This window comes from Argopecten irradians, chromosome 2, assembly GCF_041381155.1.
Source record: "Argopecten irradians isolate NY chromosome 2, Ai_NY, whole genome shotgun sequence".
Classification (NCBI taxonomy): Eukaryota; Metazoa; Mollusca; class Bivalvia; order Pectinida; family Pectinidae; genus Argopecten; species Argopecten irradians.
In genome coordinates this window covers 52,123,322-52,195,410 of record NC_091135.1, presented here as the reverse complement: position 1 = coordinate 52,195,410, position 72,089 = coordinate 52,123,322, and the positions used below count along the sequence as shown (strand labels likewise).

The following is a 72,089-nucleotide window of genomic DNA, read 5'->3' as shown; positions in this document are numbered from 1 at the left end:
ACTGACTGGTTTACACTAACCCTGAACATGTTAATTGTATACTGACTGGTTTACACTAACCCTGAACATGTTAATTGTATACTGACTGGTTTACACTAACCCTGAACATGTTAATTGTATACTGACTGGTTTACATGTGTACTGACTGGTTTACACTAACCCTGAACATGTTAATTGTGTACTGACTGGTTTACACTAACCCTGAACATGTTAATTGTGTACTGACTGGTTTACATTAACCCTGAACATGTTAATTGTATACTGACTGGTTTACACTAACCCTGAACATGTTAATTGTGTACTGACTGGTTTACATGTGTACTGACTGGTTTACACTAACTCTGAACATGTTAATTGTATACTGACTGGTTTACACTAACCCTGAACAAGTTAATTGTATACTGACTGGTTTACATTAACCCTGAACATGTTAATTGTATACTGAGTGGTTTACATGAACTCTGAACATGTTAATTGTGTACTGACTGGTTTACATGAACTCTGAACATGTTAATTGTGTACTGACTGGTTTACACTAACCCTGAACATGTTAACTGTATACTGACTGGTTTACATTAACCCTGAACATATTAATTGTGTACTGACTTGTTTACATTAACTCTGAACATGTTAATTGTGTACTGACTGGTTTACATGAACTCTGAACATGTTAATTATGTACTGACTGGTTTACATGAACTCTGAACATGTTAATTATGTACTGACTGGTTTACATGAACTCTGAACATGTTAATTATGTACTGACTGGTTTACACTAACCCTGAACATGTGAATTGTATACTGACTGGTTTACATTAACCCTGAACATGTTAATTGTGTACTGACTGGTTTACATGAACTCTGAACATGTTAATTGTATACTGACTGGTTTACATGAACTCTGAACATGTTAATTGTGTACTGACTGGTTTACATTAACCCTGAACATGTGAATTGTGTACTGACTAGTTACATTAATCCTGAACATGTGAATTGTGTACTGACTGGTTTACATGAACTCTGAACATGTGAATTGTGTACTGACTGGTTTACATGAACTCTGAACATGTTAATTGTGTACTGACTAGTTACATTAATCCTGAACATGTGAGTTGTATACTGACATGTATAAGTTTACTCTTGCGTTGCTTTAGTATATAGTTGGAGACACAATCTATGTACAATGCCAGCTTTTGTTGACTGTAGCATCATCCAGTGACAATCTAAATTTTAAAATATCCGTTTGCTGTGTTGTTGTGCATGACACATTGTGACGTGTAGCCATGAGGGACTTTTTACAATAAAACATTACATGATAACATCTGTTTGTTTTATTTCAGACGATTTATTTATCTAGGATAAATTTGTTTTTGTCTGTGCAAAAGGGCTTCTCAGTGCAGTGTTGAAATTACCGTTATCAATCAAAACTGGAGAGATTACAGGCTTGGCGATATCAAAAGGATACGATTGCGTCAACACGGGAGCATCTCTCCTATTATCACACATGTCGTTTTGTCTTTTTTGATTTACTCTATCGTTGACTTCACAAAGATTTCTATTAAATTTGTTTATCTCGATGTCACTACAATTCTCATCAAATAAACGAACTACATGTATGTTACGAACATGCACAAAGAACAAAACACAGTAACCCAACATAATTAACAAAGGCAAATTATAAACATATATGGTGATAGGTTGAAAAAAAAATATCTAGAATATTATTCTTGTTTTGTTTTGTCTTTTTTTTCGTTTTATTTATAATAAGGTCAAAATAAATACATTTGTATATGATCTGGAGCTTTTAACGACAGATCTTGTCCATGAAATTGTTTATCAATGTTTCTGCAGCATCGCTCTGAAGATGGAAAATTATAACAGATTTTGTGTAAGAAAGGAAATTCTGTAGATCTCAGCAGCAAATTTTAACAATCTTTTATTAAGGGATTATTCAGGATATTATTACGGAGTGTGTCAGGGTCACACAAAATCAATTTACGTAGCCATAAAATAGACGAATAAAGTATCTCGGTTCTAGGCAACAACAATGGTATTGTAATAAGGATTAGTCTTCAGACGGAGACAAAATAGTCCTGACTGAACTAGCCGCAGGTCCTCGCGGATCAATTGAAATGATCAAGAGATGACATTTACATAATCAAACGATTTACAGATTAACCTATTAGAACTATGGTACAAATCCTTGTATAATGTGTTATATAAGCAACTTAAATAACTAAAATGTATATCAAAACAGTTATTAAGATGGTATTTTGTGATATTTGAATACAGTTAGGTTTTTGTTGGTCTATCAAAATGTCAACAGCAATAAGCTGTGCAAATGAAAGACAAACAATAACGGAGAATGCGGATACAAAGTGAACTTAATAAAGTTTAAACATAGGAATGTGTCAACGAAACTAATGTTTCACATAAAGTGATGAAAGAACATATCCCAGATGAACCTTAGGTTCACCACCCATGGTTTTTACCAGTGAAATAAAACATGGGCCTTTTCTCTGTTTTATCGTCTCTGTATTACAGTAAATACAAATCAAGTGTTATCTACCACTTGTTCTCAAAACTGAATATGCGCAACGAGTGACAGAAGGAAACTTACACTAGATATTACTGATCCCATCAGATGTTTCCGAGAAAAAAAAACAAACAAAAAAACAGAAAAAGACAAATGTAAACAAAATGTTACTAGCAAAGACGGTTCCTGTGTTTTTGGTGGTGTTGAAATGGTACATGCATTATATCCGACAAAGGAGATTTCCAGAATTAAGGAAGATTTCGCTAGTTCTTTCAGAGAAACAATAACAACAAGATTTCAGATTCTTGACAAAACAAATAGGACACAAAGATCTTATGAAACAAATCAATGATCCTCGATGCGATAAGTTCGTTATATACTGTAGTCAGTTACCGGCCCCCTATAAAGGCATAGAGGGACAGTAAGATATATATATAAACCTTACTGACCCTCTATGCCTTTATAGGGGGTCAGTTACTCCCTATATAACTAATATTGTACTTCATCATTTGATTATGATGACTTTAAAATATAATGAAAATCACACCACATGCGTTCTCAGAAGAAATCTGCTTCTCCATTAATAATACTCATCCAATAAAAATCAATTAGCACTAGGATGTGCGAGTAGTATCGTAACTATCAAGAAATGGAAAACTTGTGAAAATAAATGGAATGGAAATTGAGGATATCGGAAAAATGATATTATCGAGATTATAGCGTTTTATTATTCACTGATTAAAGCAAAAATAAAGAAAGTATGTCTGCTTCTGCTCGTTGGTACTCGATATTTAATACTAAATGACGAATGAGCAAAACAGATACATAAAACATGGCTTTAAAAATCATGAACATGGAAATCAGTAACAATTTAAAATAAAGATATATGATACATATTGGTGCGTCCTCGACCAGGGGTTATTATCACTGACCTTATATCCACCACGACAGTGATAGTAACTCCTGGGGAATCAAGGATGTTCTTGATGGTGATTTGTACATAATAGTTAAGGTAAGTAGGAACTATCGTCAAATATCCATATCAATAAATCAGTCTGTACTCTTAGTGTCATTAACTACACTGATATACTTCTCGTTCGGGCGACGATGATAAATGATGCACTCTGTTTTTGTTTTCTTTCGGCATCAGGTATATCAATTTCACGCAATGTAAATGAAAGGTTGCGTTATAAAAATTCATTAAAATGTGATCAATAACGTCTTAACAACTTGTACACGATTTCACCACATCAATCACCACAATATCTCATCATTCGTGTGAAATTGAGATAATTAAAGGGAGAAAGTAGTCCAAATTGTCCTGCGAATTGATATTAAGATATCCACAGTAAATGGTCGGAAGTTATCAAAATTACACAAATGACTGTACAAAGGTACCAAATTTAACATTAACGATGTTTTCCCTGTATAGTTTCTGTTGTGACATATAATCACATTCGTTCAGTAAATATATACGAAACCAAAGATAGGTATAAATTAAGGCCATAATTGAGTAGCGAGCTTCATAACGAATCTTAATGTACACACTTTATCGAGCATAATCGTCATGCAAAATTAATGAAAAGGGTAGATGAAAGACTTTTTACACTCGTTAACCAGGACAGAAATATCTTTACTGATGTATCTTTACTGATTTAATCGGATGACACACTTAGAAAGCATTCAATTATATAAATGTATCGGGTATCGATGATTTTGGATAGTATGGTAATAAAGTATGAAATCGTTTAAATTTAGAGTTGACGTTAGTACTAAAGTGTATGTTGTGTAAGGCACCAGCTTGTTTTATAGAATTCAAAGGGATCAATAGCAGTATTGGTATTGCTTTTATCTTTATTTTTATGCTAGTTTATGTATATCTATTGTATACTTCGCACAAGTCATGATAAGAATATGACTTTATTTATAATTTTGTATTACAATGGGTGGTGTTTTTTTTTTTTTTTTTTTTTTTTTTTTTTTTTTTTTTTTTTTTTTTTCGAAAGCGGTCATGGAAGAAATAACAATGATAAAATGTCACTTGTACATTTTTATTTTAAAATATGTATTGTTTAAAGTTGTGACAACAGAAATTAGTCAAAGGGAAATATTATTCTCATAGGAAAAATACAAACAAGAATATGATTTGTATAGCATTGGTATGTCACACTTTTATACTGGAGGTTAAACCCCTTAAATGAAGGATCCAGATAATCATCATACTTAACACTTGGTTAAGTTATGTCTGTTGGTTTCGCCATAAATAAAGAATTAGGTAACCCACTGCTACCACGTCATTTTTGGCGCTTTACGTCCACTGTCAAGGGTTATTTAATTTTCGACAAACATCTTTAGGCGAAACAATGGACTATATTTGTGGTCCAAGTCAAACAAAGTGGTTTTTATTCGAAATGCATAAAATTTTACTATTGAGACTTTGGTGTGTTTTCTTTCAGTCAAACTAACTACAGAATTTCAATATTCTGGAGTATAATTCAAAACTATGCATGGTCGTTTGTGTCTTAGAAAAGAACGTTTTCAGCATTAGAAATGGAGGAGTGTAAAAATAAGCCGGATACTGTTTGAATGAATATTGGGGCAATTGATGAATGATTGAATAGATATAAACCAAGTAAAAGGATATGAAGCTCGCAGCTATACTTTCATAAAGCTTTGCAACAAAAGAAAAGCGCTGAAATAAGGCGTCTGTTGAAAAGAGAGTCAGTCTGATGGAAGAGCATTCACGAACAATCTGGGCAGCCTGTATGAAGAAGCAGGGCAGTTGGTTAAAGTAAACATTGGATGGTATTGATATGGAATGTACTGAATATAGGCCTGAAAATTATCCACTTGGCTAAGAGCAGAAGAGTGGGGTACAAAAGACGTAATAAAAGGACCCCTACTGCTAAATAATACTGGAAATTGGATTTTTCAAGCACACTTAGTATAAACATGTAGTTTCCACAAACCAAATTTCATACATGGTTACCTTGATCTTTGTGTTAAAACATGGGTGTTTTTATGTAGTTGACGGCGCCGTCGTTAGAGAGGATAGGTTAACGGGCAAAGTATAAAGATCTTGCAGCTGTCAATCGAAGGTGTCTTCCTGGCGAAGAAATGGGATGCCGCGCGATGTTCTGCAGGGCAGACGTTGCAGAGGCCCTACGAACATTGCGGATACATGTGTTGTCCAGACAGGCGCAGCACACCATATATTATTGTAAGATCTAAAGACTACGTCGAACCAAATGAGGACAATGAATCGTGACACATCAACAGTATTTAGGTAATCAAAATAATTTTGAATGCAATAGGAGACTTTGCTCCCTTATAAATCATTTAACGAGTACATTTATTTCAATACTCTTTATTTATTCGGGTATGAAGAGTTTTTGAAGTTACCAAGAAAAACTTACGAAAATATTTGAACCATACCTGAGGAGATATATGAAATATGATTTATGTTTTTATTTAGATTATCTTTTAACCACTATTATCTCTCGTAAGCTTTTCATTTCCTGTGAAGGGCATTTACCTGTGGTAGACTAAGTGGGCGTGGTAAATCGTACCTGTAAACTATTAATAAGTCTGGAATTTCTCTTACACAACGATTGACATTCTGACAAAGGTCAGCACATTCCATCCTCGATATTCCTGAGGTTACTATCGCTGCCGTTATATCCACCCCTGGAATATGTTATCGTAAAACTGGAGACAGTACAGGAAAAAACTGAGAGAGAGAGAGAGAGAGAGAGAGTGAGAGAGAGAGAGAGAGAGAGAGAGAGTGAGAGAGAGCGACGCCCAACTTCAAAGCCACAAGTCAACCACAACAGTGTACTGTTATTTGATTCTTTTGATGTACATCCAAGGTAAAAACGACTTGTCTCCTGTTTGTCTTCAATTTTGCTATGCTATAACACAGGGTTGCACATAACGTCAGTGATAGTAACTCCTAGAATATCGAGGATGGCACATGCAGCTGTGCCGCCTATCCGTCAAACAGTATGAATCTGGTATTAGTGTCAACATATTAGTTTATGGTCATTTAGTGTATATATCTTCGTGCATTTACGTTCACAATTGTTCACAGTACAAATATTTTGGTATAGAAAATGGTATGAAATTTGAGGTGCGTTATCGATATATAAACCAATCATTTTCATACTAATTGTGTTTTTTTATTCGGTATTCAGTATCACAAATGATTAAATCCCAGGCCGTGCATTTTATCGATGTCACCATGCTCCAATACTTCAGCATCACACGTCCCAAGAGAGGTCCCTAGTCACGCACGGGACTCACAGATCTTGTAATTCCCTCTATGGAATAGGTTCTCTACTGAAGTAAATTAAAGTGGAATTTCCAGTTTCAGACTTCTTCAATGCGGCTTATCCAATTACCGAATCATTTGATCTTTCTTTGTAAATCTAATTCTAGTTACCTGGACCATAACAGCTACCAAACAGGCTTCATAAACTTTCACTTTGAAAACAAACAACCTCCCTAAAGCATAACGGGGTGGCGAGGTACATATATCAAAAGTAGCTTATCTATAGAGATTCGAATGAAGTTTCAGAAGAATATTTTATTGATATATACTTTGCTTACCCTAAATATACGAGGAAGCTGCTTGATGAAGCGAAAGAAAATAATCTAAGTCCTATTTCCTAAAGTAATCTAGATTCGAGGTGATCGCCTTTACCTTAAGTGTTACCCTTGAAGTACCAGACGCTTACTCTCCTGGACACATGGGGTTATTCTTTCGCTACTTTTAAGGGAAGTCATTTATTAATCGAGAATAGAACTACGCGTTCTAGCCAAGTAAACGTCCTCTACCACAGCGACGTTACCACTCATACATATATCCAGGCCATCATACGGGGATCGGTTGGGGCAAGGAAAAAAGTTTTAGTAGCTTGATGGTCAGATTTTTTTCTGATGAGATTTTTATATTCACCTTTAAACAATGAGGCACTGTGCGTGAATCTTGTATCAGTACCAGGATAAAAATGTCAAATAAGTTAATAGGTGTGGGTAACCTTAAATTAGGTCAAAGTATCGATTGTTTGGATTAGTTCAAATATTTGGTATACTTGTCACCATTGATATACGTTGCAGGATTAGCTTTGATATGATAAGTAAATATGTCGTGGTATCACGCTGTGGGACGTTCTATATTATATGTCATTGTTTACTACGGAATTCAAAAGCACAGCGACACACTCAAAACTATTAAATAGCAAACCAGGACTCGTGTCACCTTGTCCAAGATTTTGGAAAAATAGTTGTATGATCCATCACCAATGTAATGCAAATTGATGTTTCTACAAAATCCTTCACCACAAATGTCAGCTAGTCTAACAGCAGCAGGAACAAAGGGACATTTCAGCCATGGGAACCAGTGCTTCAATGTCAGACAAACAGGAAATTGACACCATAAAGAAAAGTTCTCTGCGGGAGGAATCTTTGGCGACAAATGGCAGTGGCGATTTCTCATGCACATCGGACACTGAAATTATAGTTCCACAGCATGGTACAATATCCGTGGACATAGAAAATGACCAAATTCCTGGAGATACTGGTATTTCTTGGTGGTCACAGTCCGATTCGGATTCGGATAGTTTATTTCCAGAAGAACGCTCAAAGTCTGCATATTCAACTAAAGAAAAGAGAGTTCGCGCGTTTGAAAAAGATCCAGAACTCAGCTCAAGGCATGGAGTTGTGAGCAAAGTTGAATCGGACGCACTATTCCACGTGAGGAACAAATCGCAAAAAGAAGGCCACAATTTCAATCGAAATGTGGAAAGATGCACAAGGGCACGTTTAAGTAACACTGAAAGATCACAAAAAGATAAAGAAACTTACAACTCAGACAATAATGATACCATGTTTACGAATGGAAGTGACGATGAACTCCGTAGTATCAGAGAAAGAATCAAGGTGGAAGGCGATAATGATCATGATGTAATAGAGGACAAAGACGAGAGCGTGGATTTAGTACAGTTAGTCACAAGGCTTCTTCGGGAAAACCAGGTTCTTTCTGGTAGTTCTGAAGGTGTGGAATATTGTCGACCAAAGAGAAAATTCGCGGTAAAAGTATCAGTGAAGCCAAACACCCATGTGTGTGAAATTATCTTACCAGAGGCAATGCTATTTGTAAATTGTCAGTCAACAACTGCCCAGGACTCCAAAGGTAATAGGAAATCCCGAAAATTAAAACGTTAACTGTCCGGTATCTTCTTCACATCCGACATTTTAGTTTCCTGGTACGAGTGAAATGTTCAAGTCATTGACCTTGATTTAGATCAAGGACGTAGATGACTTAAAAATCCTTAATTTAGATACATGTAAATACTGTAGTGCAGCTAGTACGACAACGATGTTTTGTTCCGTTTCCGGTATCGCTTCGGCGACATGAAGACCACGATACTGTGCTTTATATCACTAATTTGCTGGTGTTATGGATGATACCATGATTCATGGTATGTAGAGATTGCTGAAGAGTATGATAAGTTTCAACCAAAACAAAAAAGATGTTATGTTCTGTTTTCTTATATTTAAAAAAATGCATTTGAATATCACACATGACAGAAAATACAGCAAGACATTTTTTCAGCTTCGATTTGCCGACTTATATTGAGGTATAGTTTTAGTGTGATTCAATATTTGAATTCTCTAGTCTTTCCTGTTTCCATTAGTATATAGTTTGTTTACAATGATGTTGAAAATACTTATGAAATTCAACAATTTGTGTTCGTTATCACACTAGAGTCGCAACGGTTTTGAATTTCAATAGTGTACGGTTGAGACACAAGTTGAAAACATGTTTGAGTGTACGGTTTGGATTTCTTTCTTTCAGATGATGATATGAAAATGGACCAAATTTTGTACTAATATTAGAATCAGAGTCATTAGACATGATATTTAACGTGTACGCGGTTAAGCTTCAAATGCTATCTTAACTTTATAGTAGACTAGAAATGGGTATACTTGTTTATCCCGTATTCCGCTTGATACATGTATACAGTGACTTTGTCCAGCATACATCGCTATTGTAATTATTAATAAGCATATCAAATGGCGCGCACAAGGACGTAAATTTACTTTAAAATATTATTTGGTGCGAATTAGCGCACCATGGTAGAAAATATCATGTATTTAATACATCACATGATAATTACTAGGAATGAGATTGGATAACAGCTATGGTCTATTTTGTAACAGTTCCCTGTCCTTCTTGACTACGGGAGACTATACCTGACTACACACACCAATGCATGTCAAAATATGACAAAGAATTCTTAATTACACTAGTGATACATGGGAAAATATTACAAGAGCAGAGACTATACCTGACTACACACACCAATGCATGTCAAAATATGACAAAGAATTCTTAATTACACTAGTGATACATGGGAAAATATTACAAGAGCAGAGACTATACCTGACTACACACACCAATGCATGTCAAAATATGACAAAGAATTCTTAATTACACTAGTGATACATGGGAAAATATTACAAGGCAGGGAGACTATACCTGACTACACACACCAATGCATGTCAAAATATGACAACGAATTCTTAATTACACTAGTGATACATGGGAAAATATTAAAAGAGCAGAGACTATACCTGACTACACACACCAATGCATGTCAAAATATGACAAAGAATTCTTAATTACACTAGTGATACATGGGAAAATATTACAAGAGCAGAGACTATACCTGACTACACACACCAATGCATGTCAAAATATGACAACGAATTCTTAATTACACTAGTGATACATGGGAAAATATTACAAGAGCAGAGACTATACCTGACTACACACACCAATGCATGTCAAAATATGACAAAGAATTCTTAACTACACTAGTGATACATGGGAAAATATTACAAGAGCAGAGACTATACCTGACTACACACACCAATGCATGTCAAAATATGACAACGAATTCTTAATTACACTAGTGATACATGGGAAAATATTACAAGAGCAGAGACTATACCTGACTACACACACCAATGCATGTCAAAATATGACAACGAATTCTTAATTACACTAGTGATACATGGGAAAATATTACAAGAGCAGAGACTATACCTGACTACACACGCCAATGCATGTCAAAATATGACAACGAATTCTTAATTACACTAGTGATACATGGGAAAATATTACAAGGGCGGAGACTATACCTGACTACACACACCAATGCATGTCAAAATATGACAACGAATTCTTAATTACACTAGTGATACATGGGAAAATATTAAAAGAGCAGAGACTATACCTGACTACACACACCAATGCATGTCAAAATATGACAACGAATTCTTAATTACACTAGTGATACATGGGAAAATATTACAAGAGCAGAGACTATACCTGACTACACACACCAATGCATGTCAAAATATGACAAAGAATTCTTAATTACACTAGTGATACATGGGAAAATATTACAAGAGCAGAGACTATACCTGACTACACACACCAATGCATGTCAAAATATGACAACGAATTCTTAATTACACTAGTGATACATGGGAAAATATTACAAGAGCAGAGACTATACCTGACTACACACACCAATGCATGTCAAAATGTGACAACGAATTCTTAATTACACTAGTGATACATGGGAAAATATTACAAGAGCAAAGTCAAAGCGAAAAAAAACACAATTTCAAATTGGCCACCAAATGGGCCATTTCTTAAAATCTCCGTATAAAAAAATCTACTAAAAATAGAAATGAAATTTTTTGACAAAATTTGCAACTGGCAACTTGATACATATATTGATAGATTTTATTTGAAAATCTCATAACTTCTTTGATCTATGTCGAAATGAGACTTCAACGGGACTGAAACCTCAGAAGAATACATCCTTAAGCGTAGGCGGGGTAGATTTTTCTTGATTTTTATTTTATTTTTTTTATTTTGTCTCAGGTAGCTTTTCACCTTTCTCAAACCTCCTGAACGTGTAAACATGGTCAATGGGCTCTTTGGTTGGTCCATATTGACATGAACTGAAGCTAATTCTTAGATCCTTGTGGTAACTCTTGGATGCGAGGACGGCGCGACAAGATGTTCGACTCTATTGCATATTTACTGCGAATTTTGATATTAAAATTATCCCAAAACAGTTTTTTTTGGTATGCGATAAAAAGTTTTATAAATTCAAAAGCTTTAAAAAGTAAAAACTCCTTAATCTCGCATCAAAATATTGGGTATATATGTTCGTGTGACTAGGTCTATAGGCATTTCAAGGATGGGCATAAAAACAGCATACGAATTATGTACATACCAGATGGAGGTACACACATCTCATCCGAATGGTAGAAATGTGCCTAATTAGTAATAGTATATATATATTGGTCAGTGTGACCGAGTGGGCAGCGACAAACTATTATCTTAAAGGTGAACTGGACAAATGTAATTAATGTCAAAGGGATCTGAGAAATAATTACAGTTAAATGGTTATATACATGTACATTGATTAATTATAATGTAATATCATGGACCCACCAGAGTACACATAGACCATTTTAGACGTTTTAGGGGTCTAGATAAAAAATCGGTAAACATCCTTTTCTTCATTGTACTATACGCGTATAATGTCGAATAGTATTTTTACCAATTTATACGTTACGTTTATAGTACAATGTAGAATAGAATTTTTACTGATTTTTTTTATCTAGGCCCCTTAAACCCCTGGTGGGTCCATAATTATATAAACTGTAACTAGTTTTCAAATCCCTGTGTTAATACTCAACGGTTGTATTCTCTCACATATGAAGATGCCATCATTTAAGTAATACCAAACCGTTGCCATTTCAAACACCAAACCATACACTTTTTCGCAATATCATCGACCAAAACCGTTGCGCAAAGACTGACACAACGATGTAAACAATGGCTCAAACACTCTTTATTCTTCATCAGATATTGCAAAGCGCATATCGGATTAATACATATGAACCTAAAAATTTGTTTTTCAGTCATATTTTGGGTTTATCTTGGAAAATATGCAAGATTCAGATGAAAACTTGAAGTTTTTGCTGGGAACTCGCATCAAGCTGTATGTAAGTGTCACAGTTGTGGGATGAATACGAGTACTGTGCGTGAAATCATAATCTTAATACAAGGTAGGATATTTAATTAGCACTTGAGCATAATTAGGTAAACCACCTAGCATGGCATATATCTCAGGCAAATATTGCTACAAGGTTAAGACATAATGTTGAGCAAAATTGTTTTAAGCGAAATACAGCACCACGGTCCTAGCCATCACCGGGCCCAGTCAACCCCGGTCCTGATGAGCGCCAGCTCAGCTGTTTGACATGCAACACCGCGCGCAATGCCTTGACATGCAACACCGCGCGCAATGCCTCGCGCAATGCCTTCAAGTTGGAACCTACCTGCTTGGTACTCATATATCGAAGCGATACCTGAAACGGATCAAAACATCGTTGCCGTACTAGTTGCACTACAGTGGTAAACGTAGGACCCAGTCATGTTTTACCACACAAATAACCATATACGAACAGATATGTACTAACATCCAATGCAAAGTTGGAGTAGGGGATCGTGTGACTTTAATACGGTGGCTGATTTGTGCCATATCGTCTTTTCGCCCCGGAAAAACGAGAATTAAGAAACCTTAAATTTCGTCTTTTCGCCCCGAAAAGACGAAATTTAACAAACGTTAATTTTCGTCTTTTCGTGTGGAAGTCATTTTGAAATCTGTTTATCTCAATATTGACATAATTTCGGGGCGAAAAGACGAGATTTTTGAAGGCGAAAAGACGAAAATTAAAGGCGCTAATAAGCGCGCTTCATTTTCGTCTTTTCGTGCTTGACTTTTCGTCTTTTCGCCGCGAAATGACGAAATATAAATTTGTTAATTTTCGTCTTCGAAAAGACAAAAAGACGAGAATTAAGATTTGTAATTTGTAATAGGCATAAATCAGCCACCGTACTTTAAGGAGGGTCAATTTAAAGTTTAACCTTCGAGACTGTCGACTTTCGTGGAAATTTATATAAAATGTCAATCCTAATATAAACAAACTCGAACTTCTACACAAATGATCCAACAGGGTTCTTGGTACCCACAGGTGAATGGTCTAAAGAAATAAAAATCTATGTTTTTAAAGAAGGATTTTTTTCTGTTTTTGTTTTTCTACGGTGAGTGATTTGTGCCATTTCGTCTTTTGGCCCCGAAAAGACGAAAATTAACAAACCTTAAATTTCATCTTTTCGCCCCGAAAAAGACGAGAGTTTATAAACCTTTAATAGGTTTGTTAATGTTCGTCTTTTAGGGGCAAAAACACGAAAACACGAAAATTAACGTTATTAAATTAACGTCTTTTCAGGGCGAAAACACGAAAGGACGAATTTAACACGAATTGGCACAAATCAACCACCGTAGTTTTCCCTCCCAAATTACTGAAATTAGGACGTAAACAAGAATTCTCAGTGATAATAAGATAATAAAATTCTTATATGAAGTCCACCCACAGCAGTATAGGAGGGATAATAAACACGACCTACAAAGGTGAACTGTGATTGTGATTTTAAACCTTTTGTTTGTTTGTTTGTTTGATTAATTAACGTCCTATTAACAGCTATGGTCATGTAAGGACGGCCTCCCATGTATGCGGTGTGTTGCGTGTATGTTATGCGAGGTGCGTGTTTTGGGAGACTGCAGTATATCCATGTTGTGTCTTCGTGTATAGTGGAACTGTTGCCCTTTTTAGGTCATCTGACCCGAAGGGTCAGGATGACCTATTGTCATCATGCACCGTCCGTCGTCGTGCGCCGTGCGTAAACTTTTCATTCAAACGACTTCTTCTCAATAACCAGAAGGCCCAGGGTACTCATATTTGGCCTGTAGGTTGCTGGGATGGAGGGCTACCAAGTTTGTTCAAATGAATGACCTTGACTTTCATTCAAGGTCACAGGGGTCAAAAAGGCTAAAATCTTTAAACGACTTTTTCTCAAGAACCAGAAGGCCCAGGGTACTGATATTTATGCCTAGCCTGTAGAATTCTGGGATGAAGGGCTACCAAGTTTGTTCAAATGAATGACCTTGACCTTCATTCAAGGTCACAGGGGTCAAATAGGCTAAAATCCTTTAAACAACTTCTTGTGAATAACTAAGAGGCCTAGAGACCTGATATTATGCCTCTAGCATGCTGGGATGAAGGGCTACCAAGTTTGTTCGAATGAAGGACCTTGACCTTCATATAAGGTCACAGGGGTCAAATAGGCTAAAATCCTTTAAACAACTTCTTGTGAATAACTAAGAGGCCTAGAGACCTGATATTGGGCCTTTGACATGCTTGGATGAAGGGCTATCAAATTTGTTCAAATGAATGGCCTTGATCTTCATTCAAGGTCATGGGGGTCAAAAAGGCTAAAATCTTTAAACAACTTCTTTTCAAGACCCAGAAGGCACATGGTACTGATATTGGGCCTGTAGCATGCTGGGATGAAGGGCTACCAAGTTTGTTCAAATGAATGACCTTGACCTTCATTCAAGGTCACGGGGGTCAAATAGGCTAAAATCTTTAAATGACTTCTTCTCAAGAACTAGAAAGCCAAGGGTACTGATATTGAGCATGTAGCATGCTTGGATGGAGGGCTATCAAGTTTCTTCAAATGAATGACCTTGATCTTCATTTAAGGTCATGGGCGGCAAATAGACTAAAATCTTTAAATGACTTCTTCTCAAGAACCAGAAGGTCCAGGGTACTGATATTGAACATGTAGCATGCTGGGATGAAGGGCTACCAAGTTTGTCCAAATGAATGACCTTGACCTTCATTCAAGGTCACGGGGGTCAAATAGGCTAAAATCTTTAAATGACTTCTTCTCAAGAACTAGAAAGCCAAGGGTACTGATATTGAGCATGTAGCATGCTTGGATGGAGGGCTATCAAGTTTCTTTAAATGAATGACCTTGATCTTCATTTAAGGTCATGGGCGGCAAATAGACTAAAATCTTTAAATGACTTCTTCTCAAGAACCAGAAGGTCCAGGGAACTGATATTGAACATGTAGCATGCTGGGATGAAGGGCTACCAAGTTTGTTCAAATGAATTACCTTGACCTTCAATCAAGGTCACAGAGGTCAAATAGGCTAAAATCTTTAAACGACTATGTTGTATTGTACTAATAGTCAGAACGGCAGTAAGGCCCATGGGCCTCTTGTTATAGTGCTATATCACTTAAGCATGCCGCCGAAGACACCAAGCAGCAACACACCCCACCCGGTCACATTATACTGACAACAGGCGAACTAGAAATTATTTACCAAGGAAATGACACTAGCCAGAGCAGTATTGATTGAAGAAATTAATTCAGATATCGTGAACTTGTGACAATAAGATTTCTGAAAATAGACTGACATTTAATACCAACAGAGGAGATGATTAAGAGGACTAGTAAATTATCTTAGTAAATAATTAATTGTTAATTTTCTCTCCACTCTGAGATTCCTAGTGTGTATTCCTTGTTTAATAATAATGTACATCATAAGATGTTTGGATCTATATTATGTGGGCGTATGCTATGCCAGAGTTATGGTCCTTTGTCCAAACTTTATTACGCTATGTAATGGATGCAGGCTGTAAGCCTCTATGTCCATATCAATTAATACATGTATACATACGTAATAAGTTATTTCAATTCAGGTATACAACAATGGCTACAGTAGAATATGCATGCATTTGCATTATACATACATGTTGCTTAGATTTTAAAATCAACACTTTCCCAGTAATTGTCAAGCAACATTTCATCAAAGTTATACACTATGTCCACATTTACAATATTCTGTGACAGATTATTCCATAAATCGATTAATCTCTGGCTAAAAAAGTTTCTTAATTCCAACTTGCAACGTGTTTTATAAATTTTCTCAGAGTGGCCTCTGGTTCTGCTGTTGTTGTCCATCAGGAAGAAGTCCTTGGTGACTCGAGGATCATAAATATTTTTAATAATTTTGAACACATTAATGATGCCCCCTATTGTTCCCGGTGCTGCAGTGTTGGAAGGTTCAGCCTCTCTAGTCTTTTCATCGTAAGTTAAGTTTTTTAATCCTGGGATCAGCTTCTTTGTACTTTTTCAATTAGATTGATATCTGTTGACCGATATGGATTCCATACGCTAGCTGCATATTCTAAATGTGACCTAACTAGTGCTTTAAATAACAATTTATACACAAATTCGTTAAGATATATAAATGACCTTCGTATAAGACCAACTATGCTGTTTGCCTTGTTGACATTATTGTGCAGGTGGGATTTGAAATTAAGGTCTCCATCTATGGTTACTCCTATATCTTTTTCTTGAGTGATATTTTCAAGTTGAATTCTCTCTCCGCTTTGTCCTTCCATAAAATAATACCTTTCCTTGGAAGCTTTAATTGACAGGACTTAACATTTGTTTGGATGGAATTTTAGTAATCATGTATTTGACCAATCGTTTAGTTTATCCAAGTCCTCCTGGAGGATTCTTTCATCTTCAATTTTTTTTAATTTGCCTGTATAGCTTCGTGTCGTCTGAAAATAGTGGCGATGGTGATGTTAGAATGTCTGGGAGGTCATTTATATACATTACGAAATGAATCGGACCCAACACACTTCCCTGTGGGATGCCGCTAATCACAGGATAGGTTTTTGAAGTCTCACCATTAACAATTACACATTGCATCTGTAACTAATTAAAAAATCTCCTCTCCAGTTGACAACTGTTCTGCTCACACCGTACCCCAAAAGCTTTTATGTGGGACTTTATCAAAAGCCTTCCTGAAATCCATGTATAAAACGTCTTATTCCCCACCTTTATCTACAATTTCTGTCCAACCCTCTAGAACGGTTAATAGATACATTTGCGTGGATTGTCCCCGAGACGAATCCAAATTGTTTCGCACTTAAGCGATTATTATTGTCCATGTGCTTAACTATACTATTCCTAACTAATTTTTCTAGGGTTTTTACAATAACACTTGCGAGACTAACAGGTCTACAATTTCCTGGTTCTGATTTTGAACCTTTCTTAAATATAGCAGTTATGTTGGCTTCTTTCAAACTCATTTTGTGTCATCTCAGTTACAGTATAGTTTCCAGATAAATGCCCATTATTCTGGGATAATCTTGACCCTAAACCCTTTAACGGACAATTTCTTATTCTAACACAAGAAATCTACGGCTTTGTGTTATGTATTGGTAGAATGTCGGAAACGTCAACCATTTGGTCACAGTTATCTTATTCGAATTACAATTCAAATTTTAATTAGTGAGATCTTAAAAGGTTACATATTTCTATAATTCTATAGGCCTATATGTGAAAACTTCCTGTTTAAAAACAAGATAAGAAAATGTGTGTATTTTTTAAATACTTTATTGGCATATTTTAATCTCTTCTCTACTCACAGCCTTTCAGCATCTTGCATATAAACACACATTCTTTTACACTACACATTTATACACACTTTCAAACATGATTGATCATCAGTCGATATATAAGTTAACCCCAAAACAATGTTCTTCCATTACAATCCTATATATCACATAATTATAGTCTTATACAGAGAATCCTCACTATCACATTATTATAGAAATCCTATCACATTAGGTCACATTTTCTCCAGAGCTGTGATTCCAAGTAACTCCAGGCCATTTGCATATACTGTTCTACAACAGTGAAACAACTGTAGTCTTGCCTGAAATATATAAAAAAAAAATCAAAATTCATTGACACTGATTTCACACCTCTTAAAGTAAAAGAATTAGGATTACAAGAGAGTTAGTTACTGGTTTACATGGCTCCACCTATTACTAGACTTTGTCTCACCAACTAAGCTTGTCATGATACAAGTAAAGTATACTGAATAACATGACAATGTATTTGTGTACCATTGAAGTTTTCATGTTTTCTTGGCTGCTATCGAACCAAGAAAATAAAAACAACAATGTCTGTTTTATACATTTGTTTCAAAGACTAATTACAAATAATTCTACCTACATATATAATGATTTGAGATTTTCAAATCACCAAAGAATACATGTAGCCATGACAATTTGCTGTTATAGAAATTAAATAATTCATATTTAAGTATGGTTTAATATACATGTAATTGACAACACGTGGTGATCAACATATTAACTAATTTCTAATTAACATAAAAATTACCAGGTAATACCTGATTAACACATTAATGGATTCTTGACTAACATATTTATGGATTCCTGAATCGGTGATGATTAATAAATTAATGGAATCCTGAATCACAGTTCCCTTGGCTTGATTTCACTCATCAATGTAAAAGTTATGTAAATATTTCTTTTGTTGATTTCAATACAATTGTACATGTATATATATATATGTATGACTGACCTTGGCTACGTTTGGATCTTGGTCCTTTACCTGTAGTTTTTCAAGGGCCGAGTTGATCTGATTTCTGTAAAGAACACGATGACCATTACCTAAGATTATTCTTATAGTTGAAGTATCTACAACATTGGTCATGTATAACATGCAGTATTGTTTTAAATGTTTAAGAAAATCACCCAGAGATATTGGCACAGTAATGTGAATACTAGCTGGTCCGAAATAAAAATGGAGGTTAATAGTTTTGTAGTAAAATGGTTACTATACCTGAAAGTATTTAAGAATTGAGCAATCTCATAGGGGTCTGCATTTTGAACAGCAGACTCCACAACAGTTTCATACCTGGAAAATCAGTAAATACATTTATACATGTACTGTTAACCAACGTGTGATTTATTTTTGTGTAAAAGTAAAAAGATTCAGTACATTACAGTAGAGTGCATTACCTCTAAATCGCAAAAATTAAATCACTATGAAAATGTCTTCGCATGGTCATGAAAACATGAAATTAAGTCGCCACAGAAATCAATTGGTTTACAGCAAATCATTCTATACATCCATTATTTTGATTTATTTATCCACAATACAGTCAAGCCCTGTTATATGGAGGTGAACAGGACCATGGAGCTACTTTGTCCTTCCGTATTAATGAGATAATCTACTTTCATTATCTGGTAAGCTGAAATTTAATTAGCCTGCAATACTCTGACTTTGACACCAGACTTCGACATTATGACAGCTAGATGTCTGGTGTAGGGCCAGAGTGCATGCTATATCAAAAGGTGGAACTCATCGACACCCTTTGGTATCGGGCCAGGTCATCTTCAATTGAGACTGCTTAAAAAACATTACGACCGAGAAGCGTCACTTAACTTGATCTTTTCAACAAATAAATAATTTATCTACCCATAGCAATCCATTTTATCATGCATGCATGTCATATTATGCCAATACAGTAGTTTCCTTTACGCAACTTAAAATCTTCCTCCTCGACGTCACCATTTTCTCATAGTATGCAAATCGCCTCTATTCTCGATGGATTGCTATATTTGGGTAGATAAATTACAGTGGACCCTCAATAATCTGGACACCTTCGTTCCCAGCCTAAACCGTCCGGATTCCGAAAGCCATCATTAATTGTGTACTATGTATGCATATAGCTACATATCCCACTCTTGATCTGTCGTACGGCAAATTATGTTTCAAAATGCCTAACCAAGGATCAATATCATCAACGCTCTTGGCATAAAAACTTTGATAATAAATAGTTGTGAACATTTTAAGAACTAATTTAATTGTTATTTTGTATATTGTGTGTTTTTATTGACCATTTACACAAGTCTTTGCTTTCTGACTTACAGACGTGTGTAACAACCACGCGCCCGTTCACGTCTAATTTCGTGCACAATGCCATACAAGTGAAATTGTGTCGTAGCCTTTATATCTTATACCATAGACAATAAACTCAAATAGATTCACATACATGTATATTTAAAATACTTATTAATTTTGTGAGTATTATCTCACTTTATTGTATCCGAAACTCAGAGAAAAATGTGTGGCTAAAAATATTTTTTTGCGTATCCCTATAGAAAATCAATGAACCGTTACATGACTGCATGTACCAGTGTGAAAGGTGTACAGGTAAACGCCCGTGGCTATTACCTGGCAGCCATTGTTATGACAAAACAAACACTAGTGTCAATTGGTAGAGTGTATTGTACACATGACTGTAGCTGCCATGGCCTTGAATTTTCTCGGTAGTGGCAACATCAAATTGTCTGGATAATTGTGTGAATTTATTAACGAAAATTACATTCCATTCCCAAAATGGAGTTCCGGATTCGGAATCCACGTGGCGACATCAAATTGTCTGGATAATTGTGTGAATTTATTGACGAAAATTACATTCCGTTCACAAAATGAAGTTCCGGTTTCGAATTTCTGGACTAGTGAGTATAAATAACGCTACGGAAATCCGTTCCCTCACATTTCCGTCCGGATAATCGGTGTCTGGATTATTGCGGGTCCATTGTATTCATTTGTTGAAAAGACCAAGGTAAGTGGGGTTTCTCGGAGGTCAGCTGAATTGGAGATGACCTGACCCGATTCCAAATAGTGTCCGCGGGTTCCACCTTTTGCGCTCAGGCCCTACATCAGACATCTATCTGTCACAATGTCTAAGTCTGGTGTCAGGGCCAGAGTATCTCTGGCTACAATTTAATTAACTGTAAATGTACTTAGTGCAAATTTGAATTTCTAAACAAGAGGCCCAAAGGGCCTGTATCGCTCACCTGGTTTGTAAATCCAAGTAATGTTCTGAATACAGGTTCATTGTTTCTTTTCTGAAGGAATTTTAATATTAACCTCTAAATCCCCTATTGGGCCCCACCCCTCCTGCCCCCAGGGGGTCAGAGCCAAAATTTATACCCCAGGGGGCCAGAGCCAAAATTTATACAAGTTCTGTTCCCCTTCCAAAAAGGATGTTTGTGGCCAAATTTGGTTACATTCCATGCAGAACTCTATGACTAGTAGCGATTTAAAGGATTTACCTTTATTTCTCCTATTGGGCCCCCCCTCTCCTGCCCCCGGAGGGTCAGAGCCAAAATTTATATAAGTTCTGTTCTCCTACCCCAAGGATGTTTATGGCCAAATTTAGTTACAATCCATGCAGAACTCTAGGACAAGTACCGATTTATAGGATTTACCTATAATTCCCCTATTGGGCCCCGCCCCTTCTGCCCCCCGGGACCAGAGCCAAAATTTATACAAACTCAGTTCTTATTCTCCCAAGGATATTTCTGGCCAAATTTGGTTACATTCCATGCAGAACTCTATGACTAGTAGCGATTTAAAGGATTTACCTCTATTTCCCCTATTGGGCCCCACCCCTCCAGCCCCCGAGGAGCCAGAGCCAAAATTAATACAAGTTCTGTTCCCCTTCCCCCAAGGATGTTTGTGGCCAAATTTGGTTACAATCCATGTAGAACTCTATGACTAGTAGCGATTTAAAGGATTTACCTCTTTTTCCCCTATTGGGCCCCACCCCTCCTGCCCCCGGGGGGTCAGCGCCAAAATTTATACAAATTCTGTTCCCCTTCCCCCAAGGATGTTTGTAGCCAAATATGGTTACAATTCATGTAGAACTCTATGACTAGTAGTGATTTAAAGGATTTACCTCTATTTCCCCTATTGGGCCCCGCTCCTCCTGCCCCCGGGGAGTCAGAGCCAAAATTTATACAAGTTCTGTTTCCCTTCCCCTAAGGATGTTTCTGGCCAAATTTGGTTACATTTCATGTAGAACTCTATGACTAGTAGCGATTTAAAAGATTTATCTCTATTTCCCCTATTGGGCCCCGCCCCTCTTGCCCCTGGGGGATCAGAGCCAAAATTTATACAAGTTCTGTTTTCCCCCTTCCCCCCATGATGTTTGTGGCTAATTTTGGTTACAGTCCATGCAGAACTCTAGGACAAGTAGCGTTTTAAAGGATTTACCTCTATTTCCCCTATTGGGCCCTGCCCCTCCTGCCCCCGGGGAGTCAGAGCCAAAATTTATACAAGTTCTGTTCCCCCTCCCCCAAGGATGTTTGTAGCCAAATTTGGTTACAATCCATGCAGAACTCTAGGACAAGTAGCGATTTATAGGATTTACCTCTATTTCCTCTATTGGGCCCCGCTCCTCCTGCCCCCGGGTGGTAAGAGCCAAAATTTTTACAATTTCTGTTCTCCCTCCCTCAAGGATGCTTGTGGCCAAATTTGGTTACAATCCATGCAGAACTCTATGACTAGTAGCGATTTAAAGGAAATGTTGACGGATGGACGGACGACAGACGGACGGACAGACGACGGACGCCGCACCATGACATAAGCTCACCGGCCCTTCGTGCCAGGTGAGCAATAGATGACTTTTGTACATAGATATGATGTCCAATTTCAATTTTGATGTTTTTGGATCCGTCCCAAAATACATCTTCCACACATGAAGAAAATAAACGTGAAAGTCCAGAAAGATCTTTTCAGAATTTTATGAGATATAGAGGTAACAATATATATGTATCAAAATTCAACATGGCTGTCTGTTGGCCATGTTGGTTTCAGATCAATCGGTCCAAAATGGCACAATTAAAAACTATGAGATTTGAGAAAGATAATTTCAGTACTTTTGGAAAAATAGCAATAAGAAGATTATTGTTATGTATGACAGATGATATGGTTATATACAGGATAAGAATAAAACATTTGCTTACTGTAAAATAGCTTTGATAAGCCTGATAGCCTCAATTTCAGTTAGCATACGGAGGTCAATCTCACCATGATCCATCTCAGGTGTGTAGTATAAAGACAATAGACTGAAACATACAGGTGTTTTACATACAGGTACACTACACAACTGACAGGTGATCTCCTTACACACTCGATCACACAGATAAAATGAGTCACAATAATACCATCCTCGATACCCTAGGAGTTAGTATCACTGTCATGATATCCATCCCTAAAATATGCCATAGCAAAACTGAAGGCTCTGTGGGCGACAACAGATTGGGAAGTAGTTTGGTCCTTTGAAGTATATCAAAAGAATCAAATAATGGTACATTGTATGGCTTTGAAGTTTGGGATTGCTCTCTGCATAATCTTCAAAGGAAGAGTCTATAGACCTGTAATTGGTCAGGGTTTTTTTTCTCTTAAAATGCCATCAGTTTTGCTATGACATATTCCAGGGAGGAAATGATGACAGTAGTAGTAACCCCTGGAATGTCGAGGATGCCATTATACAAATAAACTGAATCATAATGATACATCATGATAAAGGTAATTTAGTGACACTTCAAATTGAAACCCTTTTACGAAAACATTTTAAATTACTGCCGGAAACAATAGCACAAAGACCCAAGTGTTTTTAAGGATAGATTGTCATCTATATAAATTAGTCACCCCAGAATTACTATGTTGTATGTTAAGTCCTTACCTACATAAACGTGCATGACAGTAGTGAATTAAACTCCCCTGCATAACACCTTTCTGAATTAATTCATTCCAATTAAAAACATAGTCCTTCTTCTTCGGGTATTTTAGATCCCAGAACACCAATGTCGTCAGGGTAAGAATGTCAGCAGCTTGTTCCCTCTCGTGTCCTTCCACTTTGGTTGCTGGAAGCATAATCGTAAAAATGTAATGAAAATCTCTTCCCTAAAGTTTATTTTGAGTACTGAAGCAGCAATACAATCCATGCCGATCTGTGTAAGCTAGTACAGTGAACTTAACCTTGACTTGATAATCTTGAAACTCCATCTTCTTGGAGGTATTTTGATTCTATACAGGAACAAGTTGTGTGATGAAAATCAATGAAGAAATTAAGCCACTTGAGTATCAAAATGATTTCCCTATAACAATGGTGACCTTAATCTTGACTTAACGCTCTCAAACACAAATCGGTCATAGATGTTTTGATTCTTTTAATTTACTATCTGGTGGATATCAATAAAGAAATGAAGCTACCAGAGTGCTTACAATAACTATAAATACCAACAGTGATTGTAACCGTCACCTAACAATTAACCCTGAAAATTGGATTCTAGGGGTCAGTTTCTCTTGTTTAATATCATATTTTATCAGCTACTGCCAGGTCATTTCAAATGCCAGATTTAGGAGGTCAAGGAAAGACTTATGATCGGAACCTGGAAGTTGGAGTTATTCTATACCCATAGGTGAATGACCTTGACATTTTTAACAACTTGGCCATTGTGCCCTCAAAAACGAATGAATGATACAGTGTAAATGGAACATGGACTGAGAGGATACTGGTGAGAGAGGAAGAAAGGTATTTTGTGAAATTGGAAATGGAAGAAGGACATGTTTAAAATCATCAGTAGCCCTTACTTTTAGTGTTGTGCATATTTTCTAGTATAACTTTTTTCACGTCGCGTAGAAGGTGAGACAATAAGACAACAGTTCCCCTCCTAGTGCTCATGCCAGCGATCCTCCCAAATGCTATGTGAAGAGTGTCCTCGTGCCTAAAATATAACAAAAGGTCCATAGGGACTGTATTACTTCAAAAGATAGTTAAGTTATCTTGAAAAAGTGTTCATTTTTAAGCAAAAGGCATTTTATTTTGACCATTTAAAGATAAGCATATATTTCACAGGATTTGACGTTGCCATTTATGTATTTGGGAGCATATTTCGATTGCACACTTTTAGTTTTTTGAACAGTTTAACTTCTTGAAACGACTTATGCCACTTTCCTAAGCCAGATTTTTCTTCTTAACTTATTAACTCCCCTTTAGAAAAGATAAATCAGTAAATGACTGACAGCTGGTTTACTTATGCATTGTTGTATTTAGGTATATAATGCCACCAAGATGCCATTACAAATCTGTAATGTCTCAAAAATATTTTTGTAATTTATAAGAAAACCTACCATATACATCAGTAATGCACTAAACATGATTGTATCAATAATGCAATCATATTTAGTTCGTGTGAAACTCTTGTTTTGACATCAAGTTTTTACTAAATTTGTTTTAGATTGCACATGGAATACAAGCTACATAACAATAACAAACTTCACCTTTTGGCCCACTCCACATCAAGTTCTTTTAGTATCCTAGCAAGCTGTTTAAAATGGAGATACTGTCCTTGCTCCACCTATGTAGAAAATACAAATGGAAATAATAAATGCTACACAAACTGGTTGGCTTTACCAATATCTATCTACATGTACCATATTAGGGTGACCTGCCTATGATGGATCCTACTCTACTCTCCAGCAGTTAGGGCAAATTATTGTACCAGCTATATTATGTGTGTACAATCAATGAATACATTTTAGAGCATAAAATGTACTAGATTTAGGATTTTATCTTTTATCTCCTATTTGAACAACTTTTCCCCTGATTTAGACGAAGTGACATTATCAATACTTACAACATAGTGACATCTATCCAACTGATATCTCTTGTGTCTGTCTAAAGCTGCTGCCACATCTCTATAAACCACAAAACAAATTGTAGGATTTTAAAGTGTCATACAGACAATAAGGTAATATTTCAGAGAAACAATGCAAACATTGACAATGCAATTCTACACTAGCCTACCATAAAACCCAAAACATATTATATGGATAAAACCATTACCTGTATCTTATTTTACTCTTTTTGCTTTTTTCATAATTTGAATGTAGGGTAAGAATAAACAAGCTTACAGTAAGTTTTGCAAGCAACACACGTCCCCTGCCATCAATTACATTTTTTAATCTATGGCCAGTTATTATTGCTTAGTTATGCTAACATTGTATGAAGTTTGAACAAATTCTGTTATCGTACGGAAACGAAAATTTGTGAAACAAACTATTTTTCGTAATAGTGACCTTTCGATCCCAAATTCAATCCCAAGCTATGTTTTCTCCAATGTTACTATTGCATGAAGTTTGAACAAATTTCGTTCATGTCTGAAGTTATCATTTGGAACTAAAATTTGTAAAACAATCTATTAAAGTAACAGTGACCTTTGTAGTTGACTTTTTGACCCCAAATCAAATCCCAAGCTGTATTTTCTTATATGCTACCATTGTGTGAAGTTTGATCAAATCCGTTAATTTTTTCTCAAGTTATCGTCTGGAAACGAAATCCGGACAGACAGACAGACAGACAGACAGACAGACCGGAACAAACACTATAACAGTACCCTCCGGTTTCCCTGGCAGTGGATTAAAAAGTTGACCTGGGAAGTGAAACATTTGTAACAACGTACTGTCTAAAACAGAGAAGGCTGTGGTGGCCCAGGGGTTAAGAGGTTTTGACAAATGTTCACAAGCCCTAGATTTCTAGTTCAAATACAAATTAGGCAGTTGCCAGGTACTGATTGAGGTCAGTGGTTTTTCTCTGGGTACTACAGCTTTCCTCAACCTTTTAAAACCTGGCGTATCATTTAATGACCCTGGCTGTTAATAGGATGTTAAAATAATCAAACCTACCTGGTGAGGTATAAAGATGTCCCATTACTTCTGACTAGTACTGCCTCCTCAACTAGTCCGTCAGGTTTTAACTTCATGTAGCCGACACCCGTTTCACTATAATCAGAGCATCACAAATTCTTACTAAGTAACCTGTGATGGGAAACTTCAGGATTTTGGCAGCAGAAAAATATGAACAAATAGCTGCACCAAACTTCATTTTGAAAATAAATCATTTTTTTAAGATAGTCATTCTTTACATTTGATAATGTGTACATCTATGAGGGGATATAAAGACCAATTGTTGATGGCATAAAAATAAATCAACTTCATGAACAGACTGTCAGCTCAGCAAAATTAACAAAATATTGTCTATGATTTTTTTGCATGAGATTTTGTTTTTTACTTTTGGCGATTTCTGATGCCAGATATGCACATGATAAACAATCACAAATATTTAAACAAAGCAATATTTTTTTTCTATATAATAGTTATATCTTATTTTATTCTTCTTCTAACTAATTTTGTTCTTCCTAACATTTCCCTGACAGTGACATCGCCTCACATTTAGCCTTCTGTTGAGCACTCTCCCCTGTGAGGTACGTAGGCTCTGGGTTCTGTCCCCTGGCCGAGACACACCAAAGTCTATAAAAAGGTAGTTTCTGCCCCTGTTTAGTGCTCAGCAACAGTTCCACAATACAAGAAGACACAACACGAATATACAGCAGTCTCCCAAAACATGCACTGCGCACTTCACACAAGCTACTCACCTTATACATGGGAGACCGTCCTTACATGACCCTGGCTGTTACTAAGTCATCAATTAATCAAACAAACTTAGTTACATGGTCCCATTACAACCTTGGAGACAAGTAGACTTTATAAATTGGTTTATATGAAACGTTGTTTTTACCTTCGGAACTTGAGCAGTCCTTTTTGTTTTAAATCCTCTAGCAATTGCTTTGTCTCATCTAAATACATGGATTCTCCTTCAATGTCTGTAAACTCTATCCCAAGTTTCTGCCAAGAAACAAAAGTACATACATGTATATAATTGTAACATATCGCATTACATATTTAAACAAATATTTCATCATAGAGGATTTTAAAACATTAATGTTTATTATCCTGAAAGTTACTGAGTGAGTTCCACAAAATGACACACACATCACATGTATACTACAATAAAACATAAGCTAAGTAATGAGTCAAGTTTATTTATGAGTTCAGTATTACATGGTTAAGTTTACTTATGAGTTCAGTATTACATGGTTAAGTTTACTTATGAGTTCAGTATTACATGGTTAAGTTTACTTATGAGTTCAGTATTACATTGTTAAGTTTACTTATGAGTTCAGTATTACATGGTTAAGTTTACTTATGAGTTCAGTATTACATGGTTAAGTTTACTTATTAGTTCAGTATTACATGGTTAAGTTTACTTATGAGTTCAGTATTACATGGTTAAGTTTACTTATGAGTTCAGTATTACATGGTTAAGTTTACTTATGAGTTCAGTATTACATGTTTAAGGTTACTCATGAGTTCAGTATTACATGGTTAAGTTTACTTATGAGTTCAGTATTACATGGTTAAGTTTACTTATGAGTTCAGTATTACATGGTTAAGTTTACTTATGAGTTCAGTATTACATGGTTAATTTTACTTATGAGTTGAGTATTACATGGTTAATTTTACTTTTATATGTGAAACTCAGTCTTTTATAATAACCATGTACCCTTTGATTTAGTTTTAAGCTTATTTTTTGTTTCATATGTCTCCTTGACAGACACAGTTTGGAAGTGGAGCAAAGTCACAGTAACCTGAGACAAAACACCAACCTTTGTTCATGAACATGTACTAAAGATTGTGCCAATTCAGACCTTTTCATGAAAGTCCTAAGCCAGGGCTGATCTTTTTTAGGTTTTACACTACTTGAATATTTGACTGAAGGAAAAGGTTTTTGAAATGGTGGATATGGTAACCATGAAGACATATGTTTTGTATAATCACCTTGTAGGTCTCCAGATAATTCTCTACACTTAAATCTCGACATTTCTTCCATAGTCTTAGTTCCTCAGGATCTCCTGTAATATAAAACATACAAAACTCTAACGGTGTAAATCAAGCTTCCATAATTGTATTACTGTAAATCAACACTTTTATTCGCGGCTATTTAATTTCACTAATTCAGTTTCAAAACAAGTTCGCAGTGATAAACTTTTGCAGAACAGACTATTGTTCTACTTTCATTACTTTTCCTGACATAAAGTATTTACTAGGTGTTACAGGTCTGCTTTTGAGAAACAGACTATAGCTGTTTACCTGCGTATGTATAGGAGATTTCAGAAAAGATGGCGATGACGTCACACAAAGGTACATCCGGGCGCTCAAAGGTACAACTCCTATATCTGTACACATAAACATTGAGGGAACACAGCCGCTTGCGATGTTTGTTTACATTTTATTGTAATAAATAGTACGACGATCCGAGAACTATTGCGTTATTTACATTTCGAAAAGTGTAAATAAAAATATTTTACAATAATTTACAATTTTAAACATATGGTATTCATATATTTTACTCTGTTTATACTCCATTTTCGACCGCCACGAGATAACACGGTCGCCATTACGTATAAACATTGACAGATATATTGCAAATATCAATTTGAAATTACAAATTAAATTCAAAGTCCCCCAAAATATAATTATAAGCAATTACTGTTTTCGAAGGGTTTCTTGATAAAACACCTTACGATGTGTGATTAGTACAAAATTAAACATTTGCTTTCGTAGATTACCCCCAAGCCCACGGCAGCCATTACAGTACAACCGAGAACCCGAATTTCGTCCGTTTTCAGTGTCATAAAATTACGTATTCTGGTTAATATTTTTGTCATCAATTTTGGGATTTAGTTTATAACATACAAATGAGTCAGTTTGTAGGTTAATTATATCATATTTTTAAACAAAACTTTGAGTATTTAGGATTCTCGAAGCCGTGCGCAATGTATCCTGGTCGGCATTTACATACAGTACTACGATCTGTAATTTATATCAATTTAAATGAAGTCTACCTAATATGTATTCAAATTATATAAAATTAATACCATTTCAATTGGAGACTTAACACAGCAGTCCATGGCATAAAAGCGGCTGAAAATGAAATATTAAAAATGAAATATGCAGCATGAAAACTGAACGATTTCACCATATATTATTTTTCGAGATCGGCAGCCATACATGTACGTGTACGTGTAACACAGTAGTTGATACAAGGGCATTCCATTAAAACAACATGTACATATTAAATAACGAAATATATATATCTTAAACAAGAACTTTTTTAGATAAAAGTGTTGGTAATCATTCATATGATTTATTTCCCCAACAATGCTGTGGCCTGCAGTGATCTACCAGCGATGAAGCCATACACGAGCGGCCGTGGTCTGGTCAGGTGGTTCACGTTTTGTTTATATCATATCGTGTTGTGAACAGCTTTTTCATGTTTAACAGAAACATGACACATTGAAATAAATCATTTATTCATAAACACCTTTTTCACAACCTCAATTTATACGTATGAACAAAATCGGGTACGTGTGATGGCCCGGCAGCGCTTCGATAGGTGGCTTCGACACTAAATCTACACTTGTTATATTTAGCAATAAACAAATGAAAATATAAAAATGTTAACATCCGTAACATGTGAAACAATAAGAAACCATTTCAAAATCAGAATTTGCAAGTGTGAAAGTATAAACTTTTGTCAAAGTATCGATTATGAAGCAGGGATGTACGTATCTGTTATTGTTTTTATCAGTCGCCATACTGTGTTTGTACCTTTGAGGACCCGGATGTAAACTTTCTGTGACGTCACGCCATCTTTTCTGAAATCTCCTATATGGTATAACCCAACAAACACGGCCGACACAAACACTGTCTCATGGGAATGGTATCGTGCTATGAATTGTTCTTTCTAGTTTGAACATAGATATTTTACTTCTGCATTAATAAAATCATTGTAATGTTAATTTTTGAACTATACAGTGATACATACAAATGTATTAATAATAATTTCGGCGATTAACTTTCACGATATTTAGTCGATCACAAAATTTGTGAAAGTAAATCGCATGGGAATAAAAGTAGGTTTACAGTAATTCTGCTGAATCTCTCTTTTTTAGGTTTCATATTGGACGTCCTCTTTCATTTAATTATCATTGTTTAACTTTTTTTGTGGCAGAAATATCCTAAGTAATATTGGGGATGTTTAACCCATCAAAAAATGTTCTATGGGGTCAAACTTAACGCAGAGGTGTCCAACTTTATTAGTCAATACAAATCAAAATACCAAACCAGGGAAATTTAGATGATTTTACCTTCTTCCAATCTTTGAAATATTTTCTGACTTTCAATTGTAGTCATTTTCTCATCCTCTGGCAAAGATCTTTCAGCCTCCTTTTCTTCATTTGCTCTGATGTAAAGCTAGAGAAATGGAAAAAAACATATATCACCAAATTTTTCCTGTATTGGAGTACATTTATTAATTTCTCAGCTTCTATCTGTCTGCCTGTTAACAGTAAGACTCAACTAAATACATATTTGTTCCAACATCAATTTTAGCTGTGTTTTCTGTGAAAATCACTGTCAAAAAAAATTAGCAATGAAGAGAAATTGGACTAGGTTGATCATTGGTGACCAGATAGCTCAATTGATAAAGCATCTGGCTAGTGTTCAGAGGTCCCAGGTTCGAGCCCCTGTCTGGCTACTACATTTTCTTCTCTCCTGTTAAAATAAGATAACTTTTTACCATTTTTTAAAAACAAAGTTATGATACATTTTTAGCACTGATGAGTAACAGATAGTTCCACACTCACCTCAAGCATATACTCTACAGATTTACGATCAAGGATTTCCTCACTGCCGCTTTTTCTTAAATTGTGTACCATCAGCCCTATAACAAGGAAAGGGAGATAATTCAACATTAAAATATTTTTCTGAATAGCGACAGCAATTTAGAAAATAATCATTTTTTATGTGCATGTCCCGATGTATACCTGTCAGAATAGAACAATGAGTTTTAAACAGCTCCTATTATGATTATGCATAATAATCATTATCATGATATCATCACAATGTAACAGGCTTCAGACAGCCATCTACTGTGATTTCTGGCATAGCCATTCACTGTAATGTTGTAATTATCATTGTGGCTTCAATATACACACCATACTGAATGCCCCAGTCACCCAGGTAGTTTATCCTGAAAACCCTGTGACCACAGGCTTCATATAGGTTGGCTATGATGTTTCCTAGAATTGTAGATCTGAAGTGGCCAGCATGGAAAGGTTTGGCTATGTTAGGTGAGCTGTAAACATAACAGGAACATCATACTTATGTTCTGTTTAGACAATTGCAGACAGTATTCAGCCATGCCGAATGCTCTCTCACACAAACGTGTACATGCAAATTCAATGTTGGAATAAATGCTGAAGCATGAAATGCAAAATGAATGCAAAGTCCTGTGCAGTATCTGTTAGGTTTGATTGATAGCTGACAACCATCAATTGAAGTTTATTGCATTCATTTAATATACATTTCTGTCATTCATAATGTGGGAGGGTTACTATAATTATCATTTTATTATGATGACTCATATTTATCTATTTAGAATTAAGGACTAAGCATGTAATGTAAATCACTTCTCTGGTGCAGTTGAACATCAATAACTCACCGTAATCAAAAGTTTGTGAGCATCATGGCTAATCATAGATCGTGCAGATGTGTGATTTATTGTGTTGCTTTTCCCGAAACATACATTTTTCACATATTGTGTCAAAACCTTGAGTTGCACTCCTGCAAAACCTGAGTGTTTTGTCCTAAGTCTTAACAGCTAATCTATATGTCACATGTACCTGTATTTGTGGTATGTTGCCTAGAATTTGACAAATGTATGGTTGGAGGATTGCATTGTTTAGATACAGGTAAGGTAAGTATCACCGAGTGGATCTACCTGATTGGTCAGCTAGGTTATTGTCTTTGGTTTGTGTACAGAATAGATTGAAATTCCATTATTCAGCATTTTCCCTCTAAAACTCCTTAGTTAAAAATTCTCAAGTTTTTGTTTTTTTTTTTGTCTGATTTTCTTCTTCCACTTTTTTGTCTGTGAGGCATTCCATTAGAGATATTTCATTCTTCCACAACTGTAAGTTACTGTTTTTTATCAATTATATATATATACTGTACATTTTTAAGTGTTTCTACTGGTAATCTTTCATAGATAACATAATGAATCAATATAACTAGAATTCCACCGAAGTGGATGTGTCGCCTCCACAGCATCACAAAAAATAGTTATTACAGTTGAAAATATTGTTAATAATTAGGTGAAGTTATAAAGTCCGAAACTCTTGCAATCTAATATTGACAGAGGGGTTTTGACCATACAGATAAAACCCATCTAAGATCTTTTGGGGCATTGATAGAAAGAAAGCAATATACCAAATTTGGTTGAAATTGGACAATAAATACTAAATTTATCGAGCGGAAACCATGGATTTATCTGTTTTGAAGATTTTAAAGTCCCGTAACTCTTGCAATTATTGACAAATTTTGACCATTATTGAACTCATCTGAGATCTCATTGATATAAAGCAATATACCAAATTGGTTGAAAATGGAAAATAAATAATTAAGTACGGAAACCATTTCCCGGATGCTGACACAGACAACGATGCTGACATAGGGATACTTAAGTGTCGCCCTTGCGTTGCAGGCAACACAATAAAAACCATAATATACAGTTACACCTTAACGACCATCTCTTTATAGACAGGTTTTACTGTACATGCATGTAATTATGTCTCTCATATAGTACAATAAGGGAGCTTGTTTTTTATGGCAATAAATAGCAGCTATGACAATGTTTATGTTTATATTACCTATCCGCTATAGCAAATACATGATACATTACCTGTGTTGTATAAGAAATAGATAATATTACCTGTACTCTACAAGAATTCGCTGTTTCTCTGTGTCCTCTGATAATGTCACTGTACCATATCGGTTCTTCTGTTCCCGTACCATTTTCAGAGCAGTCTACAGAAGCACACGGAATATTTTATGATTAATTTCACCAAAAAAATCTTAGGACAACATCATACTATAGGAGGTCTGAGGCCTTCTTAACTTACCTCAGAGATATTATCACCGATATATCATATATTCAATTTTTTCAAAACCTTGCGGCAATATTACCACTTCATTTATTTTTGCTTTGAAATTTTTCAATACAAAATATAATCAAACTTCAACAAAGTCTGAAGAATAGAACACAAAATGAACCAACCCTATATCCAGTAAAGGATTTTACAAATATCATTCTGTTTTTGTAGGAAATGTTTTCAGGTAAAATCTTCTTTTCTGTATTTCACACCGTTTAATTGGAGAATAACAATTCCGTCTTAATCATGGAATCATTAAAATTAAATCATGTCTTATTACAAAATACAAAATTTACTGGAATCAAAAATATAAATTAGTCATTGATTTAAGAAACATTACTTACCTGAAAAGCATAACTTTGGGAAAATGTGAAGGAATGCTCTTTATATTTATTATTTTGATCAACAACCCAAGGTGACAAATCCTCAGATCCTGTTACATTCTACAACAATAGAAATCATTGTTATTCACAATTCTATAGCACTTCATCATACTCTTGAACAAGATTATTTTTTCATTATTTTTTCTGACTAACATGAGGAAATGATGGGACAGTGAAATGTACCTCAACACGACTTTTACCTCACAAATGGCAGGCCTGGGTACATGGTGATGATGTCATGTTGTAAGTAAACTGTTACTGCCAGAATGACAGACCTGTAACCATATAAACTGTTAAAGCCATATTGACAACTATCTTTGCTCAAGGGGAAATGTAAAGTGAGCATTAAACATAGATTTTGTTAAGTGACTTGTTGAATGCAGTCAGTGTGCTACTGTATAAATGATGTACTATAGCCATATGTAATTATTTAATTTACTTATCCGCGGCTCTGTCTCACTAATATCAAAGAGCTCTTTGTAAGTGCTTACATCAATTTTGGAAAAATTTATTTTGTGGTAAATTGAGAGGATTTCCACATATGGTATGTAATTTTTTGGTGAATTTTGTTTAATTTTTCTCAATCATTCCTACTGAGAATGGAGAACATGTTTGACCCCCAAAAGACCTGTTACTTCCTCCATTTAGAAACAATGTTTGTAAACAGTGCCCATTCCCCTTATTTCTCTTCAGTTTTTTTTTATACCAACATACTAGCGAATGCATTCATTCTACCTCATAAAAAAAATCTTGGTTGATTATGATTAAGGAAAGGAACAAAGTATTCAAGAATTACAAGTTTTATCACTTCATTTTTACATATCTAGAATGTATTCCTTAGCAGATTAAAAGTTGCCTAATATCTGGTGTATATCATGTGATTTACATTGACAAAGACATATATAATCTTTGGATGCTTCTTAAGAGCAAATAAGATATAATAAAGATACAGCAATAGATAGATACCTGGTTATTGATGTCATCTACACTTAGTGAAGAAATTCTATTTTGGGGAATTCCTAGTTTCTCTGCTAATGCAGTTGGTTTGTATAGGATTTGATCATTGTTTCTGTAAAAAAAAAATTAAAAAAAAAATAATACATCAACATTGATTGCATAGGTTACATGGAGTCAAAATAATTACAAAATCCATCCATGAACATTTTTTTCATTCCTATTTTTGTGAAATGATAACCATCAACAGAACAATACACAAATTTTTCCAAGAGCATAAAATTTCTCATTAGGACATTGAAAAAGAAATTGCTCATTTTCACTACCCAAGTATAAGGGAAAAATTTTCTGGTTACAATGCCAGTACTAACATCAAAACTCTTTGGATTAGAGGAAAAGTGATAGAATGTTAAACAACTTAAACCATTTGGCCAATATAGCCCCGAGTTGTATATTGTCATATTGTAGCACTTTTACATATACACTGTATAATACTGCTCAGAAATAATACCGACATCTATACATATATATACCCAGTACTCCCAGTAGTGTGTCTAATTATTTTAATGACTTGACAATCATGATGTATTAGAAGAAAAAATACCAACACTTTATATTTGAAGTTTTTCTTCAGTGCTATCTCCTCATTTCTCCCTATGTTGCCCAGATCAGCATCCTTTGCTTGAGCTGCTCGTATGAACTAACACAAAAAATATATATATCAAGTATATAGATATCACTAAATATTCACACACAACAAAATTGCTTTTCATGCCAAGAAGTTTATTTATATTATAGGAATCCTAATATTTCCTCTCGGCTGGCTATGTTGGTACCTTTCCTGACAGCCTCGCTTTCAAAGATTTATTTTTAGAACTGCTAAATATACACAGGCCTTTTCCATAATTTCAATGGTCAAAACTGGATAACATAAGCAGAACTTGACCGTCATTTTAATATGAAAAGCCAATGAACTCAAAGTCAATATTTTTTGGTGATATACATGTTTCATGATAATGTTTATAATCTAAGGTCAACCTTTGGAGTTCCATTACCCGTAATCCAGTAATATTAGATACACAACATTGAGAACTTCTGATAATGATTCGAAAGTGTCATGCTTTACCTCTAACATTATTGGAGTAGACTAGAGTTCCAATCTGCAGGAACCCTCAATGTCTAAAGGGGAAGCCTATCCTCTATAATATCTCATTTTACAATAAGACTGTCCAAGGGTGGATATAACGCCATTGATAGTAACCCATTCAGTATCGAGGATGGGGGACCAGAGATTTAGGCATGATAAAAGTCATTCATTTCAACAAACTTGAAACATGATCATAGTTCACACAAGTAAGTTTACAAGTTAAATATCAGTTATATGAGCACAGGTCTCTGTGCGGCCTTCAGCTGCGTAGAGCGAAGCTCTACTAACCATAACACGTGTGTGAGCATATAGAATCAAATATAGTATTCCTTGGACTTTGAAATCGTGTCCCGCAGGAAAAGTCTCGCACCTCCATGCAGGCAGCCATGTTTTAATTCTCGTTATCAGCATGACGAGATTTGAAATTTTCTGTACTAGACAAAATGTGTCATCAGGATACGCTTTAAAATTACTGTAAGTAGTTTTAATTTACACATATACAAGAACAATGCAATGGTTGGTTCAATATATACTGTGTATGTTCTCAACCACACGGCACCGTCAGCAGTGACGTCACAAAACCTGACGCCAAAGATGATGGCACAGATCCGCGCGTATTTTTGATAACATGGCATATTGCCAAGTTTTCTATGCATCTGATAAAAACAAGATTGAAGTATATTGAACAATTCTATTAGGATTATTTCGAATTATTTCTAACTATTGAGATTATATGCATGTCAATGAAATATATGTTATTGTTTATCTCGAATGAAGTTATGATGTTATAATCTTTTTTGCGCTCTTCTGAGGCTTTGCCTTAAATTTATATTTTTAGTCTTATTAAAAAGCAGTTGAAGGGGAAACTTGAAGTGATCGATATTTTTTCATGCAACCAGGTGATATAGCCCCCTATACACTATATAAAAATGGCCAACGGTACATTTCCTTCCTGATGTTTTATTCAGTATATAGGAGATATTTGTATATATCTATGCTAGTCAACATAGTCTACATATCACTATCATTGACAGAACGTCAAGCTCCTGAGATGTCAACAAAAAACAACCAACACCGACATGTAAGAGTCTGTCGTCTAATAAATTGTTTCAAAATGAATCTTTATTTAAGTGCATGATATTGTGTTAACATTTTACTGTGTGAACATTTTGTATAATTACTTACGCTTCTTATGAACTTCCGTCTCAAGTAAACAGCCATCCCTAATCTCTGCTATATTTGACACATGGGTCAATCCATGGGCGCATCCATTACAGTAACCCGGATGTAGTTTATGTACACGCAAAACGGCAATCTGTTTTGTGAATCCGGAATAGTAAATTGCATTGAATATGCTCATAGAGCGGTTTCTGAATCCTTACACGATAAAAACATTATGGGATTAATATGGTTATAAGATAGATACTGCATGTATACATGTTTCTTAGAACATAGAGGGGATTACCGCAATTTACAGGGGCAAATAACAGGGGCTTGAGAATTGGTTACACTTTATATCTATTTGGACCCACAGAGTGTCAATATGTCCATATAAGACCCCTACAAACGAGTTATGGACACTCTAGTTTCTCATTTTTTATAAACAGTAGCTTATTTTCAGTCTCCTGTAAGGCAAATCATTGTAAAGCCCGAAATTCTGGTGAAATAATGCTAGTACTCTAAAAATAAATCTGAAAATAATCTATTTTTCTGAAACGTTTTAGATATATTATTAAAGAATGAAGAAAAAATGTTTAAAATTACTATCAAACGGCATAACATAAATAGGGTCGTCGAGCACAAATACCATTAGCACGTACGTTACCCATCCCTCTTTGATAACTTTAACATATTTCTTTATTTCGCTCTGACACACTTACGTGTGTAACAAGAGGTCAAATCAATGTATTTCATTTTGACATGACGGAACACAACCAACATAGCATTAGTATAATACAATCAACACAACATATAGATATAATACAGAATATAATGGACTTAATTAATCTAATTATTAACTAATTGATAACTTTAGTACACATCTATGTCACTGGTCATGATATCAATCGTTATATTATCGAAGTTAAGCATTGGTTACAAACGTTTGTAATATTAAGGTATTTTTAGCCCACAATCATCAGATGGTGGGCTATTCAAATCGCTTTTTGTCCGTGGTCCGTGGTCCGTCCTTCCGTCCGTCCGTCCGTCCGTCCTTCCGTCCGTTAACATTTCTTGTTACCGCTATTTCTCAGAAAGGGCTGAAGGGATCTTTCTCAAATTTCATATGTAGGTTCCCTAGGGCCCTAGTTGTGCATATTGCATGACGCGTTGACGATGTTGTTTCTTCCTAAAATCAGAAAACCATCCTGCCAGAGCAGCCTGGCATTACTTTTTTTATAAAAATAAAAATGTCATGACACTTTTCTCTATATGATAAACGTAGTGCCAGTCAAATATTTTTTTAATAAAAAAAAAAAATGCAACTGCCATTTTTACAATCAGCAGAAGGTATGTGCTTAGGTTTTTTCTAATATAAAGTTGACAAATGGCGAATAGTTCCGCGGCATAAACTCAAGCAGTAACACTACTAAAACGGCTTCAAATCATGTAGAGTCAGAACAAATTAAACAGTTTTCTGTCAAAGACTAACATGCATTGACAGATTTGAACATTGTCATTGCTTATAGACTTAAATATTCAGGCATCCAGGTTTGTACCAAAAAGCTCATGCATTAAAACCCTAATGATATGGGCAGGTTTATCGGACAAGCATTGCACGAGCGCTTTCGGTACACAAAGGATACTTAGTAATCTAACAAAACAAACTTGATAGAAAACAAACTTGATATTACTAGAGACATATAACTGTCTCTGTCTATGATATTACCAAGACCTCTGTTACATAAATTAATATACTCTTCCTAAAACAAAACGTGTATGTGCGCCTGCGATGTGCACATTGTATTTCATACCAGAGTATAGTTATATTTTTTTTTTCATTTTTGTTATGAGGTTTTTGAAGTTGGAAATATAAATGAGTATTAATGCTGCTTGTTATGCATCTTTTAGTGAACTTTAAAAGCGATAATTTTACACAGGGTTCCATTTGATTTTAACTTGTTAGAATCATGCAGGTCACTGTCCTTAATTACTTTTATAAAAGTCTCTAAATGTGATAAAAATATCTCGTATCTCACACCGATATATCTTGATTAGAGATATCTGTATTCAGTGTATTGATTGTAACTTACACAAACAAAATAAAAGAAATAAACCGTTACGCCATAAGATCATTCTAAGATTTTTAGTGCAATTCATTTCTTTTTTTAAACTATACTCCTTCTTAAATAATTAAGAATTATCTTTGGTCACTAGGGAATAGAATAACATATCAATATATAAAATATAGGCCTATAAGTTTATGCCTAATTTTCATGTCCCTGTGCTTCTAACTGCGTGATTATATTCGGAACATCTTGGGAATTATCTCGCAACCCGGAGAAAAGCAACGATGAGTTTATTATGCGCGAAATAAAATACGAAACTAAACCACCTGCCATCAACCGGATCGACGGCTGCGAATGAGAGGGGGAGGCGAGAGAAACTTGCAAAAGTTGGCATATTTCAAGTAATTTGCACCATTACAAGCATACAACAATGGAAGCAAAATACTCACATTAGTTTTTAGCTAAATGCTTTTGATACTTTCATGTAGGACAAGTCAGTTTTATTTCAATTTATTGTTGTCTAAGTTTGCCTACTGTTCCCGCCATACATTTCATTGCCATATGCCTTATAGTCATGTATCATGTTGATGTAGCAAAAATAAACAGTGATTTTAAGCTCCCAATTTGTATGTTATATGAATATCAATTTTAATTGAGTGTTTTAGTAACATGCGACGAATAAATGATACATCATAACATGGAACACGGTGTCTTACAAAAATAAGAACACTGGAAGGGGTTTAAAGTTATGTCCACATTTCTATCAGAGAAGAGCTTTTAATAACACAACAGGGACACCATCAATATCTTAATTTTCTTGTTTTATTAAGCTTCCTTAGGCAGACTAGGCCTTTTTTTTTATGTATATCACAATAGATGTGTAATGTTCATATTGTTGAACATGTGTACCCACCATGACCTATTTAGGCCTAGCTTCTGTAAGTTCTGAATAATATGTAGGCCTACATTGGTATGTACTGGTGAAACTGGGCTGGCTGTTAGCCAAGTCATGCATGAATCTACATCAACAATTTGTAAGAATTCGAGAAAAAGAAATTTTTTGAAAAGAGTTAAAGAAAAATGACATTTTTGAAATTGCAATAACACAAACAATACAAATTTGACACCTCCCTCCAGTTAGCAATAGTATGTTTCACAGGCCTTAAACTTAGTAACTATCAATGCATGGATGTTGCATTTAATGACATGCCCTCTTTAATGTGAGAGACACATTATATTGTTTTATAGAAAACACCAAAAGCACACTGAAAGCATTAAATAAATTAGGTCTGTCAACCAACCCAGATGGTCTTTCATGGGTCATACAGACTTTCACAACAATTTAAACATACCATTTCCCTATCCCATTTTATAAAACTAAATTTTTTGAGGATGTACACATAAATGTATTGGATATTTTATGAAACATTTCATATAGATTGTGAGGAGCACATAAATGAACAAACAGACAGTGAAATGTCAACTTTTATGAATTTAAATCATGCAGTCTGACTTAATTGTTACACAAGAAATACTGGCTTTTATGGAGAGAAAATTTACAAGCAACAACAAAACATATATATGAACTTGAAAATCACTTATATACGTAAGATATAATAGTTTAATTCCTAAACCAAATACTTTAAAAATTACATGCTTATAATTTATTACTAGGGAATTTTTGTAAGCAGTATATGAAAATAAGAGTCTTTGTATATGCGCATATTTAAGTGTTTGATGGTATTTGATGTTTGATACTGTTGTTACAATCAGAAAAAGATGTATTGTTGAAAGCTGTAAGATCATTATGTAACAACGAGATAAACATCTTATATAAGACAAGGATTACATATGTCAGATAAGTTTGTTGTCAATGTCACTCTGGCTTAGACCAATGTTTAAAGTCTACTGCTAAAGTGTTAATTACTATATCAACACGCGTTGTCAACATTTCCAGTTTACAATACAAATCAGCAGGAAACAAGTGTGTCTACTTTATGTTAATTGTGTGATCGTAAATGATTTGTTAATTCGGACCCTCAGTGTGAAAGATTCTTAACTATATATATGGTTACCTTCACAGACAAGTCTGTTTACTTTGATAATGTATTATAATGCTATGCTACAAGTACTTTCAACAAAGAGTCAAATGCCAGAGGATGAGAATTGAATGCCCTAGGCCTGCTGTGATGAGTTATTGTACTGACAACATATTGGGGTCTAATTACTTAGATTACATGATTCATGTTGGTGTGAAACATGTTATGGTTGCATTGCCTTTGGTTGTAGAAGAGTTTAGACCTAATATCCTGTACATGTGCTTATTGTATATAAATAAGGCCATCCGGGATCCCTAGAAAAAATGTCTTTCCCCTTCTCTGATCCTGTCTAAATAAGTAGGATAGGTAAAGGTAATATAATAGCAGAGGTAAGTAGTTTTTTTTTTTTTTTACAAAACAAAAGTGTACTTGAAAGGTAAAGTAATTATATGGAATGGAGCTTATTTTGTCTTTGAATCATTTGGAAAAAAAAATGTCAAAAATCTTTGTACAACATATTTCCTTTATTTTTCTTAAGTTTTTTCTTAAAGATGCTCCACCGCTGTCAAATAGTATTTTTTCACAATAAAAAACAGGAGCAGACGATTTAGTACTTTTCTTCAGTTACAAAAGTTACTTATTTTACACCATTACCACCATTGGAAACTTTGAGCTTCTAATTTTAATTCAAGTTAAAAATATGAAAAACAATTATTGCATTCCGAAAAATATTCCGTTGCACAATATGATTCTATATGGAATGAAATACTGATTGCGCATGCACCAAAGGCAAAACAAATTATTTTATATGATTTTTAGCTCACCTGGCCCGAAGGGCCGGTGAGCTTATGTCATGGCGCGGCGTCCGTCGTCCGTCGTCCGTCCGTCCGTCGTCCGTCGTCCGTCCGTCCGTCAACATTTCCTTTAAATCGCTACTAGTCATAGAGTTCTGCATAGATTGTAACCAAATTTGGCCACAAACATCCTTGGGGAAAGGGGAACAGAACTTGTATAAATTTTGGCTCTGACTCCCCGGGGGCAGGAGGGGCGGGGCCCAATAGGGAAAATAAAGGTAAATCCTATAAAACGCTACTTGTCCTAGAGTTCTGCATGAATTGTAACCACATTTGGCCACAAACATCCTTGGGGGAAGGGGAACAGAACTTGTATAAATTTATGCTCTGACCCCCTGGGGGCAGGAGGGGCGGGGCCCAATAGGGGAAATAGAGGTAAATCCTATAAATCGCTACTTGTCCTTGAGTTCTGCATGGATTGTAACCATATTTGGCCACAAACATCCTTGGCGGAAGGGGAACAGAACTTGTGTAAATTTAGGCTCTGACCCCCTGGGGGCAAGAGGGGCGGGGCCCAATAGGGGAAATAGAGGTAAATCCTATGAATCGCTACTTGTCCTACAGTTCTGCATGGATTGTAACCAAATATGGCCACAAACATCCTTAGGGGAAGGGGAACAGAACTTGTATAAATTTTGGTTCTGACCCCCTGGGGGCAGGAGGGGCGGGGCCCAATAGGGGAAATAGAGGTAAATCCTATGAATCGCTACTTGACCTAGAGTTCTGCAGGGATTTTAACCAAATTTGGCCACAAACATCCTTGGGGGAAGGGGAACAGAACTTGTATGAATTTTTGCTCTGACCCCCTGGGGGCAGGAGGGGCGGGGCCCAATAGGGGAAATAGAGGTAAATCCTATGAATCGCTACTTGACCTAGAGTTCTGCAGGGATTTTAACCAAATTTGGCCACAAACATCCTTGGGGGAAGGGGAACAGAACTTGTATGAATTTTTGCTCTGACCCCCTGGGGGCAGGAGGGGCGGGGCCCAATAGGGGAAATAGAGGTAAATCCTATAAAACGCTACTTGTCCTAGAGTTCTGCATGGATTGTAACCAAATTTGGCCACAAACATCTTTGGGGGAAGGGGAACAGAACTTGTATAAATTTTGGCTCTGACTCCCCCGGGGGCAGGACGGGCGGGGCCCAATAGGGGAAATAGAGGTAATCTTATAAATCGCTACTTATCCTAGAGTTCTGCATGGATTGTAACCAAATTTGACCAGAAACATCCTTGGGGGAAGGGGAACAGAACTTGTATAAATTTTGGCTCTGATCCCCTGGGGGCAAGAGGGATGGGGCCCAATAGGGGAAATAGAGGTAAATCCTATAAATCGCTACTTGTCCTAGAGTTCTGCATGGATTGTAACCAAATTTGGCTAGAAATGCATCCTTGGGCTAAGGAGAACAGAAAATTGTATAAATTTTGGCTCTGACCCCCTGGGGGCAGGAGGGGTGGGGCCCAATAGGGGAAATAGAGGTAAATCCGATAAATCGCTAATAGCCATATAGTTCTGCTTGGATTTTAACCAAATTTGGCCCAGAAATATCCTTGGGGTTAACAGAATTTGTATAAATTTTGGCTTTGACACCCTTGAGCAGAAAGAGTGGGGCCCAATAGGGGAATTAGAGGTAAATATTCAAATTCCTTCAGAAAAGAAACAATGAACTTGTATTCAGAACATTCCTAGGCATTACAAACCAGGTGAGCGATACAGGCCCTCTGGGCCTCTTGTTTGTGTTAATTAGACATATATAATGAATATCATTTATGCTCTAACATCTACACATGACATTCATTAATTCACACAAAAATTTCATCACACACAGTATTACATTTTTGTTTTACAATGAAAAGTGATTTACTTATAATGAAAAAAAAGTATAGAAGCTAGTATAATCAACTGAATAAGTTGAGATGAGAAAATCATTTAGTGTATGCTCTAGTCTTTAGATTTCTCTAAACAAAAGTGCAGACATAAGTCTAAACTTAGTTTACTCCTCAAGTTATATGTAACTATTAGTTAAATGAAAATTTATGACTAAAAATGATTTCAGTCCGTTTTTAATCAGTGAATTGTGAAACCATAGCTGGGTTACTGTAAAGGATGGATGTATACAATGTTTTTAATCAGTGAATTGTGAAACCATAGCTGGGTTACTGTAAAGGATGTATACAATGTTTTTAATCAGTGAATTGTGAAACCATAGCTGGGTTACTGTAAAGGATGTATACAATGTTTTTAATCAGTGAATTGTGAAACCATAGCTGGGTTACTGTAAAGGATGGATGTATACAATGTTTTTAATCAGTGAATTGTGAAACCATAGCTGGGTTACTGTAAAGGATGTATACAATGTTTTTAATCAGTGAATTGTGAAACCATAGCTGGGTTACTGTAAAGGATGTATACAATGTTCAGAAATCATCATTATATTTGGCAAATGGCAACAAATTATTACCAAAGTCCATTATCATTGGATTTGCCGGGGTTATATTAAATGTTTTGTTATTCTTTATATTTCAGATATGGAGGTTCCACAACAAAGATGTTCTCTGACAAGAAAGGCGCCAAAATTGTCACGGCTTCAAAAACCACAACCGAGGAAGCAACCAGGCGTAACAAACATCTCAAATCAGAATGTGATCAGTAACAATTGTGGAAATCTACAGAATTCTTTAATGAACTCAGATTCTGACAGCATCTTGTGCGAGAACAATAACAATCTTCCAAAGGACGAACAATTCGAAGTCTTGTCAAATAATCCACAACGCTGTGAGAAGGATGTTGTGAAAGAGGGTATTGGTCACATTCCAAATAATAACTACAGTGATCAGTTGTTAAAGGAAGCCACGTCCAATTTGATTTCCTCTTTAAATGTGATCAGCCAACATCACCTAACCAGTAAGCTTAGCTGTCAGATAAATGAGCTTGATGTTAATGCTAATAGCTTAGTGACCACTACTCCAGATGAAGTGAAAAGAAATTTAGGTAAGTTACCTCAAATATATATGCATGTATTGGTAATTGTATTGTCATAATCATAATCAATGCCATGATGTGCATGCTGATCAAGATCAGTGTCAGCAGAATGAAAAGTCACTGTAACTTAGATACTCATGAAAATGTGTGGCCTGATATGTACCATATCCTTGCAAAATTAAATTTGTGCTTCATACTCCAAAAAGTATCGGTGCTCCAGTTAAGATGCGTACACAGGTAAAATACCCATTGAAAACATTTTAATTACCCCTAAAAAATTGTATGAACATGTACAAATTACTCCAACACTACTTGTATTACTCAACCCAATTAGTAAATCCAGAAAAAAATCAGAATGAATAATTTAGTAACAGGTTAATTCCATTTATTTTTCAAAGTCAACATTTTCTGTGTGCTTGAGTCAGATAGATATTTGCACAATTGCTAGCTTATCATTGATTACTTCACACTATACTCACATAACTGTCATCGCAATATTCGCACAGAAGTCAAAGTTGTAGCCCTCTCTTTCAAAAGTGTGAGTACAATTACCTGCCCCTCCAAAAATTATTTGGAGTACTGAGTATATAGACATAATTGACGAATTGTTAAACATATTCTATATCAATGAGAAGTTTGATTTAAAATTTAAAACTCCAGTTGAAGCTATGTCACAGCCTGTGAGGAAAAGGGCCCCTCGTGGGAACAAGCTTGCAAGACCACCACCTCTGAAGACAAAACAGCCCAACTACGAAGGTTTGACTATAATTAGAGCGATATATCTTATTATAAATGTTAAAATTGTCAAGTTTACGATATATCTTATTATAAATGTTAAAATTGTCAAGTTTACTTTGACGGGTTATGATTGATAATTGTTTGATTTTTGGACCAACTCAGAAAGGTTTTATGAACTATATATACAGAGGATTCCGCTTATTTGAATAAGTCATGTTCCAGAAGAATATTCAAATAACTGGAGTATTCGAGTAGCCGGAGATGGCATTTTGCACCTCCGTTTGACCCCCCACATTCATGTGCACAGGCAAATAAATATCGTTTCTTTTACTTAATAAATACGTAAATTATTTACACTTGAAACGAACAACAAGTAATTATTTTCGAAAATTGAATTTGTGTCTGCAATTCTGAACCTAAATGATAAACAAATTTACGTACATTTGCCTGGCGAAATGAGCTTACAGTCGTGATTAAAACTTCAAAGTGCCGATCAACTAGCAGTGTTGTTTTGACACATATGTATGAATTCGAAAATGGCGGCGGGTGATGAAGCCATGCGTTCACTGGACCTAAATGTGTTTTGAGAATTCTTCCTATATTGTTGATTGATACGGTAAATAGCTTGATAACATTTCAGAAATTAATGCATATTCAAGTAGCAATGAAACAACATAGCAAGTATATTTTGTATCCATAATATTACATACGAAACTTGCGGTAGTCATTGCACGCCAACTTTGCATACTTTTATGTCTCGTTCAACGAGACGCTTGATACGCACACGTCTGGTGTAGTCATCAAGACTCTGGTTGAACGAGACTACTCATGAATGACGATTGTTGTAAGGAAGCATGGTTTCTCCAACCGATGGCGAACTAAGGTATGTTAAGTTAATAAACATATTTGAAAGTGCAAATGCTTTAAATAGATTTGAGTCAGTGATTATATTAAAGTAATGATCTACCGCTGCTGATGTAAATCGTAACAGCATTGAATACCTTTGCAGATTCATGCATAAAATAACAAGCCATTTGATAACGTTAATCTGTCACCATGATGATTTCTAGTAAAAGCGAAGTATCTTGAAACATATATCAGCGAATTTTGCTAAAAATGTATTGCAAAATTGAAAAATATTTTATTTCATTTTTAGAATTTCCCAAATATTTTATTAGCTCACCTGGCCCAAAGAACTCTATGACAAGTAGCGATTTAAAGGATTTACCTCTATTACCCCTATTGGGCCCCGCCCCTCCTGCCCCCGGGGAACCAGAGCCAAAATTTATACAATTTCTGTAGGAACCGGTGAGCTTATGTCATGGCGCGGCGTCCGTCGTCCGTCCGTCCGTCCGTCCGTCCGTCCGTCCGTCCGTCCGTCCGCGTCCGTCCGTCCGTCAACATTTCCTTTAAATCGCTACTAGTCATAGAGTTCTGCATGGATTGTAACCAAATTTGGCCACAAACATCCTTGGGGGAAGGGGAACAGAACTTGTATAAATTTTGGCTCTGACCCCCCAGGGGCAGGAGGGGCGGGGCCCAATAGGGGTAATAGGGGTAAATCCTTTAAATCGCTACTAGTCATAGAGTTCTACATGAATTGTAACCAAATTCACCCACAAACATCCTTGGGGGAAGGGGAACAGAACTTGTATAAATTTTGGCTCTGATCCCCCAGGGGCAGGAGGGGCGGGGCCCAATAGGGGAAATAGAGGTAAATCCTTTAAATCACTACTTGTCCTAGAGTTCTGAATGGAATGTAACCAAATTTGACCACAAACATCCTTTGGGGAAGGGGAACAGAAATTGTATAAATTTTGGCTCTGGTCCCCCGGGGGCAGGAGGGGCGGGGCCCAATAGGGGTAATAGAGGTAAATCCTTTAAATCGCTACTTGTCATAGAGTTCTGAATGGAATGTAACCAAATTTGGCCACAGACATCCTTTGGGGAAGGGGAACAGAACTTGTATAAATTTTGGCTCTGACCCCCCGGGGGCAGGAGGGGCGGGGCCCAATAGGGGAAATAGAGGTAAATCCTTTAAATCGCTACTAGTCATAGAGTTCTGCATGGATTGTAACCAAATTTGGCCACAAACATCCTTGGAAGAAGGGGAACAGAACTTGTATAAATTTTGGCGGGAGGGATGGGGCCCAATAGGGGATTTTGAGATTAATATTAATATTCCTTCAGAAAAGAAACAATGAACCTGTATTCAGAACATTACTTGGCATTACAAACCAGGTGAGCGATACAGGCCCTCCCAAATATTTTATTCGATTAACCGGAGGTCATGTAAAAGAAAATATTGGGACAGCAGAATTTTATACAAATACCCCGGGGTAACCAAAATATTCAAATAACCGTTATTCGATTATGTGGACTCCTCTGTACATGTACATAGACATATTGGTGTTCTGTGAATTCATCTGGGACTCCTTGCAAATGGATTAATCTAGGGCTCATCAGAAAGAAAGAAAAATTCTAGATATCAGGTGAAAATAAGCTTTAATTATTAACAACCATATCTCTATATATTGAAATAATAAAGCTTGATATTTGGACTTTCTTGTCACTGTTTATCATGATTATCATTGATTTTCTTTGAGAAACTTTATCATGTCTGTGTTGTCTATTTTGGTGTTGACAGCTCTAGAGATGGGATTGCTGAATTACATCGAGCGACTTGTTGATGACAGCCTGTCCTTACAATGTTCCCTCCAATTCCGAGACTTTATCACTAAAAATGGCGCCCAAATTGATGAAAAAAACAGAGGTACTTTTGACAAGTGCACATTGTTGATTGTTGACACGTCTACACTGTTGAGCATATTCACATATTATTTGAATTAATGTCATTGTTGCAATTATCAACTGAATATTACTTTAAAAAGGTGGAGTCTGAATTAAGAATCTGTGACAGACACAAAAAATAATTTGAAGATTAAAATGTTGAAACGTTTTGAACTATTGCATACTCAAGGATAGGGGAAAATATCTTTTAAATAACATGTTATATCAGTAACCATGCTGCTCATTGAATCTTTTATTATTCAATTGTTTATTTATTTATTATTCAATTTCAGTAATCGTGTTCTGATTGTCATCGCTCTGATCAGATAAATTTTAATTTGGTTTCAATGATTATAAATCACTTTAGAATTGCTTTCCATGTAAATTGTCATGGCTATCTGACATCCATAAACTGAACAGTAGTTACATAAATCACCATGACAACAGAACTGATTTTAGAATTATGGCCATTGTAACACTCAACTGTTGTAATACCCATGACAACTGATTAATTAACCAATATCACATTGGTGTTACTTTTCAATAGGCTGATGTCAATATGAAATTTATTCCCAAACTTATATATCCATAAGAGTATAATACTTGGCATATTAATAGTATTAATAATATTCTTTTGTTACATACCAAATTTGTTTTATTAATGTGTTGTTTAATCAACTTAATACATGTATGTAATTTAATTTGATTAGTTTCTGGCTAGGAAAGGGCTTATATAGGCCTAGCCTGTTGCCCAATCCTTTTGATTTATTCAATAAAATTGGTTGAAATGAAATGAAAATTTTAGAAATATGGCCATTGTAACACCCAACTGTTGTTTTGTATACCCATGACAACTGATTAATTAACCAATGGTACATTGGTGTTACTTTTCAATAGGCTGATGTGTATCTTACTATCATAGGTACCAACTTTTCATAATATTAAGTTTCTTTACCTTGTGAAAATTGCAATCTTTAGTTGGCTTTAAAAAAAAGTAAAATAGCTTAAAATGTGAAGATAATTTCTTTTCTCTAAAATGGTTTCTGTTTAGGCTTGATGGACAATTGCTTTGATTGTATCCAAGAAGCCATTACACGCAACACCTTGGACAGTGTGGTAGAAATCAACCTGAAAGACATCCTTCTCCTACGCAAAGAGAACTGGCAACATCCTATTGTACTGACCCAGGTACACAAATACTCATGGAATAAATAGTCACCACACCAGAATTTTTCATGAGTCTTGATATTAAATTATCTCCCCTTTGTTTGAAGCCTCTGTGTTTTAGGTGTTGTATGTCATCAATATGTCCATCAAAAGATTGATTACTCCCCTTATGTGAGTTTTGTGATAGTCCTATATAAAGGCCAGAAAACATGTTGTTTATGAATAAAAATTAAAAAAATTGTATGGTACATTGAATCGAGCCGAGTACCAGTGAGTTACGTAATTACAGAATTACATACATGTATATTATTATTTTTTGTATATATACATAATTTCAGACATCAAATATTACGTGGAAGGATATATCAAATAAGGCTAGGTCAAGTGATGTTAACTGTGACGATAAAGAGGGAAATAGGAACTCTACTAAAGGATGTACACATGTCATACAGACACAGCAAGTAAGTCATATACCAACTGAATATATAACGATTTGGAAGTTAGAACAATAATACATTTAAATACAGATCAAAAGTATAGCATCGTGCCCATTACCTCCTCTAACTCCACACAGCCCTGTTTTCTTCAGCCAACAATATTAGAGAGGCTGAACATGCTCTGTGTGCCTAGTCATCACTTCATACTCTTAATTTGGGAATTTTGCTCATTTCAGTATTCTATCCATTTCTTATCAAAGATCAAAATTGCAACTTGCAGGGGTTTTATTATCTTTCAGGAGAGGCGGTACAATTGCAATTTCAGGGGGTACTTTTCCATACCATCTGTATGCTATCTAATGTAATTAAGCCCAAATCAGGCGGTACCACAGCCAGGTTCAACCGGCAAAAAGTACCGGGTACCGCCTGATATTGAAACCCCTATGCAAGAATTCAATTTTAGATATTCACAAGCCAGTGATTTTTTTGCTCACTAATCTCAGGGCCTGCACCTCTTGGGATTTGGGAAAACACTACATTGTATCTTTCAAACATGTATATTTTTAGAGAATTTTTCTTCATATGATAGAATATTTACACAAAATTGTGAAAATACAGCAAAATAACTCTAGGGGACAGTGTCTTAATTAGGTCCCAACTGTACCTAAAAAAAATCACTACAAGCTATGAATAACATTTATAACTGTGATCTTTTACTGTCCTGTAATATGCATGTCTAATGGTAAAAACAGAATAGAGGTTTAATGTGTACGTGTAAAGTGACCCTGTAGTAAGTTGTAATTTCTGTTTACTCATTTTACTTCATGTTGACAGAGTACAGATTCTGGCTTTGGTGAAGATGAAGTGTTATGGGAATGTGAAGAGGATTTTCGCAAAGAGTTACAAGAAATTAATAGGTATGGATACCCAAATTATTGGATAAGATTCTTATCAGTTAATTATCTGTTTTCTCTGAACTTTATGTATTGAGGATCATTGAAGAATTTTGACTTTATTTTTAATGAAATTAATATCCTGTCAGATATTTGATTAGGTCATTTAAATAAAACCAATCATTTGACTAAAGTTGTGATATGGTATTGTGTTCTGTTCTTTTACTCTGTGTGTATTTTAAGTTTCAGTTTCTACATAAAACAGTAAAATACATGTAGTAAAATAGATTTATGAATACAAAATTTTACTTTGTGTTATGACAATAACTTGTTTCTGTTTCTTTAAAACTAGATTAGATGATATCCCTGAGGCAGAATGTGCAGACAAAGGTATTGTATTATTGTTACTTAGTTTCTGTTGATTATTTAGTAGTCATTAAGAAAATAATGGTTATTCCATATTAATCAATATTGTTATAATTGATGTGATATAAGGAAGAGTTTTAGTTACAGAATCTCCAACCACATGCTGTATTTAATTGGCTGCATGTAACTTCAATGAATAAAAGTTGTAAATTTCATTACTGTTGAGGAACTTTGAATGGAAATTATACATTTATGATAGAAGTGGTTAGTTTGTTGAACATCTTGGATATGTGTTTCAGCTCCATGTTAGTGAATTTAATTTGATCACAATAACATATCATTTGAAGTAAAAAAAAAAGAAGACATTTTTGTACTGTGTTAGATATATATTTATGGTTTGGTATGGTTCCATAATTTAACTTTTGAAAATGCTCATAATTTATAACTGAATTATTCCAAAGTAGGGATACATATTTTTTGCAATACTAATTTCTATTTGTTTTACATTACAACAGATATATCAGAGTTGCTTGCTGGAATAAGGATTATTGGGAAAAATTCAAGTCTTGTAGAGGTAATGTCCTCATTCTGAATTCATGGAATAGTAGGTGACCAGTATAGATAGCCTAGCTGCAATATTGTAACTGGAAAGACCTTTTGACAGATAATGTTGTCATCTTTAGAGCTACAATTGGTGCCTATTACTGCTAATGGAGCAAAGTAATGATCATGCAAATCATTATTAAAACATTTAGATGCATTTTATAGTACTTGTTTTATATCGCCTTCCTGCAAGGCAATAAAACTAAATCTTATAAAAGATAAAATTCACAGTAGTTTTTACATATACACAATAAAGGTATTATACGATGAGTCTACAAATTGTGGACTCTTGTGAGTGGTACGGTAGGTATTAAGAAGGGTTGTTATGTTTGTTTTAGACAAGAATGATATAAAATGCATGCATAGGCATAAAATAATTGGAAACCTGCAAAAAAGTACAGAAATTGCCCGAGTGATTTTCAGAGGCAGTGCTCCACTAGGATACATAGGGACCATTTTTTACAAAAAGGTATAATAGGCCGGGCATGTTTATATATTCGTTCTATATATAGTTATGCTGCATGTTAAGAGGTGACATTGGCCCTCCACCTTCTCACTGCATGTACAAGGCTGGTATGTTACAACTTTGTGAGGTTTTTCTCCTTTCATTCTGTCCTTTTCATGTACAAAGCCTGCCACATAGTTAAGGGGCCCTGGGTTTTAATAGAACAAATAAAGACAAATGAGTCCTAAGTTAGAAATATAATAGATTGGCAGTTATATTGTACAGTTTGAAATTTTCATGTTGTAGAAACCTTCATTGTTGTCATTGTTGTTTTAAACTGAACTTACGATATATACAATATTTTATACAAGATAATTTAAAAACTTGATACAAAGAAAGAAAGTACTTGCAAGTAGTTCATGTGATATAGTGTCAAGCAAGTATCCATTTGTTTATTTGTTAGATGTACTGAGGATACCCTCATACAATCCTTAACTGCAGCAATCCTGTTTGAATAACAGATTTCTCTTTTTTCTTTGAATAGGAGGCTGAACAGATTTTGCGTACACATTTCCAGAGCAAAAAATCTGAATCACCCCCTCCAGTGACTTCTCTAGAGAAAGTGGATGTCACTACATCTCCTGTTGATTATATGCCACCAGCACCACCAAAGGGAGGTAATTTCAACCTTCCAGATAACTGGTACCTACAGCCACCTCCTCCACCACCACCAACCTCAGCAGTGAAACCCAGCTTTCCTACATTCTGTGCAGATAACAAGCCTGTTTTACCTCCAAAGGGAGACAACTTAAACCTTCCCGACAAATGGTATCTGCAACCGGCACCTCCACCACCGCCGTCAGAACAGGAAAAGATCGGCCAAAATCCCATTAGAGTTAATAGACAGCTGTCTGAAGATATGCAGGTAAATCCTAAAATTAAATTGATTAAAAAATAACAGTAAATATTGTTCCCTTTGCTTCCTAGATGTTGTTTATCTCTATAAATTTGTTTAACCATATCACTTTATATTTTGGTTATCTCTGAAGAGGGAAGGGTTTTTACTTAAGGTGTTTGGCTTGTGCAGATTTAAATTAAAGCTGACATAATGTTAGTCACACCGGTTAATTCAATTTTAACCTTGACAACTTAGCTGTTGTTAAGTTTTTGAAGTGAAACTTGTGTTGAATGTTATTATAGAGGTGTGAACAGATAGTCATCAGACAGCCTATTGGAGCAGGTATCAGCCAGGACCAGCTAGAGAAAATCGAGAAAACAATGCCAAATGGCATATTTACAGCTAGAGGCAGAAGGACAATGTTCAGTCTTTATTGTAAGGCAATTGGGAAAACTTCCTTTCCAGGTAAGCAAAGTGACTTATGTTGACAAATTAAGAAAGTGCAGTACCTCATTTCAGTACCTACACACTGAGAAAGTTAAAATGATATAAATTATTACCTTTAAATTATTACATTATGGTGTATGAAGTAGTTTGGTAATGCCCATCAGAGAAAGGTTTTTGATTGGTACAAGAGACATTGTATATTTTGAATTGTAGCTTAATATTGTTCAAATTGTATTAATAGGTATTTTACCGTTGTTTTGGTCAGATATAGCATTGATAATGTTCCCCTCCTTTTGGTGGTAAGCTTTTGTCAGTGTCCTGGCACAGGGGCCTGGCACGATTTTTTTCAACTAACAGTATACATATATATATATTATAGTATCAAGGGTATGAACTCGGCGGTCGAGAAAAACGGACCTATTTTTTTAAAACCATGATTATTTTAATAAATGGGTTCTATACAACATTGACGGATATCTTACCTTAAAGAGAAATAATTTATCTTTCCATTGAATGCTTGATGAACAAAATTGGCCAAGCATTGAAGAAGTTATGGCTTGATGAATCGGGAAATTTACGAAAAATATGCCAGGTAGACATTTCCTTGTCCGGTTGAAATGTCGTCTCGGCTCTAATGGGCACCCTCAAAAACCAAGCCAAAATCACAAAATCTAAGTTTGTGGTGGTAAACAGTACCCATAACTGTGTTCATCCACAATCTCCTTTGGAGGCGTCATGACCCGTACTTTGTAGAAACTCCATTTAAACATCGTGTAGCTCACTTACTTTAACCGTCACCGCCATGTTCATTTGTTCTTCGGAACGCTTCTCGAGTTCACACATAAGCACAACATTACATAATTTGCATAATGAAGTCACGATATGTAAAGTCGAGAAGCATTCCGAGAGAAAAATGAACATGGCGCTGACGGTTAAAGTAAGTGAGCTACACGATGTAGTTTTAAATGGAGTTCCTATTAGAGTTGGGTACCTTTTAGACTGATGCATAATGCCTTTCGGGACTGATCGGTAAACAAGTGGCCAACCGGGCCGCTATCTTAGATTCATTGTTGAAGTTTGTTACCACTATCTCTTAGAAAGTACTATAGCGATCTGTCTCAAATTTTATATGTCATGTGTTTGAAAAAGTTTAAAAAGCAGAGAAAAAGACTCCATCTTCCATTGTCAGACATAGATCATTCTTTGGTGGGCGACAAGATCCCTCTGGGATCTCTTGTTTCCGTAACCATGGAAACATTGCTGAAAATATCATATTTTGTACCAGGTTCGTTTCCGGAGCATAACTCTAATACCAGAAGAGATATTTCCACGAAACTTCATAGACACATTGGTCTTATGGTCTAGTAGTGCCTTTTGCTATTTTAAGGTTTTCACTTTTTGTACTTTTTTCTGTAACCATGGAAACATTGCTGAAAATGGCAGATTTTTGTGCAAGAATAGTTTCCGGAGCACAACTCTAAAACCAGCAGAGATATTTCCATGAAACTTCATAGACACATTGTTTTTATGGTCTAGTAGTGCCTTTTGCTTTTTTTAGGTTTTCATTTTTTGCACTTTTTCCGTAACCATGGAAACATTGCTGAAAATATCATATTTTTGTACCAGGTTCGTTTCCGCAGCATAACTGGAAAACCGGTTGACATATATGCACGGAACTCCATAGGCACATTAGTCTTATGATCTAGTAGTGCCTATTGCTATTTTAAGGTTTTCACTTTTTGTACTTTTTTCTGTAACCATGGAAACATTGCTGAAAATGGCAGATTTTTGCGTAAGAATCGTTTCCGGAGCACAACTCTAAAACCAGCAGAGATATTTCCATGAAACTTCATAGATACATTGTTCTTATGGTCTAGTAGTGCCTTTTGCTATTTTTAGGTTTTCACTTTTCGTGCTTTTTTCTGTAACCATAGAAACATTGCTGAAAATATCATATTTTTGTAGCAGGTTCATTTCCGGAGCATAACTCTAAAACCAGCAGAGATATATCCACGAAACTTCATAGACACATTCTTTTTATGGTCTAGTTGTACCTTTTGCTATTTTTAGGTTTTCATTTTTTGCACCTTTTCCGTTACCATGGAAACATTGCTGAAAATATCATGGTAAATGGTAAATGTTACTTTGCAAAACTCCACCCATCTTTGTGTATATGGTCTAATATAAATGTCAAGGCTGTATACCTGATTCAACAATTGCAGCCCCGCTCTACTTGAATTAAACACCATCTTTCTTTAGCTCAACTTCCTTTTTCCTGGTTTTTCTCCACAATCAAACTTACTTCAGCTTTGATATCTCCATTGGCGGGGGATCTGAATGACTATGTCCTTGTTATATTTTATGTCGATCCAAAATCCAAGATGGCTGCCACAGATGATCCAAGATGGCTGCCACAGATGCCATCTTGAAAACACATTTTGAACTTCTTCTCAAGTTCTACCAGTGCAATTTAACTGAAACTTGAAACATGAAATGCGGCTGATATGATCTTTTCAAAGTATTGTTATATCTCTGGGTTATCCCCGATTGAAGATGGCTACCATGACACCATATCTAATTATTTTCCTATACAGCTATTGCCAAGATAGTCAGATGAACATTAAGGCCCTTGGGCCTCTTGTTTAAGTGCAAATTGTGTCCAAACATGGTAGACTTTGATAACATTTGTAGTTTTAACTGCAGATATGTTCAGCATCTCATGATCTAGCTGCAATATTGTAGCTCAAAAGACTTTAAGACAGAAAATAGTGTCGTCTTTAGAGCTACAATTGGTGCCTATTACTGCTAATGGAGCAAAGTAATGATTATACAAACCATTATAAAACGTTTCTTTGCATTCTATCGTACTTTTTTTTATATCGCTTACCTACTAGGGAATAAAACTGAACTACAGTCAAACCTGCTCTAACGACCGCCTGTATATAACGACCGCCTGTCTATAACAACCAGTTTTTAGACTCCCCATGCATTTTTACTATATAATGGCACTGTGCATAATGACCACCTGTCTAATGTGGCTAACGACCGGTCATTTTAGCCCCGTCAAAGTTGTATAACGACCGGTCGCTGAGATCGACTTTTCTAGTACCGAGTACAGTGTGTGTGTAGTAGCGTCCCTTCGACCTACTTCCGGTTATTAACTTCCTTAGTAGGCAAATTGGCAGCCATTATTGAAGCCCGAGCTATGAATTGTTTATACAGGACTGTATGGTTCATAACCTAGCGGTCGTAACATTTGAGGTACAAATATATCTGCCGACTTGAAGATGGAAGTTTTAACTACCGTTTATGCCTATCAAAGACTGAAATTATGTTTGGTCGCGAACGCCATGTGCATGAAAAGATCACTCGTAAAGCGTGATTTTGAAGCCATAACTAGGATGATACGGTAGGCAAAATAAAACATGCCGATTTATTTAATGTGTTCCGTTATTCATTGTCGATAATTAGCATTGTAATACTACTAAGAAATGGTCTGTACTTAACCTATTTCAAATTAGGCCTATAAATTTACGTTCGATTTCTTCATGATTATGGAGTCAGTCGGATTATCGCCCGATGTAAGCCGGGTATTCTCGATGTGTTTATAAAAAAATACGGTCCCATTACTTGGCAGAAATGCTACCGAAAGTTAATATGTGTACATGCATTGTGATTTTAATAGTTTGAAGCTATATATTGTGAGAAAATGCCTCCAAATCGGTCTTTCACGTCCCGAGATTAATCCGTCAAAACTGGTTACACGGCAACATTACATACGACTTAGCGGCGAGAAAGTGTTGTACAAAATATTACACGCATACATTTTCCGAAATTAATCTTGCACAGTTAATTCCAGGCCATGTCAAGTCAGTAATAAGGTGATTATTTTGTTCATAGCTGAAAAAATCTTCTACTAGTGTGTATCAAAACGAGTTGATTTTGTAATGATCGAAATTTCCGCTTGCATTTGAGAGCCCCATCCAAACATTAAAAAATAAAACGAACACAAATCACGAAAATATATATACACAATTAGTTTTTAAATAATGCATTTAATTAATATGTAAATATCCAATAGCAGGATTGTTTTGCATTAATATACTTGTGTTTTATTTACTGACTCGCTGGTTGGCACGAAAACCCCAACCTGTCTATAAAGGCAACCTGTCTATAGTGACCGTTTTTCTGTCTCCCCTTCAGTGGTCGTTATAGACAGGTTTGACTGTATATAAAATATCAAATTCTCATCGATTATTATTTTTTTAACATAATACATATGAAGGTCTTTCTGAAGGGAATTTATATGGCAAGTCCACAAGTTGTGAATTTGACATCTTGGGAGCGGTACGGTATACAGTCGAGACTGTCTGAGCGACCCCCTGTATGTAGCGACTCCTTGTCTTATGTGACCTTACTTGTGACCCCCCAACGTATTTTGCTATATAATGGGTCTGTTTTCAGCGACTCCCTGTCTTACGTGACAAGCGACCTTGTTTTTACAACCCAAACATCATAAAAAGTCTGTCTTGAGCGACTTTTCATTCGCCTGAGGCCATAATTATTATAGATAAAGAGGTGTGAACATCGAACTAAACATCGACTGTTGACTATTTTGATAAGAGTACATTACTGTGTAACCAGTTTTGACGGATCATGAAAGATTGTTTTTTTCCACAAAATTTTGCCTTAAACTATTAAAGAGGCTAGATATCATTCAGATATTTCTCAATACTAAACAATGGTAAACATTGACAATTAATAATGGAACACGTTAAGTAAATCGGCATGTTTTATTTTGCCTACCGTATCATCCTATGGCTTGGCGTGGGTGACTCTCTTCTTGTTTTGTACATGGCATTTACGATAAAACATAATTTCGTTCTTTGATATGAGTAAACAGTCATTATAGCTGCCATCCCAAAGTCAGAAACCCTATATTTTCTTCAAACGTTTCTCATAACACCAAAAAGTCTTATAAAAACAAATGCACACAACTTGGGCTTCTGTAATGGCCGCCATTTGGTAGCAGTGTACAGTAGATATGTAAAATTCAGCAAAATAAAGCCCAGGTTTTAAAATGTTACCTCTTCTGTACAGTAGTAATGGTTTTTACGCTTAAGGCTATAAGCCTTACAGCGTATTGGTATTGCCTCTACAACCGGAAATATCGGAAATACCCTTTCGACTACGACACCATCTAGCGTGAAAAAAAGTACTACAACTCGGGTCCAAAAAATCCGCTTTCTAAAGCAAATATGCTGTCATAGTGTTATTATGATTGCATGAAAAAAATGTGTAGTATTTCCTTAAGTGTTATAGTCTCAAAAATGTGTCCAAAGCTATAATATTGTCTATTAGGCCTAATAGAAAATAGTGAGAATAATTTGCATGAATGATAGCGATCGATGACCTAAGCTATATTCTCGCCAATCATTTGCATATAGGATGAACTTCTAGTTTAGATAACACTAATAAAGGAATTGACAGGATTTAAGTATGTATAAGTAGGGTTGGTATGGGTACTAAATTTTGTCATCGTGTTCCCGAATTTAAGTATCCGATCCGTACCTAGGTAGTCGACATGTATTTGTATGTGAACGTATTCCTATGTGAACGTATCAACTTCGTGAGTTAGCTTAGTGGTACAATTTACCGATGTTGTTTGGGGCGATCTTCAGATGGAGCAAATTTCAATGTAATCATAATGAAATGTGAGAGATTTATTCTCCAAAACTGCAAATGGCATTGGTATATCAATTTGATATGAATCGGTAACATCATACAATCGTTATGTAACAAGCTGACATAGCCCAGAATGTCTGTGACAGATGTTGTTTTACTGCACATGCGCAACAGGAAGTACAAAAGAGTGACGTAGTCTTCATTCGAATAGCCTCTGGTGTTATCATCTACAGCATACCGATAGTGAAAGTAAACATGTGCGCCATTCATGATCACTTCTCTGATCATAGGAAATAAGAATTGCAACAATGTTGCTTGTGAACATGTCGTTAGCAGATGAAGTGTCACCCTTTTTGAGTAAAACAGAACAAAAGAGTGCTATTTTGTACTTCTTGTTACTGAATTTTACGTTTACACAGACATCTATCACTCAGTATCAGTATGTTTCCTATTTTGACGGATGCCCGGCCGGGAAGGCCTTCACATGTTTCCTACATGTATTTTGACGGGTACCCGGGTACTTCCCCAACCTGACCCGTGTGACAATAATCAAAGTCTACAACATTCCATTTGTTTTTGGACACTGAAACAGCAAAAATCGTAATTGTTCATTTCTTTTTGCTTATACCTGTCTACAGTAAATAAATTACACATGAAGTGAACTTACGTGTCTCTGTGTATTTCTGCTAACATGTGATATAGATGTTTTATTTTATTACAAGAACAAGAGCATTACTTTAATTTTTAGAGCAGTTTCCTTTTCAAAGTCGAAGTTGACAAAAATTAACTGCTAGCATTATTTTCTAATTTTATGACATACGATTAATGCATTTAAGTCAGTAGGTGTAACAGATTTAATTTGCCAAATTGTCCATATGGATATTGTGGTAATGGAGTGTCACATCACAAAACAAAACGGTATGTAGGATTTTGTATAGTGTGTAACATACATGACAATGAATTAGCATATTGATGTAATCAATATATAGCTACTGTTGTAGCGGAAAAGATATCACCTTCTGACTGACTTTCAGTCAAAAGGTGATATCTTTGCCGCTACAACAGTAGCTAATCAATATAGAGATACAATCATGCATACACAATACATTTGTACATGTATATATGTACATAATATACATGTGTATATATGAAGTTTAAGAGACAAGTGTAATAAGGCTAGATTTTATTAAGACTATTATTATATATGATTTAAAAACTGGAAACATGAGCTTAAAATATTGATGAAAATTAAAAATAAGAAGATTGAAAAATGAGATGCTTATATATTAACTCAAATTACTTGTATACAAGATTCCACAACTGACTTGAACTTAACAAAATTCTTGTTTAAGTTAATGTTAGAGGACTCTATAACTTTTTATTGAAATTATTGCATATTTTGTTAAATTCTAAAATAACAGGACCCAATATTTGCTAGTCATCCACAGCAGACTTAAAATGTTGAAGAATTGAGATTATCAAGAAGCAGTGAAATAATACCCGGCATATATTAACTAGCTGCAATGGCAGATATATAAAGCCCTAGACAACTTTGTTGTCAGATCTAGGGTTACATATTCTATCCAATTGACCGTAGTGTTGCAAAACATCTAATGAAGAACATGACATAATTAGTGGACTGCAGGTTTCAAGTAAATTTGCAATTGAACAGATTTACGGTATGTGAAAACATATGAAAATGCATACATACATTACGATACCTAAAAATAAAAATTGAACATTGGATTATCTCCCTTGGTTAATGTCAGACGAACGTTTGTAACAAAATTGTGGAATCACAAGAAGAGCAAAACACTAAACTTGTGTCAGTGCCTGTGACCTATAAGCCCACTTGCTGGTCTTATTAAGTTTCAGTCTATAAAACTCGCGTCTATTGTAGCGAGTGTAAGCAAAAAATAAAATTTTCCAGAAATACAACCAACCTAACAACACATTTACAACAACACCACGACATTCGATGTGTCTATTAAAATATCTTGATACGTATCGTATCGTGAACCCTGTATCATGATATGTACTGCATTGTCAGATACCTTGCGATACACAGCACTAACCTATAGTCATCATGCACCTTCCGTCGTCGTGCATAAATTTTTCACTCAAACGACTTCTCAATATCAGAAAGGCCCAGGGTACTGATATACAGCATGCTAAGAAGAAGGGCTATCAAGTTTGTTCAAATGATTTACCTTGATCTACATTCAAAGTCACAGGGGTAAAAAAGTAAAAAAAGGTTAGAAAGCTTTAAAGATATGATGGGATGAAAGGCTTCCAAGTTTGTTCAAATGAATGACCTTGGTCGCCATTTAAGGTCACAGGGGTCAAAAAGTCTTAAAAAAAATTATAACATCTTGCAAATAGCTAAGAGGCCCAGAGAACTGATATTGGGCCAGTGACATGCTAGGATGAAAGGCTACAACGTTCAATGACCTTGACTGCCATTTTAGGTCACAGGAACCAAATAGGCATACCTGGTAAATATTTAAAACGACTTGTTGTGAATAACTAAGAGGCCTAGAGACCTGATATTTGGTCTCTGACATGCTTGGATGAAGGGCTATCAAGTTTGTTCAAATGAATGACCTTGACCTTCATTCAAGGTCAAATAATCAAATTAAAGAGTTCTTTTTATTGCCTTAATTATTTGCCATTACTATTTTTTAAATGTTTTATTGTGCCAATAGTCAGATGATCATTACGACCCATGATCCTTTTGTTATAACTTGCATTTAATTTCCTGTCTTGATAACTCTGCCTTTCCTTCTGTAGTTGATCTATACCACTGAGTTCATCCAGAAAGTTTTACATGTAAATTTTAGATATTGCATATAGTTCATTATCAATGCTATTTGTAAACAACATTTAAGATAAAAGCCATGAAACTTGTGAAAAGCAATATCATTATCTGTTATCATACACCATATAGGGATAGACATGTGTCAGATTTTACTTCGTTCTTTAATTGAGTCTTAAGGTAAAGTTAGCTTGTTTCCCTTGTTGTCATTTTCTAGCAAATAGCTTTTAGCTGTATATATCTCCATGATCTCAAGATCAATAATCAAATAATGTTAATTAAACTTTTACTTCTCTCTGGGGAGATTATTTGGATAGGAACACATTTTTTAAGTTGTAGGTTCCAGTGATTTTCATTATTGCTACCATCCTATTATAATTGGTTGCTTTGCCTGCCATGTTGTTGGGATTTCACATTTTTATAAGTAGTCTGTTCACTTTGATTGGCTGGCCCAAATGATTTACGTGTGTTCTTTGTTTGATTAATTAACGTCCTAATAACAGCTATGGTCGTGTAAGGAAGGCCTCCCATGTATGTGATGTGTTGCGTGTATTATGTGCGAGGTGCATGTTTTGGGAGACTGCAGTATATTCATGTTGTGTCTTCTTGTATAGTGGATCTGTTGCCCTTTTTATAGTGCTATATCGCTGAAGCATGCAACTGAAGACACCAAGCAACACACCCCACCCGGTCACATTATACTGACAACGGGCGAACCAGTCGTCCCACTCCCCGTATGCTGAATGCTAAGCAGGAGCAGAAACTACCACTTTTATAGACTTTGGTCTGTCTCGGCCAGGGGACAGAACCCAGAGCCTTCCTCACAGGGGCGAACACTCATCTCAAGGCCAAAAGTGAGGCGGTGCCAAGGGAGGCATTAGGAAAGATAAAGTAAGATAGGAAGAATAGAATTCAGTTGCCTTTTACGATCATGCAATAGGGGCAGCAGGTACAATTCTAACGCCCTACCTGCAGGGCAAACAAAAAATTGGTTACTTGTTGTTGAAGATTTCATGTGTGTAAGGGGTACCAGTGGGGAAATCATTGCAAACAAATTATTATTAGATAAACCCAGAGAAGTCTGAATGTTTTTTCTGGACATTATTCTTAGAAATCATACAAGGCGTCGCTACACGTACTGAATAGAAACATTGCCGGGAGCGCGTGGAGCATCTAGATATAGCCTAACTGATACTGTACGCTAGATGGTCATGACCTACTTGTAAAAACTATCCGTACATGGGAGATGCTGAAACAAAGTTAGGCTTTACTTAGGGATATTTGTGGAACTGTATGCGCTAAAGTAAAGTACAGTTTTAACTGAAAAGTTATGCTTGTATACTATGTATTTCACCAACTTGTCCAAGTACATGTAAATGTATATCAGTATAGTGTATATTTGACGGAAAACTTGTTAGCATAAGGAAAAGGCCCTCTTCACCTTATGAACGACTTTATTGAAATAAATAAAAGGTTAAGTTTCATATCGCAGGACGTATTATGTTCCTGGCATCGTCATAATTACAATTGTTTAGTTGACCATTTCTGCTCCACACGGCAAAACTTCAATTTATTATGTTATAAATGTTATAAAAATATTTATAATTTTTTTTGTTTCGGAAAGGTAGCCTAGTGGCCCTTTCATGAATATCATGAAGTTGATAATCTTTTGCATTGAATTTGAAAGCATTTGAATTATCATTATTCAAAAATGAGAAAAAGAACTATGGCAGCTACCCTAGGTAACTGTGAAAAGAACAATTTGTCAAGCTTTCCTATCATTGCTTCCTAATAAACAATACTGTATGGTAGCCTTCTTAGCTTTTTGGGAAGCTAACATTTGTTTTTTATGTCTACTCTTGTGAATACCTGCAAATTAACTTTCTTCACTTGCCTTAAAGTCCCATTATGCTTTCACCAAACTTTGCTAAAATATACATTAACATTCCTTATGAAAGGTTCTTCATTTGGTTTCTTTACAATGAAGATAATTACGCAATAATCAATTAGTAAAGAATTCTTAAAATAGAACGGGTTGATTTGCATAGTTAAAAATACCTCGTGTATACGTATGTGTTCGATACCCGGATATAGTAAACAAAACACGCATGGCCGAGACAGAGGGCAGTTTTGAGGAAACGGTGAGCAATACAATGTTCTATAATTGTTTAGTATATGATACATATTAGATTCCACAGATTATAAATGTGTCCTGTCAAAGGTTACATATAGTTTATATAAAGCTTAATACAAAATACGTATTAATCGAAAAATAGTGGATGTAAATAGTGAAATGCATACATGGGGCACCATATGGGGTATTTTATCGTACAAATATAAACACGTGGCCGTGTCATTTTTGGTGATGATCGGTTGATTTTCTTTCCTCTCGTGTAATAATTTGAGATAAATACAGTATTAATCCAAAACTATATATAGATAAATAAATACCATGATGCTACTAATCTATTCATAATTTGAGAGTAAGGAGAGCACAGTATATCTAAATACTTAGAACATACGTAAAGAGGTGGACTAATAGCTTACTATATACATGTATTATAACTGCTTTCTATTTATTCTTTGGGTATTTTAGAACGATATTCGTCTATGAAATATGTGATAGTACATGCATGTACATATAGATGAAAGATCACTGGAATCGACGCTAGTCGAGATACATCAATCTGTATGTTGTATCTATATACCGATACCTGTCGAGATTTCATTTCTATATAATTAACTGCTGATTAAATGTTTTTCGATTACGTTTCGTGTATTTAGAAAAGGATTATATACATCAAGTAGTGATTACCAGGTGCATGAGTCCTAATTATCGTATGGGCATTTTTAAATATAGGCCTACAATTTTATGTACACGGAGCAAATTAAACTAATCAAAGACTCGCATTTATATTAGTACAAACGTCAGTATTAGAGTGAACTAAGGGGATATAAATATTGTCAGACTATTGGAGTTTCATCATTAAAAAGACACAACATATATTATCTTGACCCTTGATACTACCTGGTGGACTATCATTTGCCGTCGGTACGTAATTCTTATATGTACGTAGTAAAAAGGAAAAGGAAATTGAAACTGAAATTTCTCTAATTTCACGAGTGTGCATTCCATTTTACGCTGAACGTGAATTATGTTTATTAGCATTCAGCCCATTTGTTTTCATAGGAAAAGTTCGATTTGTATAAAATATGTGAGAAAAAATAAGTTCGTGATGCCTGCTAGGACTTTACCAGTCTTATTTAAACGGATATTTTCCCCATTTTCTCTGCTTTTAATGAAGGACTGATCCAGGTTTTCTTTAGCTGTTTTGGTATACTTTTCCATCAGATCTTCTTCACTTGATGAACTGTATAGAAATCATTAACGGACTGTTTTTATACTCCATTTTTAATTAGTACTATTCAATCAAACCAAACTATTCTACATTTTGTACATGCATTCCTTTTCCTGTCCCGTGCATGCAATGAATTATGAGATAAAATGAATCACATTGGCCTACATATGTGGTTCATGCACTGGTGTTTGGCTCTATAGACATTTTTTCTCTCTTTATATATTGACACAGTATTACATATACATTTGTACATGTATATATCATATATAAAGAAAAAAAAGTCTATAGAGCCAAACACCTGTGGTTCATATACATGTATCTTTACATGTAGCATAAACATATATTATGTATATATGTTTTTGCATGTAGTAATTACAAAGTTCATAATAATGATCTTATGCTATAATGTGGATTGTACTCAGTTAGTAATTCATGATCATGATCACTTGTCATTGATATATCCGATAATGCCGATATCGTCGTTGTCTCAAACACTGGTCTAAGTTTCATGTACATGTTCGCGATCGGTCTGCGATGGAGTAGAACATGTAGGTTTTCCAGACTTCGTATGTATGTATGTATATCTATATAGCAGGTAACGACATGGCGTGTTTGTGTTTACTTTCATTTGTTTACGAGTTTGGCGAGTCATCCCGTGGGAGGCCTCATCAGGTAACACAAACGTACGTGTGTTCGGTTTCGATGTACACAAACGTGTGTTCGGTTTCCATGTACATTTCAACAAAGCTAGATTAGACCCTATAGGCATCTATAAATCTTTATTACAAAATACATAAGATCAGCAAATACCATTGCAATTATAATTTTGTTAATTGCTTGCTTTCCATTCAAGAACAAACACTTTTTGAATAGTTTTAGCCTAGTTTTATATAGAAACTACATGTAAATACATGCATGTACAACATGTATTTGTAGGTCCACGCGTGGAATGCGTGGGATCGTAACGTGCAGTCGATCGCGATCGAGCAATGCAACTTGACCGCTAAATTGTCGTTGTCTGAAGGAACGTGCAAGTGTTGATGAACGGACCCATGTGTGTTCGCTGACACGTATTTGGCGAGTCTTCAGTGCGTTCGCCATGCACGATGTTGAAGTTTGTTAGGGAAATTCCACTTTTTTGTGCCTACGCATGCGTACTAGATTGTTTTGGCTCTGGGGCGGAACTACGAATTTCCCCCTCTCCGAAGAGGGGTTTTCTATTGTTTTTTAAAAACATGAAAATGTTGGGCATTTTTTATTAGCAGATATTTTCATAAGGATATATGCTCTACTATTCAGCAAAGTTTGGTACTTTATGACGATATTTTTTTCACCCCAAAACATAATGGGGCTTTAAGCTCTCGGTACTTTCAGTACTTTGATTTAATTTACACAACATCTTGCGTGTAAATTAATTTACACAACATCTTGCGTGTAAAAATCAGGAAGGAGACGGAATCCGGAGCAACTCGAAACTCTCCTATTGTTTTGCAATGGTTGTTATCGGACAAGTGTGATTTTTGTAAAAAAAAAATTCAAGCCTGGAAAACCATGGCACACAAATATTTTTTTTTTATTTGCAAAAAAATGAGATTTTTAACTCAAAATTACACCCCCTCTAGATAATTATTTTTTCTTGAACAAAGTTTAAAACCAAACATCAATGTATGTCTGCTTGTAATTTATAACTAGATCTAAATGAGTTTTGTTTTTTTAAAAATTAAATAATTTTTTCATTTTTGTTTTATTTTTTTTAATTATTATTTTTGATTGATTTTTTTTTTATTATTATTTTTCATTTATTTTTTTAAAAAATCAGGTAATTGATATATTTATAATGAAGAAAAATTTTACAGACAATTAAAGACAGATTTTTGTACAGTGATGTTGCGGATGAACTTGGACTGCTTTAAGTGACTCCCTGTCTTATGTGACTTTTTTGTGATGGTCCCTTGGAAAGTCACATAAGACAGTCTCGACTGTATATTAAGAATGGTAGTTATGTTTGTTTTAGACAAAAATAATATGTTAATGCATGTATACGCTTAAGATAATTGGAAACCTACAAAAAGTATAGAAAACTGTGCCCCAGTGATTTTCGGAGGCAGTGCTCCACTACGACACATAGGGACCGATTCGTACTCGGCCGAAAGGTATAGTAGGCCGGGTACGTATATTAGTACTACTCATGATCTGGCACTTCACCTTTTGATTTTTTGTGCTCTGTACAAGAAATAAGAAGTAAGTTTTTGTTCACAGATGCAGAGCGTGCAAGTTATAAATACACTAGAGAAGAACTAATAGCCTGTAGTGATAGTATCTATGCCAAGGAGCCTCCGGCAGAATGGTCTTACCTGGAGAAAATCTATCCTCATGTTTGTCTGAAGCAGGTTTGTCAGCAATTTGGATAAATTCTTTGCATGTATATATGAGGAGTTTTAAACTGAAATTTCAAGGACTAATTTGCAATTTGAATTAATAGAAAATCCTGAGAATAGTTTATAGTACAGATATAGAAATAATTCCATCAACTCAAAATTATTTTGCAGGAAACATGTTATCTGTTCACTATCAGGTATTAGTGAATGGTGGGTTTTTTTCTATATTTTTCCAGGTGACATCCTATTTTGACAGAAAACTTTACTCGAGTGGGGGGCAGGCTAGTAAAGGCTTTCAGACTGGCAAAGGCTTTCCATCCGTTATGTGGCAGAGTCTGGCCCAGATGAAACGTAATGCGGTGCCAGACCATGCTGTAATACAGGAAGAGACATGTGCATGGTAGAGATCAACAAACCTACAATAGATGTCCCTTGATTCCTGACCATGCTGTAGAAGAGACGACTATCACGTTAGAATTAATTTTTCATCCCAAAAAGCAAAGTACATGTTAAAAGAACAATACTAAGTCACTGTAAAGTAAGCATGGAGTGAAGATTCTGTTGATCAGAGTTCTATTCTAGTGCTGTTCGAAGATTTTAAGGTAAACAAACTCGCTAGGTATACATGTTAGTCTGTTTTTGGAGAATAGTGTCAGCCATTCTTCTGTGAATAATAGTAGAATGTGTTTGAATACATCAGGAACTAGTGCTATGGTAATGTTTCTATGTTAACAATATGATTAAACCAACTCTTGTTTTAATCCAAACAAAACCTGTTCAAATATTACACTGCTGTTTTATCCACTGAGCTGGTCTTGGTGGAAATAATTTTGTTGAACAATGTGTGAAATTTCGAAGTTGTGAAACCAACGGAAAAGTTGTGATATGAACAAAGAAAGATTATATGTAATGCTTCTAGTCTAGTGCTACAAATACTGTTAAACAATGTTTGTGCCATTTAGTAATGATTTGGTCCTCAGTGAAGGCCATCTCTGTATTTGAAATTGTTGGACAATGTTGGACTATGTTAAACAAGGAATTTGCCATAATGGAATTATTGTGATGATAGGCATGAACATAGTCTGTATCCCAAAAGTATGAGTTGTAGATGTGTTATTTTATAAAATTCATATAATGAGTATTTTGAGTTCAGAATTCGAGAAGAACACAATTATAATCAAAAATATCAAAAATAAAGACACCTATGTCTAAAATTTACTTAGATATCCTTAATTACAATGGAAATGTTTGGCTAAGTAATATCATACATAAGAGTAATGATTTAATAGCATACTAGACATTACCTATATACCGATATATGTACACTTACCATACAATACTTATTACCGCTTCATCAACTTGAAAATGTTAATTGTCCTTGATATGTAAATCCAATAGCCAATTTAGTGGCAAAATACTGGCAATATTTTTCTAACTTGTGCTCTGTTTGATGTTTTGTTTATTTTCTTCTGTTTAACTAGTTTTACATTAATATAAAAGAAATAACCTGGTCTTCCACAGTATATATAATTATAAATATTAAACCAATGTGTTCAAATCAATACTTTTTTTTCTGTCATTGAAGCATTTTTTTTTAAATTTTTTTTTCCATTTCAATATATAGAGCATTATGGTACGTGGAGTTTTTGTATTAACATAAAAAATTCAATCCATAAACTACCGTTAAATGCAACCTGTTTAATGTTTCATAAGAGCTTGATTTCCATTGTTTCATTTTTATCGCCTAAATGTACTTTATAATGTGTGATATTTGAAAATGATTGTATTTGCACATATATACATAATGTGATAATTGGCCAGATTTTGGTCTCAGTCCAGTCCTTCTCCTTGTGATGACAGTACATATCAGGGCATAATTTAAACCACTATAAATAAAACACCTAATATTGTTTTTTTTTTTTTAAACTTGCTTTTGTACACAAACTTAAATGAAAATGAATGTGTTTAATTTTGATGTCTTGTTAATAATTTTTGTGTGTTGAGTTTCAAGATCTTTCTTTATCCAACATAAACTTATTTGTGTTATGCGTATATTATCTGTCTAGTCTCTATTTTTTCTGACTGTGTAAATATTATATCCTGTGTATCACTATGATGGTCTACACCTTATCGTGTTATTTGGTAATGAGCTTCCCTTGGCATTACTCCTTTAAACGTATACATTTTGCCAAACTCACTCAAAATACTTCTGATTACATTGTTATTCAGTTGTGTAAAATTATACAAGTTTTTACGGTAGGTTTAGAAAATTTCAAAAATGCATTCCAGTTTCCACCAATTTACTTTACTGAAAGAATGATATACTCAAAATGTACAGTGTTATTCTTCTAAACAGACATGTGTTTATAGCTATGTAAAACTACCAGAGTAGGCTGGTTGTTCGTTTGTAAAAATAACCATGCCTCTCTTGTGGTAATGTGTTTATTTTGTACTGATACTGAAACCATACTGAATTAGGTGGTCTTATAAGCCTTTTAATAGTAAACAACATTACTAAAACATATTCATAATAAGCAATATTTCCACTAAACTAGTCATTTATTGTTAATACTTTTGCCATTTTATCATTTTAATGTATCAGTTTAATACCAAAAGCAATACAGTGTAAGCTAAACCAACTGAATGTATAGCGGACAATAGGAGGTAACAAAGGGGTGAAGAGGTGGGATGGGCGCATATGATAGTATTCCTCCCTTGTGTCCACTTAACTGGGTATTGGTAGTATAATGGACACAAGAAAGGAATATTAATTTTGATGAGTTGGGGGTGGGATGGGCACAGAAAAGTTAACTAAACTATCTGAATTGTATCTTCAGAGGATAAATATTTAGAAGTTAGGGATGGAATCGGCATGTGGAATTTAAAGTATAGTAGTGGTGAGAGATACAGATGGGGGAGGGGTACATGAGGTTAGAAGTATATAGCAGTGGTGAGAGTGACTGATGTGGGGATGGGCCTCATTGGGTTTGAAGTTTTTTGTAGTGGTGAGATTTCTGAGTGGAGGAAGGGGGTACACTGGGTTAGAAGTGTTTAGTAGTGGTGAGAGTTACAGATGGGGGGGGAGGGGGCACACTGGGTTAGAAGTGTTAAGTAGTGTTGAGAGTTACAGATGGGTGAGGGGGCACATTGGGTTAGAAGTATTTTGTAGTGGAGAGAGTTACAGATGGGTGAGGGGGCACATTGGGTTAGAAGTATTTTGTAGTGGTGAGATTTATGAGTGGAGGAAGGGGGCACACTGGGTTAGAAGTGTTTAGTAGTGGTGAGAGTTACAAATGGGGGAGGGGGGAGAGGGACATGGGGTAAGAAGTATATAGTAGAGGTGAGAGTTACAGAT

The 72,089-nt window shown here is 35.4% G+C and overlaps 2 protein-coding genes across 4 annotated transcripts; one reads left to right on the top strand and one right to left on the bottom strand.

Annotated features, from left to right (window-relative positions):
* Positions 1 to 17,942: 17,942 nt before the first annotated feature.
* Positions 17,943 to 37,927, bottom strand: LOC138315885 (probable arginine--tRNA ligase, mitochondrial). 2 transcript variants are annotated; one of them, XM_069257202.1, is made up of 19 exons: positions 37,798 to 37,927; positions 36,074 to 36,165; positions 35,478 to 35,580; positions 34,473 to 34,571; positions 33,909 to 34,003; positions 32,134 to 32,273; positions 31,783 to 31,859; positions 31,285 to 31,390; positions 28,913 to 28,986; positions 27,813 to 27,919; positions 26,921 to 27,016; positions 25,873 to 25,933; positions 25,517 to 25,593; positions 24,827 to 24,960; positions 23,916 to 24,096; positions 23,194 to 23,295; positions 19,214 to 19,288; positions 18,953 to 19,016; positions 17,943 to 18,278 (listed from the first exon to the last, which is right to left on the bottom strand). In XM_069257202.1, the coding sequence occupies exons 1-19, from the start codon at positions 37,831 to 37,833 to the stop codon at positions 18,192 to 18,194; spliced, it is 1,806 nt and encodes a 601-aa protein (XP_069113303.1). In that variant the 5' UTR covers positions 37,834 to 37,927; the 3' UTR covers positions 17,943 to 18,191. The 2 variants fall into 2 exon arrangements, with proteins under 2 accessions (XP_069113303.1, XP_069113304.1); XM_069257203.1 differs by lacking the exons at positions 36,074 to 36,165; positions 37,798 to 37,927 and adding an exon at positions 34,712 to 34,786.
* Positions 37,928 to 39,936: 2,009 nt separating this feature from the next.
* On the top strand, positions 39,937 to 71,135 carry LOC138315883 (uncharacterized). 2 transcript variants are annotated; one of them, XM_069257200.1, is made up of 13 exons: positions 39,937 to 40,225; positions 45,258 to 45,722; positions 46,374 to 46,469; positions 49,099 to 49,224; positions 50,293 to 50,429; positions 50,747 to 50,869; positions 51,680 to 51,762; positions 52,091 to 52,128; positions 52,620 to 52,678; positions 53,697 to 54,077; positions 54,353 to 54,515; positions 68,616 to 68,746; positions 68,971 to 71,135. In XM_069257200.1, exons 2-13 carry the CDS (start codon positions 45,260 to 45,262, stop codon positions 69,136 to 69,138), a joined length of 1,968 nt encoding a protein of 655 aa, XP_069113301.1. In that variant the 5' UTR covers positions 39,937 to 40,225; positions 45,258 to 45,259; the 3' UTR covers positions 69,139 to 71,135. The 2 variants fall into 2 exon arrangements, with proteins under 2 accessions (XP_069113301.1, XP_069113299.1); XM_069257198.1 differs by having other exon boundaries at positions 39,937 to 40,240.
* The last annotated feature ends 954 nt before the right edge of the window (positions 71,136 to 72,089 follow it).

Coding starts and splice junctions, on each gene's coding strand:
- LOC138315885 (XM_069257202.1), bottom strand. CDS start 37,833: ATGGCTGTTTACTTGAGACGGAAGTTCATAAGAAGC. Junction 19,017..19,213: donor CAATTCTTAAATACTTTCAG/GTATAGTAACCA, acceptor TGTTCTTTACAG/AAATCAGATCAACTCGGCCC. Junction 18,279..18,952: donor AAGATCCAAACGTAGCCAAG/GTCAGTCATACA, acceptor TATATATTTCAG/GCAAGACTACAGTTGTTTCA.
- LOC138315883 (XM_069257200.1), top strand. CDS start 45,260: ATGGAGGTTCCACAACAAAGATGTTCTCTGACAAGAAAGGCGCCAAAA. Junction 45,723..46,373: donor TGAAGTGAAAAGAAATTTAG/GTAAGTTACCTC, acceptor TTAAAACTCCAG/TTGAAGCTATGTCACAGCCT. Junction 49,225..50,292: donor AATTGATGAAAAAAACAGAG/GTACTTTTGACA, acceptor GTTTCTGTTTAG/GCTTGATGGACAATTGCTTT.